The following is a 65,024-nucleotide window of genomic DNA, read 5'->3' on the forward strand; positions in this document are numbered from 1 at the left end:
TTAAAAAATAAGATAGATTATGTTGAAACAAAAGGTTTGTTCTCGACCCTCTCTTTATATAAGGCAAATTTCACACACTCACAAGTGTGTGTGTGTGTGTGTGAAATATTATAACCTATCTTGTCCATCCATCCATCCATGAACCAAACCACTTATCCTGCTCTCAGGGTCGCGGGGATGCTAGAGCCTATCCCAGCAGTCATTGGGTGGCAGGCGGGGAGACGCCCTGAACAGGCCGCCAGACCATCACAGGGCCGACACACACACGCACACACACACACACACACACACACACACACACATTCACACCTAGGTACAATTTAGTACGGCTGATTCACCTGACCTACATGTCAAACAAGCATCTTACAAGTGTCTTGTACATTTTTTTATTTGCTGTTGTTCTTATTTATAAGTTTGGTAAACACATTTCCTGCAATGAAAAACATATACTAATTTCTTTGAAACTTAATATACCTCCAAAAGTATTTGCATTCTCTGCCATTATCATATGAGGCAAAAGGTTAAAGGAAACTTCTCAAAGTTTACATCAAATGACTTAATACTAAGGATGGCACTGCCAATAACGACTCTGAGTTCAAAACAGTAAAGGATCAACAGCAAAACAACTGAGAAGGAATACGTTTTTCCCCACCATCATTTTAATACAGATTTCTATGTGCCAAAAGTGCAATAAATCGTACCATTTTGCTTTTGTTTATGACATGTTACTCATGGCTTTTGGTATTGGATTTTAGTCTTGGGTAAAATCTCTGATACCAAAACTCCATTTTATCTTAGTATTGGCCCAATATCCAAAGCCATGTCCACATCGGTGCATCCCTACTTGATACAGTAAATGAAAAATACCACGAGTATTCACTCCAATGGAGTGGTTTGTGTACATAAAGTACAATCACATTTTAAAAAGAGAGTTCCATTGCAGTAACCTTCATTTAGAAGAGATAGATTCCCAACTCTCAAACAAAACTCATTACTCTGGTTGAGTTGATAAAACACCAACAGTTCTCTTACTAATAATTTCAGATTGTAAGTTTTCACAGATAACTTTTTAAAATGTTCTCCACTCAAAGAAAAAAAAAAGCCATTGCTAGGAAAAATCTCCAGAATATTATATATATATCAAACATGCATGTTTACATAGAGGAATCTTGATTCGGTCAATATGTAGTATAATTTGAAAGGGAAAAATGCTCCAATTATTCAGTCTAGTTATCAGAGATGACTGAAAACATCCTATCTCATGATACACCACACTGAGCATCCTTGAATCTAAATATAAAACAGAAAAACACCAGCACATATTGTGTGTCTCAAAATCACATCCCGTCACAACATATGTGATGGGTTACACACGTTCAAGTCATTTACTGGAGCGATACAAGACACATAGAGCAGAGCAGAAGGAGGGAGGAGAAGGCAGAGTGAGTGGCGGAGGTGGTGGTGGTGGTCTTTTTGGAGGGGGAGATGGAGGGACCTGTGGTGGCTGTAACTGCAGCGGATAAGAAGTCTCCCACTGTCTGACGAAGGAAGGACTCAAAGCGGGCTGTTCTGGAGAAGACCATTGGTGAGGTGCTTGTCTGTGATTGCGTTCGGTTGCTGCCACCGCTGGCTGTGGTCAACACCGCCGCCTGGATCCAAGAGCCGCCCCGCTTGCACATCAGCGGACCTCCAGCATCCCCCTGAGCGAAACAGAGATTTTTTTTTTTTAGCACTGTGTCTCAGTGTGTACGAAGGACAAACATCAACAGCTGGTGTCCAATAAGCTGTAGCCTACCTGCTGCAGCATCACAGTGCCCGTACAAATACTCTCATCTGACGACACGGTTGCGCAGTTCACCACGGACGTCTGGATCTCCTGCAGAACCTGTTCTTCTGAAGCCAGGAAAAGAAAAGCCAAAAAAAAAAAAGGAATGGAGGGAAATGACCAGAGGTTAGACTCGTGAACCAGAGCCAGACTACATTTAATCAAATTAATCGCCAGGAACTTTTACTATTTTCTACTCCAGCACAAATCAAACGAGGTATACGTTAAAAACACAATACTGTTATAAGATTTTTTTTACTCAGTCTTTTTATTGACTGCTGGAAATGGGCTCCAGCATCCCCGCAACCCTGAGAGCAGGATTAACGGTTCAGGTAATGGATGGATGGATGGATGGATGGATGGATCTTTTTATTGTTTTTTTTAGTCATTCAACAGTCAGTACTGTACAAGTAGTACAAAACAAAACAGAACATTACCAAACCTTCATCCCCTCACCCCCCACCCTAACCCAACCTAACTCAGGTCATGAAACACATAGGGATAGAAAGAAAGAAAAAAAATAAAATAAAAAATAAAAAACTGCCAACAACAAAGGGAGGTGGTAAGAAAAATGATTCAAGAGGCGTTAGGAAAGGAACAACTGGGGAGGGGGGGCAGGGTTCAGTTCTCTTCAGTGTCTGCTGAAATGTTGAGCAGGTCAATATATTCCCAAAAAAATGTTCCACATTTCTTGGAGTGTTTTTATTGAGCCCATGAGAGAGAATCTAAGTTTCTCAAGTTTAATATTATATAGAACTTCCTTAATCCATTGATTGTGTGCAAGGGGAGAGGTTTGCTTCCATTTCAGTAGAAACAAACGTCTGGCCAGTAAAGTCATGAAGGCCAGGACTCGCCATGTAGCAACAGAAAGGCCAGTATCAGGTGAAGTGCTAAAGACGAGATAAAGAATTGGGGGCAATGACCACATCATAAGTCCATCTTCAGTTTCAGATATGTTTGACCAGGAATTTATTAACTTGGGACAAGACCAGAAGGGGGTGGCACGGTGGCCCAGTGGTTAGCACTGTTGCCTCACAGCAAAAAGGTCCTCGGTTCAAACCCCAGGCTGTCTCAGGTCCTTTCTGTGTGGCATTTTAATGTTCTCTACGTGTCTGCGTGGGTTTCCTCCGGGTGCTCCGGTTTCCTCCCACCACCAAAAACATGTCTGTTAGGGTTAATACTCCTGTCTGTGCCCCTGACCTAGGCAATAGGAAGAAATAACTGGAGTTGGTCCCCGGGCACTGCACGGCAGCTGCCCACTGCTACCAGCTACGCAGCTAGGATGGGTTAAATGCAGAGAAGGAATTTCGTTGTGTGTATGTAGAGTGACAAATAAAGTATATTCTATTCTATTTTATTCTATTCTAACATATGGATATGATTAGCAGGGAATTGTTTGCACCAATTGTCAGCATCATTGACATTAGGATATATTTTGGCCAGTCTGGAATTAGTATAGTGGATTCTGTGTGAATTTTGCATTGAATTATCCCCTGATGGGCACATATGGAGGAGGGATGGACCGGGTCCAGAATGTGGTCCCATTGTACATTAGATAGGTCTATTCCCAGATCCTATTCGCAGGCAGTTTTGGTAGGGAGGCTTGGATTGGCCGAGTCCATGGACCTGCAAATAACTGAGATGCCCCTACTTTGGTTAGGATCCATAGACAGGAGGATGTCAATCAAGGTTTCGGGGCAGGGGGCAAGGGTGGTTGGGAGATTGTTCCCAGGGCCTGCATTCTCTGGCTGGTCGTGTCAGCGTGCAATTCCAGAGACGAGATTTGTTGTTGATGATCCGTTATGGTCGTCTGAATGTTGTTCAACTTTGGTTCAAGCTTTGCGAATGCTAAATTGAACTCTACCGACAGCAAGGCCTTATGTTCTATTAGCATTGTTGCTGGCACCGCCATATACGTGTTGCCAGTCGTATCGTCCTTCTTTTGCTCACCTTTCTTTGACTTGGAAGTCATTTTTCTTTATGCCAGATAGTTATATTAACTGTTTGTGCAGTTATATGAAATTGCACCGTCAGAGTGGAACTAGGTAAAGTAGCAATGCTTAAGATCGTGGGAGTGCAGAAATATATGACTACTCCATGCTGGCATTGACCAGAAGTCTTGCTGTAAGATTTTACACTCAGGCCTTGCTGATTTCAAGATTTAGTATTGTTTTGTATTTTTTTAAAAGTACTAATCTTGTCTGAGGATGACACCAGTATTTTACAAATTATGTCTTATTTTCATAGTTTTTGCTATCGTGCATATCAACTGTGATATCATCTTACTCACCAGATTCATTTTGGAGATCTTGGGTCACCCCTGACCACAGCTTTACAACAGTGCCTTATGGGGCAACTGAGCAAGAGCTTCAAACCTCTACTTTCAACAACCAAAAAAATCCCCCTATAATGCCTTGGTTAAACTATTTACTTGATTCTTCATCATCCAGTTGGGATGACCGAGTAGTTAATGTATTGTCACTACTACCATTTGTAAGTATTGGCTGCTCATTCCTGCAAGTTGAACCAAGGAGTAGCCATTTGTAAGTATTGGCTGCTCATTCCTGCAAGTTGAACCAAGGAGTAGCTCAGCAGTGTGATCAACCATTGATAATACTGGACGTTTCCAGTAATGATTTTTAACGTTGACTTTTGTTTTCACTTCTAAATACGTGTTGCAGTTACCTGGGTTAAATTGGACATGATTGAAACATCTCTGACTCTCATCATAAGAGGTTGTTGTAAAGCTGAGTCCAGTGGTGGTCCCGTATCCAAGATCTCCAAAATGAGGCTTATGAGTAAAATGATATCAAAGCTGATATGCACAGTAGCAAAAACTACAAAAATAAGACCCAGGTTATAAAAAAAAAAGAAAAAAGAAAAGCAGAATCATCCTTCAATGGACTTACCTCCCCCTCCACCAGCGCCCCAGCCAGCTGCCCAGCATGTAGAGCCGACGGGGAAAACTGTTTGACCGTCATCCAGGCAAATAGGCTGGATGTATTCAGTGAGCACAGGCCGACTGCGCAGGTGCAGCACTGCTATGTTGTCGCTGGTCAAGTTGCTGAACGTGATGTTTGTTACCGCCCGTGTCACCTCAAAGGGATTAGATCCATTTTGCTTCAAACGACCCAGGATCACAGTCCATTCAGAGACATCGGGTTCGCTGGGAGAGATAGAATAAGCTAAGTGAAGCACACTCAGTCTAAAGAAAAACAAGTTAAAAAAAACCACAAACAGAAGTGAGGAGATCTCACCACACAGCCTCTGTGTCTGTATGAAAGTATGCGTGTTCTGTACATTCTCTACACCGGATTTACATGATATGAAGGAGACAGGCGCATGAGATGCCGTAACACAATTGATTGAAAGTATAGTATGCCTTTACAATGTGCATAGCTCATGATACTATTCACTATTTTATGTTTCATATTTTATTTTGTATGTACATGTCTTGTTACATAGAAATGAAATCACAAAATAATAATCATGCATGCATTTGTATATTCTGTAAGTTTTAAAAAGTAAGGATGAGAAGAGTGAGCACAACAGTTCTCCTCTTCATGTTGCATATTGTGAACTTACTGTTTCATGATCTAGTGTGTGGGAATTACTTTTACATGCACAATATTGAGAAATCCGCTGGAGTTGTTGCACTTAACATGCGCTGTGTCCTTTTGACGTGTTACCTAGAGAAGCAGCTAGCATCACTCATTACAAACTCCTCCGCCACCAGTGTCCCACCACAGACATGCACTCCTTTCTTCTGTAAACTGGCCATCCACGGCCACAAACCCACTCCCGCCAATGTGCGTCCTCCAATACGTGAGTTTAAAGGAGCACTGCCGCACACCACAGCTAAACGGCAAGCAAAACAGTAACCGATTACCGAAATTTGAACAGTCCCAGGCTTTCCTTTCACAATTTCATTTTTAACATGTGCCTGTACATTGTTTTTAATGACAATAAACTGAATTGAATTGAATTATGAGGGCCAAGCTTATGTTAACAAATTTAACACCATGGTATTTTTTTTTTAATCTACAAATAATTTTATTGAGAAAAGGTAGTAATGTAAGTCAGTCACATCAAGTCAAGGTGGCTCTTGAATCAGAGGCTTATCTCCGGTGATTGTGGTGGGAAACAGGTTAGAAATACCAGTTTAATCCCGGCCAAAAACCTTAATAATCATAGGAACACACCCCGAGTCAATCTAAAAAGGATCCTTTGTCTTTTAATCTCCATTTGAGTCATTAATATGGCTCAGCCATGATTAAAAGCCCAAACCTCCTAGTGTTGGCCAAGCAATCTCACCACATGAACTGTAATTTAGTCAAATTCTTTATCAGTATGGAATGATGAAAGAGAATGAGCAAACACTACATTACGTCACAAATTTCACAGGGTGACAACTTTAACAATCTAATATTTCAGATAACATGATAGTCACTCACGTTTGGGTGTGGTTGTCGTAGGAATGGTGGTTGGAGGTGGTGGCAGGCCGTCACATGACACACTGAGATCTCCATCAATTCCAGTGGAGGTGAAGGTAACAAAGCCAGGCTGGTTGCTGCTAATGTGGCTGTTGATCCATGACTGATACTGGGACACTCTGGCATAGACCCCTGGGGAATCAGGCTCAGCACAACCATTACCAAAACTCACAATGCCAGACTGGATCCAACGACCATCTTTTTTGCTTACCATTGGGCCACCTGAATCTCCCTAAAGGGAAGGTTAGAAAGCATCAGTAAGCCTAATGATCAACTAATTCATTCTCATTGAATAATCTGGCTGTGATATGATGATGAGTCACCTGACAGGAGTCCTTTCCTCCAGCAGCCAACCCAGCACAGATCATGTTGTCTGTGATGGATCCCATTCCATAGTTGCAGTTACACTGCCTGTTCCCCACAACAGGGACCTCCACCTCCTGGAGCGTCATGGGTGGTGGGAGCGATACTAATGGGAGACATCCAGTCCATTAAACAATAAGCTGTTAGAAACTGCACATAATTTCCATGGTACTATTTAAGATATTCAGGGGCAGCATGACTCAGGAGTTAGAGCGGGTTGTATGGTAATCGGAAGGTTGCTGGTTCAATCCCCGGCTACTGCAGAGAGTGTGTCAAAGTGTCCATTAGCAAGACACTGAACCTCTAACTGTGCCTGATGAGCAGGTTGGCGCCTTGCATGGCAGCTTCCGCCATCAGTGTATGAATGTGTGTGTGAATGTGAGGCATACACTGTAAAACGCTTTGAATGGTTGGTAGACTAGAAAAGTGCTATATAAAAATGCAGCCCATTTACCATATTTAAGGTACTATTTAAGTTCCCCACAACTGGGACTTCCACTTGTGAAGGTTTTGTGGAAAAGTGAGAGATACTAGAGAAATACAAATTCAATTTAAATGATAAGCTTGTTTTGAGACAGTTAGTTACAGATAATGGACCATCTTCTTCTTTTTTTTTTTTGGATTTTCCCCCCTTTTTCCCCCCAATTGTATCCAGCCAATTACCCCACTCATCTGAGCAATCCCGGTCACTGCTCCACCCCCTCTGCCAATCCGGGGAGGGCTGCAGACAACCACATGCCTCCTCTGATACATGTGGATTCGCCAGCCGCTTCTTTTCACCTGACAGTGAGGAGTTTCGCCAAGAGGACGTAGCACGTGGGAGGATCACGCTATTCCCCCCAGTTCTGCCTGCCCCCGAACAGGCGCCCCGACCGACCAGAGGAGACACTAGTGCAGCGACCAGGACACATACTCACATCCGGCTTCCCACCCGCAGACACGGCCAATTGTGTCTGTAGGGATGACTGACCAAGCCGGAGGTAACACGGGGATTTGAGCCGCCGATCCCCGTGTTGGTAGGCAAGAGAATAGACTGCTACGCTAACCGGATGCCCCTTCTTAAAGGGGAAAGCCACCTGATTGTAGAACATGACTGATTTCATGATACAAAGCATCCAAGTGTCAGCATTTGTTCAGAGTTTTAACATGTGGTTTGGAAACTACATGTGTATGCGACATGGTGGGGCAGGCCAGAAAGACAATGTTGTCACATTGTGATGGTGAGAGGCAGGTAAACAAGCTTTCAAGCTGACATGTCTGCTGAATTTAGTGGCTGATTGGTCCTTTGGGACCACATGAAATTTCTTGCCCCAATTCATGTCCGCATTCATTCCCCAAAACAAAAAAAAAATCATCTTTTTCGTTACCTAGAAACGTATAAAGCTCAAAACGGATGAGACGTAAGGGAACAGACTTCAGCTGACAGTAAATTGACTGTAGCTTCTACCAACCATTGATGATTGCCTGGCCTCACATTAGCTGCCATGTTTTCTAATACTATATTGCTTTACCTCAGTCATTTGTTTCCAAGATTCACCAATGCTTCCGTTAACATAAAATCTAACATATAATCAAAATAGAATCTACTACTGCTACTATTACTTTCGGCTGCTCCTGTTAGGGGTCACCACAGCAGATCATCCATTTCCATCGCTTCCTGTCCTCTGCATCTTCCTGTGTCACACCAACCACCTGCATGTCCTCCCTCACCACATCCATAAACCTCCTCCTTGGCCTTCCTCTTTTTCTCTTCCCTGGCAGCTCTATCTTTGCTATCCTTCTCCCAATATACCCAGCATCCCCCCCGCCGCACATGTTCAAACCATCTCATTCTTGCCTGTCTTGCTTTGTCTCCAAACCGTCCAACCTGAGCTGTCCCTCTAATATACTCATTCCTAATCCTGTCCTTCTTTGTCACTCCCAATGAAAATCTTAGCATCTTCAACTCTGCCACCTCCACCTCCTGTCTTTTCATCAGTGCCACCGCCTCCAAGCCATACAACATAGCTGGTCTCGCAACCATCTTGTAAACCTTCCCTTTAACTCTTGCTGGTACCCTTCTGTCGCAAATCACTCCGGATACTCTTCTCCACCCACTCCACCCTGCCTGCACTCACTTCTTCACCTCTCTTCTGCACTTCCCATTCTTTGAACAGTTGACCCCAAGTATTTAAACTCATCCACCTTCATCACCTCTACTCCTTGCATCCTCGCCATTCCCCTGTCCTCCCTCTCATTCATGCATAGGTATTCTGTCTTGTTCCTACTGACTTTCATTCCTCTTCTCTCCAGTGCATACCTCCACCTCTCCTGGCTCTCCTCAACCTGCTCCCTACTCTCACTACAGATCACAATGTCATCCGCAAACATCATAGTCCACAGAGACTCCTGCCTGATCTCATCTGTCAACCTGTCCATCACCATTGCAAACAAGAAAGGGCTCATAGTCGATCCTTGATGTAATCCCACCTCCACCTTGAACCCATCTGTCATTCCAACCGCACATCTCACCACTGTCACAATGCCCTCATACATATCCTGCACCACTCCTACATGCTTCTCTGGAACTCCCGACTTCCTCATACAATGCCACACCTCCTCTCTTGGCACCCTGTCATATGCTTTCTCTAAATCCACAAAGACACAATGTAACTCCTTCTGGCCTTCTCTATACTTCTCCAACATTCTCAAAGCAAACATCGCATCTGTAGTGCTCTTTCGTGGCATGAAACCATACTGCTGCTTGCTAATCATCGCCTCTCCTCTTAACCTAGCTTAACCTAGTTTATATATATATATATATATATATATATATATATATATATATATATGTGTGTGTGTGTGTGTGTGTGTGTATACATACATATATACACACACACACATATATACATATATACATATATATACACATATATACATATATATACACTACCAGACGGCATATCGGGTCGGGTCCTCCGGGAATATGCCGACCAGCTGGCTGAGGTCTTCACAGCTATAGTTAACCTCTCACTATCCCAATCCATAGTCCCGGCATGCTTTAAGACCACCTCTATCATTCCTGTCTCCAAGAAACCAACATCCACATGTCTGAATGACTACCGACCCATAGCACTCACCCCCCATTGCCATGAAGTGCTTTGAGAGACTGGTTCTGGATCACATCAAAAACATTATCCCCCCCACATTTAACCCACATCAGTTCGCCTACCGAGCTGATGCTCCTCCCGGGGAAAGGTTGCCCGCACCGAGACCTGGCCGTCACCATTGACAACACCGTGGTGACGCCAACTCGGACTGCGAGGAATCTGGGTGTGATCCTGGACGACCAACTGTCGTTTGCTGCAAACGCTTTATCGGTTGCTCGCTCCTGCAGATTTCTCCTCTATAACATCAGGAGGATTCGCCCATTCCTCACCAATGAGACGGCACAGGTGCTCATCCAGACTCTGGTCATCTCCAAGCTGGACTACGGCAACTCCCTCCTTGCTGGCGCCCTGGCGTCGGCCATCAGACCTCTGGAGCTTGTTCAGAAAGCTGCAGCTCCTCTGGTGTTCAACCGCCCTAAGTTCTCCCACACAATTCCCCTTCTCATGTCCCTACACTAGCTCCCAGTAGCTGCTTGCATTCAGTTTAAGACTCTGGTGCTAGCCTACAGGGCAGTGAAAGGAACAGCTCCTTCCTAACTCCAGGCCATGGTCAAATCCTACACCCCCGCCCGACCACTTCGCTCTGCTGCGTCGGGACGCCTGGTTGCCCCGTCGCTCAGAGGCCCCTGCTGCCGATCGACCTGATCACGGCTCTTTTCTGTCCTGGCCCCACAGTGGTGAAATGAACTCCCCACTGATGTCAGGACAGCAGAGTCACTGCCCATCTTTCGGCGCAGGTTGAAAACTCACCTCTTCAAGAACTACTACCCTGTTACTTGTTCTTAGCACTTATTGTATTCACTCATTTAAAAAAACAAAAAAAAATCTCTTTCTTGCGCTTTTACTTTAACACTGGTTTTGCTCTTAGATGCTTGTTTAGATGCACTTATGACCTCTGATGACTAGTAGTTCTCCTGATTTCCTACGTTAAATGCACTTATTGTAAGTCGCTTTGGATAAAAGCGTTGGCTAAATGACTGTAATGTAATGTAATGCCCCAAAAGGTCTACTGAGGATGCCATTGCCACTGCCCTGCACTTTGCTCTGACCCACCTTGAACTTAACAACACATACATCCGGATGCTGTTTATAGATTATAGCTCTGCCTTCAACACTACCATCCCCACCAAACTAACCACCAAATCTTCTCTCTTGGCCTCAACCCCTCCCTCTGTAACTGGACCCTGGACTTCCTGACCAACAGACCTCAGTCTGTTAGGTTAGGTGACCACAACTCCTCTATAGATATTTTTAAATGTCTATAGATATTTTTAAATATTTTGTACTCTTGTTTTTTTTAACTTATTTTTAGCTTTTGAACTTCATGTGTATATATCTTATACTGTGTTTGTCTGTGTCTGTCTCGCACTGTTTGGTGAAGCCACAGCCCTCATTTCATTCTTAACATGTGCCTGCACATTGTTTTTAATGACAATAAATGAAATTGAATTGAGTTAAATTGAATTATTTTCAGGATTTATTTATTTGCAAGGCCATCCTAAAACCTTTATATTTTGTTGCTGCAAGTTCTTTATGGTTGATTTTTAGGTATTTTTTGGGTTCATTGTCTTGCTGAAATAGCCAAACTCTTTTTAGCTTGAATGTCATCACTGACTTGGGGATACTGATTTCTGATTGAATACTTTGTTTCTTCCACCCAAATAATGCTTCCTGTGCCTAACTGATAGCAGTAGTAATACAATGTCTCTGGTTTATCTCAGTGTTATTTTGAGTATTTCATGTAGTAAGTTTTCAGATGAATTTATAGAAAAAAATGCCCTTTCCGTCAGACAGCCCTCTATGCGTAAACGGCACTGAATGGTGGACTTGTGTACCACTACTGGGTGTGTTAACGCTTTGCGCAGGCCCTCTCTTGATAAGCATGTTCTGCTTTGCATATCTTAACTATCTGTGAGTACTTCTATCAGAGATACCATCTGGGTGTTTAGGATCTGGCTTTAACTTAATACAGTTCTTCTTAAGTTTCACATCTCTGGCTTTAACTTAAAACAGTTCTTCTTAAGTTTCACATCTCAATAGCATGTCTGACAGTGGAAGTTCAAACCTGGAAGCATTTAGATATCTTTTTTATAGCCTTTCCATACCTTTCAACCAAACTGTGGTGTTACTACCAAGTGACAGTGTGCTCAAACCTTTGCACATGCCACATTTACCACTCTAGTCTGTTAAGCCAACAAAAACAATACATAGCAATTGTACATTTAAATTTGCAGAAAGGGGCCCTGTTTAAGTTTGTGCTCTTAAGAGGTTGTGTTCATTTCTTTCACCAAACTGCAGCAAAAATGCAATTTTATTTTCAGGTTTTACATTCAAGTTTGGATCAATAATCTCTCCTGAACAGAGAAGGTCAAGCATAAAGTCCAACATCAAAACACTACACTGATCAGCCAAAACATTAAAACCAACTGCCTAATATTGTGTAGGTCCTCTGCGGCCAAAACAGCTCTGACCCATTGAAGCATGGACTCCACAAGACCTCTGAAGTTGTCCTCTGGTATCTGGTACCAAGACGTCAGCAGCAGATCCTTTAAGACCAGTAAGTTGTGAGGCGGGGCCTCCATTGATCGGAATTGTTTTTTTCCAGCACGTCCCACAGATGCTCGATTGGATTGAGATCTGAGGAATTTCGAGGCCAAGGAAACACCTTGAACTCTTTGGCATGTTCCTCAAACCATTTCTAAATAATTTTCGTAGTGTGGCAGGGCACATTATCCTGCTGAAAGAGGCCACTGCTATCAGGGGATACCGTTAGCATGAAGGGGTGAACCTGGTCTGCAACAATGTTTAGGTAGGTGGTACATGTCAAAGTAACATCCACATGAATGCCAGGACCCAAGGTTTCCCAGCAGAACATTGCCCAGAGCATCATGCTGCCTCCGTGGGCTTGCCTTCTTACCATAGTGCATCCTGGTGCCAACACCTCCCCAGGTAAATGATGCAAATGCATCTGGCCGTCCACATGATGTAAAAGAAAATGTGACTCATCAGACCAAGCCACCTTTGTCCTGTTCTGACGCTCACATGTCCATTGTAGGAGCTTTCAGTGGCGGACAGAGGTCGTCATGGGCACTCTGACAGGTCTGTGGCTATGCAGCCCCATACGCAGCAAGCTGCGATGCACTGTGTTCTGACACCTGTCTATCGTAGCTAGCATGACCTTTTCAGTAATTGGAGCTATGCTAGCTCTTCTGTGGGATCGGATAAGATGAGCTAGCCTTCACTCCCCACACAATGAGCATTGCGTGCCCATGACCCTGTCGTAGATTCACCGGTTGTCCTAAATTGGACCATTTTTGGTAGGTACTGACCACTGCATACTGGGGATACCCCACAAAACCTGTTGTTTTGGAGATGCTCTGACCCAGTCGTCTAGCCATCACAATTTGGCCCTTGTCAAAGTCACTCAAATCCTTATGCTTGCCCATTTGTTCTGCTTCCAACACATCAACTTCAAGAACTGACTTTTCACTTTCTGCCTCATATATCCCACCCATTCACAGGTGCAATTGTAATGCGACAATCAATGTTATTCACTTACCTGTCAGTGATTTTAATGTTATGGCTGATCGGTGTATACTCATACTTTAATCGTTTGGTGCCCCTTGCTGGTCATACAGTTATAGATTGTACCGTACTTCTGCTGTCCTTTAAGATCAGTTTGGGATTTTCATTTGAAAAACACTCAATGTTACAATAAAAACTGATTGCACACCCATCAAATCATAGTTCCATCAGATGGGAGGAATACCAATTCGGCAGATTCCTCGGCATTCATTTGATATGCTGAAATAGGAAAACCTGGAAATGTAGAATACTTCTCTCTCTCCAGTCAGAGCTTAACAGAGAGAAGAATAAAAATGATAAAGCAATACTTTGACTTACCATCTAGTTGTGAGTGAGACTCTGAAAAACAAGACAATAAAAAACGTTTCATTACAATCAAGAATAATATTTGTGAAGCCTTCTCAAAGCAAAGTGCCATATTCACGTCCATGTTTTGTTGGTGTTACGTTGCTTTAAACACAGTAACCGGCACCATGTTGTGTTGAAAAGGAACATGAAATATCGAAAAATGAAAATGTTACCTATGCTTAGTTAAACGTGTTACATACGTCGTTGTAGTGATTGGGTCCTTTCAGGACATCAGGATTTACAAGGACCCCTTCTGCAGTCTACACAGTCTCATCTAACCACCTAGAAACTAGATGGAGTTGAACCATGATGGGTGGTAGTTATTGACTAATATATGAGTAAAATAGTTTTTTTTCTCCCTGTATCTCTAGCTTGCGTCCTTGTGATCACAATGTGATGTTAAATGTAATCTACATCGGGGGCATCCGGGTAGCGTGACGGTCTATTGCATTGCCTACCAACACGGAGATTGCCGGTTCGAATCCCCGTGTTACCTCTGGCTTGGTCGGGCGTCCCTACAAACACAATTGGCCGTATCTGCGGGTGGGAAGCCGGATGTGGGTATGTGTCCTGGTCGCTGCACTAGCACTTCCTCTAGTCGGTCGGGGCGCCTGTTCGGGGGGCAGGGGGGACTGACGGTAATAGCGTGATCCCCCCACGCACTACGTCCCCTGGCGAAACTCCTCACTATCAGGTGAAAAGAAGTGGCTGGTGACTCCACATGCATCAGAGGAAGCATGTGGTTGTCTGCAGCCCTCCCCAGATCGGCAGAGGGGGTGGGGCAGCGACCGGGACAGCTCAGATGAGTGGGGTAATTGGCCAAGTACAACTGGGGAGAAAAATGGGGGGGGGGCTCTACTTCAAGCTCCCTCCCGATGTCCGAGCTCCTCACCCTATCTCTTAGGCTGAGCTCAGAACCCCTACGGAGGAAACTTATTTCAGCCGCTTGTATCCGCGATCTCACCCTTTCGGTCACTACCCCAAAGCTCATGACCATAGGTGAGGGTTGGAACGCAGATTGACTGGTAAGTTGAGAGCTTTGCCTTCTGGCTCAGCTCCCTCTTCACCACAACAGTCCGGTACAACGTCCGCATTACTGCTGATGCTGTGTAAATGACCCATATAATTTTGTCATAATATTTTTTATTATTATTGATTTGTATGGTGCTCATTATTGATTTGTATTTGGTGCCTAAAGTACAGTCCTGATTGATATTAACAGCGAATTACACTTCCTTTTGTTATGTGACCTTTATTTGGAAAAACTCTGGTCTCCCATGATGCTGTGCGCTGCTGCGAGAAAACGGCACGACACGAGACGGAACGTCTTTTACCCGACTGCAAGAAAACGCGACTGACGAACTTGTGTGAAACGAGATGGGTCGAACGCCACGACGCAATATTTACATTCAACGAGCTTTTAGACCCTGTGCGATCCAGCCTGCAGAAAATCAGTGAAACCTTCACAGGAGACACATCTGTCAAAGCCACTCAGCTCCTTAATTCAATTGACAATGCAGAAATCATGCTGTCCATGAATGTGAGTGAGAAGATGCTTGCAAAAACCTACCACCTGTCCACCTTCCTTCAGAAGGAAAATTGTGACTTGGTGAGTTGCGTTTCAGCTGCTGATGCTGTTATTAAGCAGCATGAGATGAGGGCTAACTCTGAGATGGAGTTCAGGCAGATTTTCCAAAAGACCTCTTCCCAAGCAGCCAAGTATGGGGTTGAATTTCGACCACGAAGAGGCATGGACTGCAATGAGGATCCATTGAAGGCCTGTGAAAATCACTACCGGCAAAAGCTTTTCATAGTCATGCTTGACTTTTATTCATCACAGATGAAGGAACTGTTATGTCTGCACACATCGACAGTGCTGCATTTGATTTGGTGCTGTTCTATTGTGCTGGGATCGATTGGTGATGCCTGCGGGCTCTGGGTTGTTTGATCGGGTCTGCCTTTGATGCTGTGTCAGTCTAAATAAAGAATGCCACGGAGAGGTTGTGTCGAGCGACAGCGCTGTGTCCTGACGTGATTTAAAAATACAATATTGGCGACGAGGATGGCTGATATCTCTCGCCCACCACCTGCCCCCTTCCTGGCATTACCTGGCGAGCCTCCGGTACCATGGACTCGCTGGCTACATAGTTTTGAAAATTACATCATCGCCTCAGGGCTCGACGACGTGAGCCATGCTAGGAAGACGGCTCTGTTGCTACACTGCTTGGGAGCAGAGGGTCATCGTGTGCTCGGGACTCTGGGGAACGTCACAAGCTTTGCCGAAGCTGTGGGACTTATGAGCACCCATTTCGCTGCTCCACAGAGTGCCCTCCTTCGGCGATTTATATTCCGTCAGCGACACCAACTGCCTGGTGAGTCTGCGGCAGTACGTAGCTAATTTGCGAGGGCTAGCTAGCTCATGCAAGTTTGGCGCGCTTCAGGACGAGATGGTTCGCGACCAGCTAATCGAACACACCAACAACGCAAAGGTGCGTGAGACTCTCCTGCTGGAAAAAGACGATCTGCTGCTGTCCAGAACAATTACCATCGCACTACAGGTTGAGGGAGCAGCTGAGTGTGCTGCTATGCTAAATACACAGCAAGTGGCCACCTCCAGTCAAGCTGCCAACGACTCCTCCCTCTACTCACGGCTGCCCCTCGGGACGCAACCCAACCAGAGCGAGGCGGGCGCCGACTCCACTGGGGACGTCTTCCAACTGCAACGACGGCGTTCTCGGCCCCGCCTCAACAGTCCTGTGGTAACTGTGGGTCTCGGTCTCATGTTTCAAGGGCTCAGAACTGCCCTGCCCGTGGCCAGACATGCCGTAGCTGCGGTAAGCACAATCACTTTGCCAACGTCTGTCGATCTTCCCCGGCTGGGTCAGAGGGCCACACCCCCCAGTCTTCAACCGCCGTCATTCACAAGGTGAGCTCTGGGCCAGTGTCATTCAAATCATGCACAGTCGACATTAATGATGTGTGCATCCCCCTGCTGTTGGACACCGGTGCAAGTGTGTCTCTCCTGAATGTTGATACCTACAGTCAATTTTTCGGTTCACTGCCACTGTCCGCACCCTCAGCTGTCCTCTGTGGGTATGGTGACTCCAAAATCGATCTGGTTGGCTCTCTCCAAGTGACTGTCCGCTATGGAACCAAGCTGGTGCCCAATGCAGTTTTTCATGTGGCACGCCGTGGGGCCAACCTGATGGGCCTGGACCTGTTCTCCGCTCTGGGGTTCTCCCTCTTAGACACAAGGGGGGCAGCAATCCTGACTGTCGCCACACCTTGGCAGCAGAAGTGGCCATCGCTGTTTATGGGGCTGGGCTGCCTCTCCGCCTTCACCCATCAACCTCTCCTCAACCCTGCTGTGAAATCTGTCATCCAACCACTGCGCCGCATCCCGTTGGCTCTCCGTGATGGGGTCTCCGCTGAGCTGCAACAACTGCTGGAAGCTGGCATCATTGAACCGGTGGACGCGTCACCTTGGGTCTCAAACCTCGTGGTGGCTAAGAAGAAGTCGGGGGGCCTGCGTGTCTGCGTCGATCTACGTGCAGTAAATAAGGCAGTGGTCCCTGATAAGTATCCACTGCCCACCTCAGAAGAACTCACTGCTCAGTTCTATGGCTCTGAGGTGTTCTCCAAGCTCGACCTCAGACAGGGGTACTTACAGGTGCCCCTCCACCCCAGCAGCCGAAACCTCACAGCCTTTGTGACACATGCAGGAGTGTTTCGCTACACCAGGATGCCTTTCGGTCTCAGCTCTGCCCCTAGCTGCTTCCAGAAAATCATGGTCTCCATGCTGGCTGGCATACTGGGCGTGGCCATTTATCTGGACGATATAGTGGTACACGGGCCCACCAGTGAAATCCACGACAAGCGCCTTAACATGGTCTTCGCAGCCCTGTCCAAGTACAAGCTAACTCTCAATGCTGAGAAATGTGTCCTCTCTGTGCCAGCCATCGACTTCGTGGGGTTCCGACTGTCAGCGAGCGGTGTAACTCCACTACAATCCAACGTGGACGCCATTCAGGCCATCCCTGAGCCCAGCTCGGCCGCCCAGGTCGCCTCCTTCCTGGGTATGACAAGTTACTACCTGAGGTTTCTTCCCCAGTACTCTGCGACCACAGCCCCCCTGCGCCAGCTGCTGCGTAAGGATGAGCCATGGGTGTGGTCAAAGGCATGCAGTGACGCTGTGCGTGATCTCAAGACTCAACTGACTTCACCACCAGTGTTGGCTCACTTCGACATCTCCAGCTCCACCTTTGTGACCTGTGACGCATCAGCCACAGCGATAGGGGCTGTGCTGTCTCAAACCCAGAACGGTGTGGAGAAGCCCATTGCCTTCGCCTCCCGTGCCCTCAACCTGACCGAGCAGCGGTACTCCGTGGGTGAGCGTGAGGCGTTAGCCTGTATCTGGGCTTGTGAAAGGTGGCACCTCTACCTCTATGGCCGCTCCTTCACCCTCAGGACAGATCACCAGGCCCTGACAGCGCTGCTGTCCACATCTGGGACAGGCCACAAACCCCTGAGGCTGCACCGCTGGTCTGACCGCCTCCGCCAGTACAACTTCAGCCTGCAGTTCACCCCAGGCAGAGACAATGTTGTCGCCAACCTGCTCTCTCGCTCTGTCTCCACCCCAGCTCCACAGACGGACACTGACTGTGTGGAAAAGGACATTGTCCAAATGCTACACACACCCCTCCAGGCCACTGTCTCTCTGCAGGAGCTGAGGGCAGCCTCCGAACAGGACCCTGTCCTCTCCCAGCTCCGCACCTACATCCAGAACGGCTGGCCTCACAAGGTCCCAGAGGAGCTGGCTGCGTTCGCCCGAGTCAGACAGGAGCTCTCCTGCTGGAACGACACCTGCGTGGCACGTGGGTTTTGCACAGTGGTCCCAGCTGCTCTCCGTGCACGTGTTTTGAATACGGCGCATGAAGGCCACCTGGGCATTGTGAAACTGAAACAGCGCTGCCGAGACCTGGTGTGGTGGCCGGGGATAGACAGAGATATTGAGGCTCTGGTGAAGGACTGTTCTGCCTGCCTTGTGAGTGGCAAGACTGGCCACCAGGCTCCCCCACCCCTGCAACCTCTCGCCTTGCCCTCTCAGCCCTGGGAACACCTGCAGTTGGACATTTGTGGTGAGATCCATGGAGTTCCCCACCACCAACGCTTCATGGTGGTCGCCTACGATCTACACTCAAAATGGCCTGAACTCACCACTTCCGGCACTGTGACCTCACAGATCATCATCGACTTCCTGGACTCTCTTTTCTCTCGCTGGGGCCTCCCAAAGACCAATACCACTGACAACGGCCCTCAGCTGGTCTCTGCTGAGTTCACTGCTTATCTCGAAAGCAAGGGCATCCGTCATATACGCACTGCGTACTACCACCCCCAGGCCAATGGCGGCGTTGAACGTTTTCACCAGTCACTGAAGAACGGCCTCAGAGCACACATGGCCCAAGGGTGCTCTTTCACGCAGGCCATCCGTCACACTCTGCTGCACTATCGGGCCACACAGCACTCGACCACAGGCGTCTCCCCAGCCTCTCTCATGCTAGGCCGGGAACTGTGCATGCCCCTTGACAGGCTCCGCCCCTCCACACCTCAGGCACCTCACTCTGGGGTCAGAGCCTCAGTCACTCATCAGCAGACGCGGATGAAGCAACGGTTTGACCAGTCAAAACGAACCAGGGTGCCAGACATCAATGTGTCAGACTGGGTCAGGGTCCGCAGGCCCCACAGGGACAATAAAATGGCTTCATACTGGTCCTCTCCTCTCAAAGTCACCCGTCAGCTGGGCCCAGCCACTTACCTCCTCAGCGATGGCACTTGGTGGCACTCCAGTCGTCTACGGAAGGTGTCAGCTCCGCCACATACAGCTGGTGACACAACCATAGCCATTCCCTCAGCATGGCGAGACGCCCCGGGGCTTCATGCAGCTCCTACAGGGGCCCCAGACATTTCTGGGCCTCAGCTTCCCCTGCCATCTCCCTCCCCACCTCGGCCTGCCCAGCCTCAGGCCGCCCCGCGACCTGTTCGCACACGTTTACGCCCTGGCCACCTAGAGGACTTTGTGTCAACCTTTCATGTTTGAAATCCTGCCGGGGGGGGGGGGGGAATGTTATGTCTGCACACATCGACAGTGCTGCATTTGATTTGGTGCTGTTCTATTGTGCTGGGATCGATTGGTGATGCCTGCGGGCTCTGGGTTGTTTGATCGGGTCTGCCTTTGATGCTGTGTCAGTCTAAATAAAGAATGCCACGGAGAGGTTGTGTCGAGCGACAGCGCTGTGTCCTGACGTGATTTAAAAATACAATAGGAACGCTTCAGCAAACACAGAAATGTGATCTCCAACCTCTGCTCCTTACTGCCATCTAAGGTCAGCATGCTGAACGACAGCTCAGCTCAAGCGCTCTCCAACCTGTATCCTGATGAAGTGTCACCGCATCTGGAAGTTGTAAAGTCAGAAATTGACACCTGGCGGGATAAATGGAAAGATGCAACTTATGTTCCACAAAATGCCATTGAGGCATTAAATGCCTGTAACAGTGAGTTGTTTCCAAGCATCTTCAAGCTTTGCCACGTTTTGACCACGCTTCCTGTCACCAGTGCCCATGTCGAGAGAAGTTTTTCCCGTCTGGGAAGGCTCAAGGACAAAATGCGCAGTACAATGACGGAAAGACGGTTTAATGAACTGACATTGCTCTCGGAGCACAGAGACATTGTGGTGACGCCGGAAGAGGTACTGGACATCTTTTGCAGACAAAAAAGACGATTGGACCTGCTTTTATAAGGTAAGGCCCACTTTTATTTACTAATGCATTGGTGATTATCTATGGGCCATTAATACATTGACATTTATCGTACGGTTGGGTATTAGGCTATAGTCTACAGTGTGGGAATTTTATTTACCGGTAGCTTTCGGCAGTGTTGCCCGACCCCCCCCCCCCCAAAAAAAACATGTTTCTGGCTACGGGCCTGCACACGGGCAATATAGTATGGCCAATTCACCTGACCTACATGTCTTTGGACTGTGGGAGGAAACCGGAGCACCCGGAGGAAGCCCGCACAGACACGTGGAGAACATACAAACTCCACACAGAGGACAACCCCGGACGACCCCCAAGGTTGGACTACCCTGGGGGCTCAAACCCAGAACCTTCTTGCTGTGAGGCGACCACACGAACTACTGAGCCGCCAGGCTGCCTAATGAGAATGAGATTAAGATGATTAAATCTAGCGTGTATGCCTACTGCAGTCAGATGATTGACAGGTGGAATGACAACACGTTTTCTCAGTACCTGCATGTGACCTTGAGGAATAACATCGTCACAAGCACATTGCTATTAAATTCCCCTTAGGATATGAGCTGTCATGTATTCATACTTGCATATTTTAGCATTATTCACATCCAGTCACTCATTCAACCTGCCAAGCCAACTCTGATCATATGAACATTTCACGTTTTAACCTCCCTGATAAAGCTCGGCTCTGCTCGGTCTCGCATGCAAAGCCTGACCCCGACATAAAAGACACGTTGTGAAAACAACCCACACTTGACAGACCTGGTTAACAACAAACACACCCAGACATGTAATCTGTATGAAGTGACAGTATGCTGCACGCTCTTATTGTCTATGCTAGTAGGATTTCTTTAAACTTTTATCATTATTAATTTTATATTATTCTGTATAATTACCATTATTAGGCTCCAGCATCCCGCGACCCTGAGTAGGATAAGCAGCTTGGATAATGGATGGATGGATTATTATTATATCCTTCTGCGGCATGGTGGCGCAGTGGTTAGCACGGTCACCTCACAGCAAGAAGGTCCTGGGTTCGAACCCCGCGCTAGACCAACCTTGGGGGTCTTCCCAGGTCATCCTCTGTGTGGAGTGTGCATGTTCTCCCCGTGTCTGCGTGGGTTTCCTCCGGGTACTCCGGTTTCCTCCCACAGTCCAAAGACATGTAGGTCAGGTAAATCGACCATACTAAATTGTCCCTAGGTGTGAATGTGTTGGCCCTGTATTGGACTGGCGGCCTGTCCAGGGTGTCTCCCCGCCTTCCATCCAATGACTGCTGGGATAGTCTCCAGCATCCCGCGACCCGCATTCGGATAAGCGGCTTGGATAATGGATGGATGGATATCCTTCTGTAACATCATTTCTGTTATGCTCGCGCACCAGAACCCGACCCGTGTGGCGAAACCCAAGGCAGACAGACACAGGATGACTTCAAAATCCAAAAGGTGGTTTTATTGTGGGAGGGGAATGTATGGTGCGAAAAGCGTTCTGTTAGTGGGATGTGTGAATAAACTATGTGTGGTGTCCCGTGGTTTGCGTGTATAACTATGTGTGAGTGTTTTTAGCCTGTGTGGTGCGGTATGTAAATGACCAGGAGGTGTTGAAATAATGTGCGTGCACCTGGCAAGAAAGTCCAGTCCGTGATCCAAGAGGGGTTGTCCGAGGAAGTCCGGGTCCGAGATCCGGGAAGTCGAGTCCGAAAGGAGGGGTCCAGGTAGAGGGACAAGGGGGGAGATAGCAGAAGAGGCCCGGGGAAAAACGTGAAGGTCGCTGGGGACGAGGGAGACGCGGAAGGAGAGTCTTGGGAGGAAACAGAGACACGAAGATAAGACACTGGGGGAATAAACAGAATACAAGCAACGCTGGAGGGCTTGTCAGAACTTTACCGCAGGGTTCAGTACGTCGAAGCACGGAGTGGTGTTCTGGGAGACTTCTTGTAGAGGGCTGCCTGATTGCCGCAGGTGTGCCTGATGGATGATGGCAAACACCTGGTGCAGTGCAGCGCTCGTCTCCTCAGAGCGCGAGCCGAGCGCTCGGATGTTTCCGGCACGTCCGAGCTGGGGGAGTGGCTTGAACGTGCCGGGGAGGCAGCTCGGGGCGGTGTAACCACAACAGGACCCCCCCCTCCTACGGGAGACACCGGACGACCGTCCGATGGCATTGGCCCGATAGAACTCCTCCAGGAGTGCGGGGTCGGCCAGGTAGGACCGGGGAACCCAGCTGCGGTCCTCGGGCTCATAGCCAACCCAGTCCACCAGTTATTGGTACCCACGCCCCCGGCGGCGTACGGCGAGCAGCCGGTCGACATCCCAGACCATGTCACCACCGTCGAGGACCCTGGGGGGTGGAGGAGCTTGGAGAGGGGGAGACAGGGGGCTGGAGGCTACCGGTTTGAGGCGCGAGACATGGAAGACGGGATGGATCTTGAGTGAGGTGGGGAGATGGAGATGCACTGCCGATGGGTTGACGATGCAGTCGATGGTGTAGGGACCAACGTAGCGGGGAGCCAGCTTCCGGTTGAGGGTAGGGAGGGGCAGGTCCCGGGCCAGGAGCCATACCCTCTGGCCAGGTCGATAAGCTGGGGCCGGCACTCTCCGCCGGTTGGCACTGCGCCGGGCCCGCTCTGTAGCTCGCAACATAGCGGCCCGGGCGGTCTTCCAAACGTGCCGACATCGGCGGAGATGGGCCCTCGTGGACGGGACCGCCACCTCCAACTCCTGATGGGGGAACAGAGGGGGTTGAAAGCCAAGGGAACACTCGAAGGGGGACAAACCGGTAGCCGAACTCTCCATGGAGTTGAGCGAGTACTCCACCCAGGGCAGGTACTTGCTCCAGGAGGCGGGGTTGCTGGTGGTAACGCAACGCAAAGCCGCCTCCAGGGCTTGATTGGCCCGCTCTGCCTGCCCATTGGTCTGGGGGTGATACCCGGAGGAGAGGCTGACCGTGGCCTCAATCCCCTTACAGAAGGCCTGCCACACCTTAGAAGTGAACTGGGGACCACGGTCAGAGACAATGTCCAGGAGAATCCCATGGGGTCGGACGACGTGGGAGATGAGAAGGTCCGCCGTCTCAGCTGCAGAGGGGAGTTTGGTGAGGGCAACAAAGTGGACGGCCTTGGAAAACCGGTCGACAATGGTGTCATTGCCTTTGGACATGGGGAGGCCAGTTACAAAGTCCAAGGCAATGTGGGACCAAGGTCGGCCGGGGACAGGAAGGGGGTACAGGAGACCTGCTGGAGGGCGATGGAGAGCCTTGCTGCGGGCGCAGGTGGTGCAGGCAGCCACGAACTCTCTGGTGTCTGCCTCCATGGTGGGCCACCAGAAACCCCTGCGGATGAAGGCCGCCGTTCGGTGGACACCGGGGTGGCAGGCAAAACGGCTGGAGTGGCCCCACTCCAGCACCTGGGGCCGGACAAAGGGAGGCACAAATAGCCGGTTCCGGGGTCCATTGCCTGGGTCGGGCTGGGCGCGCTGGGCCCTTCTCACCACCGATTCGATGGCCCAGGTGACGACACCCACCACCCGGGCCGGGGGAAGGAGGGTGTCTGGGGCGTCAGGGGACTCCTCGGGAAACAGACGGGAGAGGGCGTCTGCCCTGACTTTCTTGGTGCCCGGGCCGTAGGTGAGGGTGAAGTCGAACCGGCTGAAGAAGAGAGCCCAGCGCGCCTGCCTGGGGTTGAGCCTCTTAGCCGTCCGCACGTAGGTCAGGTTCTTGTGATCGGACCATACGATGAACGGCTGCCCTGCTCCCTCCAGCCAGTGTCTCCACTCCTCTAGGGCGGCGTGGACAGCCAGCAACTCCCTGTTGCCGATGTCGTAGTTCTTCTCCACAGGACTGAAACGCCGGGAGAAGAAGGCGCACGGGTGGATCTTCTGGTCCTCCTCCGACCGCTGAGAGAGGACGGCTCCGATGCATCCACCTCCACGATGAACTGCCTGGACGGGTCCGGGTGGGCGAGCACCAGAGCCGTTGTGAACAGCCTCTTCAGGGCCGAGAAGGCGGCCTCTGCCTCCGAGGTCCAGGAGAAGGGGCGGAGGGTGGAGGTGAGTGCAGTGAGGGGGGCGGCCACACGGCTGAACCCCCTGATGAAGCGCCAGTAGAAGTTTGCAAACCTCAGGAAGTGCTGGAGTTGCGTCCTGTTAGTGGGCCGTGCCCACTCCTGCACCGCTCGGGTCTTCCTGGGGTCGGTGCGGACGAGCCCCTTCTCCACGATGTGGCCAAGGAACTCCACGGAGGCGGAGTGGAACACGCACTTCTCGGCTTTCACGAAGAGCCTGTTCTCCAGCAGCCGTTGGAGGACCAGGCGGACACGCTGGTGGTGTTCCTCCTCAGTCCTGGAGAACACGAGGATGTCATCCAGGTACACCACCGCGAACGTGTTCAGCATGTCCCGGAGCACGTCGTTGACCAACGCCAGGAAGACGGCCGGGGCGTTGGTGAGGCCGAAGGGCATAACGAGGTACTCGAAATGCCCTAGGTGGGTGTTGAAGGCCGTCTTCCATTCATCCCCTTCCCGGATGCGCACCAGGTGGTACGCGCTGCGCAGGTGTAGCTTGGTGAACACCATGGCATGAGTGAGTGGCTCGAACGTGAAACTCATAAGGGGGAGTGGATATTTATTTTTCACCGTGATGTCATTTAACATTCGATAATCTATGCAAGGCCTCAGGCTGCCCTCCTTCTTTGCCACAAAAAAGAAGCCCGCTGCCACCGGGGAAGACGAGGGCCTTATGATTCCTGAGGCCAGGGACTCTGATATAATTGTGCATAGCCTCCTTCTCCGGGACGGAGAGGTTATACAACCGACCGGTGGGAAGGGCGGCCCCGGGAAAGAGATCTATGGCACAATCATAGGGACGGTGAGGGGGGAGGGAAAGTGCACTGTCCTTACTAAATACAGGGGCTAAATCGTGATAAATGGGAGGAACACCAGTGAGATCCGTGGGAGGAGGCACAGGTCTGAGGCCGCTGGATGGGGAGTGGGCGGAGCGAAGGCAGTTGGCATGACACGCAACGCTCCAACCCAAAATCCGCCCAGTAGACCAAGAGATGTAGGGATGTGCCGTTCCAACCACGGTCTTCCTAACACCAGGGACGCTGTGGGGGCGTGCAAAACCAAAAAAAGTCTAGCTTCCACGTGATTACCCAAAAGAGTGAGGGTGAGGGAAGCAGTGCTGTGTGTGATTTTACCAAGTGAACGACCATCTAGGGCTTGGGCTGTGAGGGGTGTGTCTAGGGGGACGAGTGGAATGCCGGCCTGCCGGGCCAGCGAGATGTCCATCAAACACTCGTCCGCCCCCGAATCCAGGAGTGCACCAATAGACAGTGAGTCGTTACCCCAGGTGAGAGTGACCGAGAAAAGCTGGTTGTGCTCCTTCTTGGGCTGGGGCTGAGGAAGGGTCGTCAGGCTCACTAGGACACCCCTCGCTAGTGAGCCGGGTCTTTTTGGGCGAGTCGGGCAGGCCTTGATGTAGTGGCCCGACCTCCCGCAGTAGAGGCAGAGGTGGTCACGCATCCTCTGCTCCCTAACCTCCAGCGGGAGCCGTGACCGACCGAACTGCATGGGCTCCTCCTCCGGCCTGGATCCAGAAGCCACCCAGGGTTGCGAGGGGGAGTGTGAGGGTGGAGAGAGCCCACGGGACGCTGACCCAGGGAAGTGGGTTGTGTAACCAGTAATGACCAAGTAAGAGATGTTGAAAGTAATTTGCCATATCAGCATGTTTTAGAGTGATAATATTTTATTAGGCCACTGAATTTCTTTGTGGTCACATTCCAACTTGGAACATAGCCTATCAAATAGCAATTTTCAGATTTTGATGTCAGTATCACTTTAAATCAGCTCAATAGGGATGCAGTGAACTCTGATTTCATTGAAAGAAACCTCGAGCACTTAAAGGTTGTAATTGACAGTGCTTTTTGTGCAAAACAGGACATATCCCTGCATGCGCATCGCGTGGATCAAGAGGCTTTAAACCAAGGAAACTTTCTCGAAATATTCAAATTAATCTGTCATTATGATAGCGAGGTAAAAACGCATCTGGAACAGTTGCCCAAGAATGGAACATTGATGAGCCCCGAAATACAGAACGAGCTCCTTAAGGCTGCAGGGATTCTTTACAAGCAAAGCTTGACTGTTTTCTCTTTAGCCTTTAACGTTAGGCATATTTATTCAGGCACATACAGCAGGTCTTAGCTCTCTACTACCGACTCTTACAACACACACTGTCGCACACAGAGAACGTGGCGACGTCATATCCGAATGTACTGTAATACAATGAGTAAGAGCGCCATCTAACAACGATACTTAACACCCCCACTCGCTCTTAGCTCATTGGATTACCTGGAAAACAAAACAACGACAAAAAATAAGGCTTCTTCTTTACCTTGACAATGAGAACACACTCTTTGCACTTCTAAGTGCCAAACATGTCTTGAGCAAACCTCTTTAGCTTTAGCTTGGTGGCTGGCTTTGTCATTACATCAGCGATCATTTGCTCAGTAGGACAGTATTCCAAGATTACCTTTCCATTATGTTTTTCTATTGTATACACACAGTGATCAGCGGGATTCTTTACAAAACCATTTTCACTCAAACATGTATGTAACATAGCATTCCAGTTTCTGCCTGATTGCTTTAGACCATAGAGAGACTTCTGCAACTTGCATACTGGCTTATCACACGTTTCTGACTTTTTCTCATAACCTTCTGGTTGCTCTATATAGATTTCACAGTCAATTGGTGCATGCAAATAGGCTGTCTTAACGTCCATCTGGTGTAAGACTAGGTTCTCCTGCGCTGCCTTCTGCATGATCACTCTTACACTTCTCATATCAGCTGTGGGTGAGAATGTCTCCTCGTAGTCAGTTCCTGGTTTCTGACTGTAGCCTTTTGCTACAAATCTCGCCTTGTACTGATCAGATCCATCAATGTCACACTTGAGTGCGTAGACCCATCTACCCCCCACTGCCTGTTTACCTGGTGGCAACTGGGTGAGGCTGAAGGCCTCGTTCTCCTCCTGTTCTTGGCATTTTTCCACTGCCTTGATTTGGTTGACGCTATGGCATCCTAGTAGGTTTGAGGAATGTTGCATACTGCGCTATAACAAGAGTCCACACATGTTTGCAGTTTTTCCTCTGTATCCTCAGTCTCGAATTCCTGTAGTTATGCTGGTCTCCTCTTGGTTCGCGGTGGGTTCCTTCTGATTACAGTCTCGGTGACTTTGCCTGGCTGTGTGCATTCAGTCTGTTCAGGTAAAGTCCCAGAAACTCCACTCTGAACACCCTGACCTAGTACATTTTCCACATTTTCATCAACAACATTTTCTTCACTGTCATTGACCCTGGGATGTACATTCCTATCACCATATTCTATATATGACTCAGGTGTTTGTGTTTCCATTTCTTTGGCTGTCTTGGTTGTGAACTTCACCAACCTGTGCTTTTGAACCCTCTCTGTGTCTGGACAGTACACTAGATAAGCTGGGCTGTTTTTATCTTAGCCAATGAAAACACATTGCTCACACCTAGAGACTAGCTTCCCTTTCTCTTGCTTGAAAGCAAAACACATTGATCCAAATTTCTGCAGTTTGGCTATGTTTGGTTTCTTGCCAGTGAACAGCTCGTATGGCGTTTTCTTTGTGCGCCTGCTGTAGCACCTACTCCTCACATAAGCTGCTGTCTGCATAGCGTAGTTCCATAGCTTATCTGGTAACTCGCTTTCTATCAGTAAGCATCTGCTCATATCATAGAGAGTTCGCCGACCTCTCTCTGCTGTGCCATTTTGGTGGGGTGAATAGGGTGCAGATGTCTCGTGTCTAATCCTATTCTTGGTTAACAGTGCCTGGAAGTCTCGGCTTGTAAACTCAGTGTCATTATCTGAACAGATACATTTGACTTCTCCGTAAGGTGCTATGTCTGCTAAGAACCTTTCTGTGGCTTGCACTGTAGCATTCTTGGACCTTAGAAAATAGACCAACACGGTATCCGAGTAGTCATCTATAAAAGACTGTGCATAGCTGTACCCTTCTATGCTCGGTGTTGGCATGGGACCGGCTAAGTCAGTCCGGACTAGTTCTAAGGGTTTTTTAGCCTTTCTGTCTGGCTCCCTATTTCTCGTCTGGGTGAATTTGCCCCGTGTACACACTTCACATAACTGATCTGGTCTGACTTCACTTCCTTTTATCTCCATGCCTTTCACTACACCTTGTAACTTTTGTACATCTTTGTAGTTACAATGACCCAAAATTTAATGCAGAATTTGCATGTCGTGACACCCTTTACATTGGTCAACACTCTCCCCAACAGTTGGCAAGTAATACAAATTTCCACTCTCGTAGATGTCAAACCTGCTACCGTCCTTGGTAACCATGTGACTGTCCCCTTTCTTGAAAGTGATTATTGCCCCTCCGTTTGTTGCTCTTGCCACCAAAAAGATGTCATGTGGGTATGAAGGCATGTACAGTGTATCTCATTGCTGCACTATGTGCTGTCGTCCGGTGCGTCTAGTAGACATATCATCACCGTTCCTCTTCGTTGTGCTATTCCACTGCACTTGGTGCCATCGGCTAATTCCACTGAATGGGTGTCAGGCTGGAATGAGTTGTCGAAGCTTTTAAACTTTCTGATGTCGTTCACAATGTGGGATGTTGCTCCTGCATCCACCATGATGCGTTTCATCTTCACATTGTCTGGTGGTCTCTCGTTCTTTGTGTGCTTGATCTTGAAGAGATGGTCTTGGTCGCTATTTTGTTCCTCCGTGACTTTTCTGACACCCTCGTGTTCCCCCTTTTTCTTGCACAGGGATTCTTGGTGTGTATTATTTATGCAGTAACTGCACCACGCTTTTCGAACACATTTCCTTGCCTTGTGCCCTTTTATTCCACACTTGTAACACGTCACGTTGGCATCTTCATCTTTTCTGTTGTTAGCGTGCGTCTTGGTGGGGCCTTGGCCTTGCCTTGCACATGTCTTCATCACATTATCTGTAGATACTGCCGTGTTCATTTTCTCCACCTCTTCATAGACCCGTAGTCTTCTTTTAAAGTCTGCGAACGTAATGTTATCTTCGTTTTGTATTATGTGGACGGCTAGCGGCTTAAAAGAGTCTGGTAGCCCACCTAGTATCATGGCTACGATCAGTCCATCACTCATGGTCTCGCCTGCATCTCTCAGAGCCGTAATAAGGTTCTCCGCCCTTATTATGTAGTCAGTAACACTCGTCCGCCATGCGTAGCTTGGTCAATGACGTGTATACATTTATTATCCGCGGCTTGCTTTTCCCGGAATAATGTTCTTTCAGTATTCTCAGAGCCTTCCTGACATCATCAGCGGCTTCACGCTTTATCAGCGATAGGCTTTTATCATCTATCAGTCTTATTAGCTCAGCATAACAATCAGCATTCTTCCTCCTATCTTCAGCTAACTGTTCTTCGCTAGCGCCGGCGGGCTCACGTAAAATAGTCTCTTTTAGCTTCAGAGTATGTAAGCAGCCTAGGAATCTTGTTTCCCAAAGGTCATACTTATCTTCGGATCCGTCGAACAAACGCTGCCAGGACTCCTGTTGCTCTGCTTGCCATTTTGCTAACGTGCTAATTTTACCGTAGCTTACTATCTTGCTATACTTTTTCTTTGCTAAGCTAGCTTGTGTAAACCACTAATAAGACACGTTAGTCCCTAGCTAACGGGTCTGACCCTTTAGCCGAGCGGTTAGTGATGTCGCCTTGTGGTGCAGTACACCCCGTATCGAATCCCGCACCGGGCAAGAAAATAACCGGTTACACTTGTTAGCTTCATTGGCTAACGCATAATACGTCTCGTAAAGCTTCTTCCGAGAATATAAACACATATTAAGAAACTCTGTGATATAAATGCTCACTTATCTCCAAGCTGGTCCACATAGCCTGTAGAAGTTCCGTGTAATACTTCGCGTTAAACTTCTTCCGAAATGCTAGCTTGTGTCCAACTCTGCCTGGGCCCATAACCTGTTGAGCTGGGGTGCGCAATCTTCTCCTTGCGTATGGAGGATAAGCAAAGCTTGACTGTTTTCTCTTTAGCCTTTAACGTTAGGCATATTTATTCAGGCAAATACAGCAGGTCTTAGCTCTCTACTACCGACTCTTACAACACACACTGTCGCACACTTAGAACGCGGCGACGTCACATCCGAATGTACCGTAATATAATGAGTAAGAGCGCCATCAAACAACAACACTTAATCTCCTAGTCCGGACTCAGTCAATGGTCCTATCTAACGTTAGCGACATCAAAGATACGTACTACTTTTTTTTTGAGGTGATGACGCTGGCAACGTTGGTAACTTGGGGAACAGGCTACGTGCGTAACCCACCCAGGTATTTTTTTACAGACAGTACTGTACAGTGTACAGTGAACAATTTCTGGTTATAGGCCTATTTGTTTTTTAAAAGTTTAATATTTATAAATATTATTACTTAGATGAGAATTTTGGATTAGAATATATAGGTACACTAGAAGAACCCCGCTACAATGTAGCGGTTTGGTTATCCACCCGTCTAAATCTCCTCCTCTTCATCCTGCCAGCTAACCGCCTTCCCCCTGCCCCTAAACCCCCCCCCACTCCAACTCCCTCCCCCCAAATGCTCAGATTCATCTGAAATGCCGAGAAAAGTGGTTTACCCCCCCGACTCCAACTCCCTCCCACTAAATGCTCAGAATCATCTGAAATGCTGAGAAAAGTGGTTTTTAGCCATTTTTAGAAAATGCTTATTTTGCATAATTATGCATAATGATTATAATTATTTTAATTTTCTGCTAGTTTTCTGGTCCTCTCTGGAACAATACCTACCACCTCCAAAAAAAAATTAGGATCATAAGTGCATTTTTGTCACAGCCTCTCGCCCTTGACATCAAAGCGATCGCCCAGCTGACACCTGCTACGCCAGCTGACACCTGCTGACCCCCCTTTCACCCCGGCAATCGCCCTCACCCTTAAAAGGCCTCCACTATGGACCAGTCTTCGCTGGAACGTCGCCATTCATGGACTTCTGCCTGCCTGCCTACCTGCCACAGAGCCACCTCCTGCTCTACCCCCGAGATCGGTCACTTCAATAAAGACTGGATTCTTCCCTTACCTGGTTGTCCCGTCTGCTTTTGGGTTCTTTCCCGATACGTGACAGTACGTTCCAGCCACTATGGACCCAGCAGACCATTCCACCACAGACCTGGCCACGGTCTGCCAGGCTGTAGCCAACTAGGAATCGGTCCTCTGCCAGCACAGCCAGGTGCTACAGGGGATGGCTGACGCCCTCCGTGGGCTCAGCTCAAAGATCTCCGGAATCCAGACCCAACTTAGTGCCTCCGCTAGCCCGGGATCCGCCCCTCCAGCTCTGCCACCCCCAGCGCCATCAACTTCGGCTAAGGAACCATGGGTTGCCCCGCCCGATAAGTATGATGGAGATTTTGGACTTTGTCGCCCCTTTTTGATGCAGTGTGAGATTGTGTTTAACCAGCAGCCCCAGTCATATGCCACGGATGGAGCCAAAGTCGCTTACATCATGGGTCTTCTCCGGGGAAGCGCCCTGGATTGGGCTACAGCGGTGTGGGAGATGCGGGCCTCCACTTCCTCATCCTATGCTGAGTTCACCACTGCTTTTCGCTAGGTTTTTGCGGGGAAAGGATGCGTCAAAAAGACTGATCTCCGCAGCGTCGCTGACTACTCAGTTGAGTTCCGTACGCTATCAGCGGAGAGTGGATGGAACAACTAGTCCCTCCAGGCCGGTTTTTCCAATGGGCTAAGCGAATCCATAAAGGACGAATTGGTTTCCTACCCCGAGCCTGGAGGGTTGGAGGAATTGGTTACCCTGGCCATTCGTGTGGACAACCGTCTCCGGGAGCGGAGGCGAGAGAGGACGCGCCGCTTTTCTGGTCACAACAACTTACCACGGGCCACACCTCCAAACTCTGGGCGCCGAGCTCGCTCGACTGAGGTTGCCGTCCTCCGAGAAAGCCCGAGGCGTGACTCTTCCCCAGCTTCGGAGCCGATGCAACTCGGCCGCTTCCGGCTCAACCCAGAGGAGCGTCAACGCCGCATCACCGAGAACAGCTGCTTGTATTGTGGTCAGCCTGGTCACTTTCTCGCCTCCTGCCCTCACCGTTCCGTCAAACTAGCAGGCTCACGAGGGAGGGGGAGGATCCTCGTGAGCCCAACTGTCTGCCCTCTGTCTCCTCGTCCACGTACCCAGTTGCAAGCTACCATCAGTTTTAAAGGTCAGTCCACTAAACTTTTGGCTTTAATTGACTGTGGAGCTGATGAAAGCTTTTTGGATGCAAGTGTTGTGAAGCAGCTAGGTCTTGCCACTGTGAGTCTGGACCAGCCTCTTGAAGCTAATGCCCTGGATGGACGTCTCCTGGCCCGGATAACCTCTAAGACCGAGCCTGTGCACCTCCTGTTGTCGGGAAACCATCAAGAGGAGTTACGTTTTTTCGTTATCAATTCTCCCTTTGTTCCCATTATACTTGGTCATCCCTGGCTGGTTAAGCATAGTCCCCATATTGATTGGTCATCGGCCAGAATTTCAAGTTGGAGTCCCGTCTGTCATGCCATATGCCTCCAGTCTGCTCTGCCTCAGTCTGTCCCCTGTCAGGTGTCAAGCTCTGAGACCTCTGACGTGTCACTGGTGCCTCCAGAGTACCATGACCTCCAAGCCGTGTTCAACAAGCAGCAAGCTCTCTCCCTGCCTCCTCATCGCCCCTATGATTGCGCTATTGACCTGCTGCCGGGCGCTCCCCTCCCCAGCAGCCGCCTATATAGCCTCTCCAAGCCTGAGCGGGAGTCCATGGAGAGGTACATCAAGGACTCCTTGGCTGCTGGTCTTATTCGCCCGTCATCATCACCCCTTGGTGCGGGGTTCTTTTTTGTGGCCAAGAAGGACAAGACCCTTCGGCCGTGTATTGACTATAGAGGCCTCAATAACATCACAGTCAAGAATAAGTACCCTCTGCCCCTCATGACTTCCGCTTTTGATTCTCTCCAGGGAGCCACAGTGTTCACTAAACTAGACCTCCGCAATGCTTACCACCTGGTCCGGGTTCGAGACGGAGATGAATGGAAGACTGCCTTCAACACCCCCCTGGGGCATTTTGAATATCTGGTGATGCCGTTTGGCCTCACTAATGCCCCAGCTGTCTTCCAGACTCTGGTCAATGACGTCCTACGTGACATGTTGGATCGTTTCGTTTTTGTTTACCTGGATGATATCCTGATTTTTTCCAGAGACCTGTCAGAGCATGTCATGCACGTCCGCCAAGTCCTTCAACGGCTTCTGGAGAACCGCCTTTTCGTAAAAGTAGAGAAGTGCGAATTCCATGCCCCTTCAGTCACCTTCCTGGGCTACATCGTGGCCGATGGGCAGGTGAGAATGGACCCCGCCAAGGTCAGAGCGGTTCTTGAGTGGCCAAGCCCGACCAGCCGTACGCAGCTTCAGAGGTTCCTCGGGTTTGCCAACTTCTACAGACGGTTCATCCGCAACTACAGCCGCGTTGCGGCCCCACTAACCGCTCTTACCTCCACCTCCAGACTGTTCCTGTGGACCCCCGTAGCAGAGGCAGCTTTCCAAGCCCTCAAGCACCACTTCACCACAGCTCCTATCCTCATCCAGCCAGACCCAACCAAGTAGTTCGTTGTAGAAGTGGACGCCTCTGAGATTGGGGTGGGGGCGGTCCTTTCTCAGCGCTCCAGTGAGGATGGCAAGACACACCCCTGTGCCTTCCTGTCTCGCCGTCTCTCCCCAGCTGAAAGGAACTATGATGTGAGGAATCGTGAGCTCCTGGCGGTGAAATTGGCACTGGAGGAATGGCGACATTTTCTGGAGGGGTCTGAGCTTCCTTTTATAGTGTGGACTGACCATAAGAACCTGGAATACATCCAGTCAGCAAAGCGACTCACCGCGTGCCAAGTCAGGTGGGCGCTCTTTTTTGGTCGTTTTAATTTTTCTTTGACGGACAGACCTGGCTCCAGGAATGCCAAGCCCGATGCTCTGTCACGTGTGCATGGGGAGGAGTCTGAGCCCAAGCTCCAACCTGACACCATCGTTCCCTCTACCTGTGTGGTTGCGGCTGCGGCTGTCACCTGGAACATTGAAAGGGAGGTCATGGCAGCACAACAGACTCAGCCTGACCCAGGTAACGGTCCCCCCGGGCGCTTGTTTGTTCCAGACGCTGTTAGATCTAGCATGTTGCAGTGGGCTCACTCTTCCAAACTTACCTGCCATCCTGGAGTAACCCGTACCCTAGCCTTCCTCCGTATGCGGTTCTGGTGGCCTTCCATGACGGAGGATACTGGGTCTTTTGTTTCTGCCTGTCCTGTTTTTGCCCAGAATAAGCCCTCCACTCGGGCCAGTGCCGGTCTGCTGCGCCCCCTGCCTGTTCCACACCGTCCCTGGTCGCATCTGTCCTTGGATTTCGTCTCTGGTCTGCCCGCCTCCGACGGTAACACCGTTGTACTGACTGTTGTTGATCGCTTCAGTAAATTTGCTCACTTTTTCCCTTGTCTAAACTGCCTTCGGCCCGAGAGACTACGGATCTGCTGGTCAGGGAGGTTTTCCGGGTCCACGGTCTTCCCCGTGATATAGTGTCTGACCGTGGCCCCCAGTTCACTTCTGCTGTCTGGAAGGCTTTCTGCTCTGCCATCGGTGCCACCGTCAGCCTGTCATCGGGGTTCCATCCTCAGACCAACGGCCAGGCCGACAGGGCCAACCAGGCATTGGAGACTGTCCTCCGCTGTCTGGTGTCTGCCAACCCATCCTCTTGGTCCTCACAACTTCCCTGGGTAGAATATGCCCATAACACCTTGCCATCGTCTGCTACTGGGTTGTCCCCTTTTCCATGCCTTTACGGCTATCAGCCCCCCCCTTTTTCCTTCTCAAGAGGTAGACATTCTGGTTCCGTCTGTCCAGGCCCATGTCCGTCGGACCTGGCGGCGAGCCCGTGCTGCACTGCTCAGGGCCTCCGGCCGTTACCAGCGCTTGGCGGATCGTCATCGCACCCCTGCTCCGGACTACTCCCCCGGTGACCAGGTATGGCTCTCTACCAAGGATCTACCCTTGAGATCGGACGCTAAAAAACTGTCCCCCAGGTATATTGGTCCCTTTCCCATTGTCAAAGTCAATAACCCCTCTGTGGTCCGTCTGAAGCTGCCCCGCACTCTCCAGGTTCACCCTTCCTTCCATGTGTCCTGCCTCAAACCTGTCTCTACCAGCCCTCTAGTTCCTCCGGCCCCCCGCCCCCACCTCCTTGTATGATCCACGATCATCCGGCTTACACCGTTTGTCATCTCCTGGACTCTCGTCGCCACAGTCGCGGCCTGCAGTATCTCGTGGACTGGGAAGGATATGGCCCGGAGGAGAGGTGTTGGGTCCCTCGTCGCCTTGTCCTGGACGCGAACCTCATCCGGGACTTCCACAGGACGCACCCTGACGGGCCTAGTAGGTCGCCCGGTGGCGCTCCTTGGAGGGGGGGTACTGTTACAGCCTCTCGCCCTTGACATCAAAGCGATCGCCCTTGACACCTGCTACACCAGCTGACACCTGCTACACCAGCTGACACCTGCTACGCCAGCTGACACCTGCTGACCCCCCCTTCACCCCGGCAATCGCCCACACCCTTAAAAGGCCTCCACTATGGACCAGTCTTCGCTGGAACGTCGCCATTCATGAACTTCTGCCTGCCTGCCTACCTGCCACAGAGCCACCTCCTGCTCTACCCCCGAGATTGGTCACTTCAATAAAGACTGGATTCTTCCCTTACCTGGTTGTCCCGTCTGCTTTTGGGTTCTTTCCCAATACGTGACAATTTTTGCAAAAATACATTTATTTTGCATAATGCCAAAACATTTCTGAGTCCCAGAAAAAAAAATTTTATAGGTGAAAAAATCAAAGATGCTCAGAATCATCTGAAATGCCGAGAAAAATTGGTTTTTAGCCATTTTTAGAAAAATGCATATTTTGCATATTTATTTATGCATAATTTTAATGTTCTGCTATTTTTTATAGGTGCCCCCGATCATCCCCAATAACCTCCAAAATGAATCGAGGCCCCAAGTGCTTTAGTTTGGCCGTTTATAGACTCTCACACAGACACACACCACACACCAGACACACATTGCGAAAATACAGGAGTAGATGTTATATTAAAAAAATAAAATAAAATTCCGTACGGTCTTTTGACGCCCCCGCTGATGCGGCGCCTGTGTGCATTGCACCCTCTGCGCCCCACCCTCCCACCCCTGTTGCGCCCCACCCTCCCACCCCTGTTGCGCCCCTGATGGTGGACAAGTGTAAACAGTCAGGTAACTCAGCCGCTAATCAGCAGTGTTGTGTACAGGCAGTAAAGCGAGGGAGAAGCTACTTACCCTGTGTCAGTAAAATCAGCAGCTTTGCTACACAAAGTAGTTTGTAGATGGCCATCATCACAGGTGACACCATTCAAGCCAGACAAGTTTAAATAACCTTCTATTCTCCTCCCACAACTAAACACACCCTGACACAAATGTAACCCCCCCCCCCACACACACACACACAGAAACCGTCAGAGACACATTCACCTGTCTGGCACACCATTTTCCTATTCCACCGACCAAAACAAACTCTCTAAAACCTTTTGGCGCGGCAAAACAAATCGTCTGCCTTCTCTTTTTGTGCACACTGTGCTCCCATTTTCCATCATTTTGCTGAGTTACTTCACAAAACAGATGAAGTCAGTCTATGGCATTATCTCACCACAGTCATCTTAAGTCTGTTTTTTTTTCAGACATAGGAAATAAATCAAATTTCCATGTAAGCCACAAGTTGGTGTTGTGAACAATGCAGCTTACCTCTGGCATGTTTGAATGCCAGTTATCGAAGGCATCTCCCTGCACTCCGGTGGCGCAAAAGGTGTCAAAATACAGTCATGCTTTGTGACAAAAAAAAAACAAACAAAAAAAACAAAAAAACACCTAATTTTTCCGGATACCCGTATGAATTGCACAGGAGGCTACTGTGTTTTAACACTCATCATTTCTTGCCATAGTCATTCTCTTCCTGCTGGGTTATCTTTGGTAGTGGCTTTGTTTATGATGGCCTTATTAAGTTTACAATCTATTCAGTACAATGTCCACAAACAGGCTTTGATCCTCCATTTAAATAGGGTTTTGAAATGATGAATTCGAGTCCAGTGAAATTTCTCAAGTCCAGCAATGATTGTCAACAAGCTACATATCATCTGTAAGAGATGGGTTTTCTTTGTCACTGAAACATTTCATGGGAAAAAGGAAAGTGTGAAGGACCACTGTCAGCTGTTAGTGAATTACGCAGGATGGGGAAATTTCCAGTTTTCTTTCTTTGAACCTGTCTGTTATCTGACCTTAATAATGATGAATGAAAGAATGAAAGCCGCTTTATTTGACATTGTATTCTTACAATGAATTTGTTCTCTTTAACCCAACCTATTGTATAGGAGCAGTGGGCAGCTGCAGCGCCCAGGGACAAACTCCAGTTCTTCTTTCCATTGCCTTGCTCAGGGTCACAGGCAGGAGTATTAACCCTAACATGCATGTCTTTTTGATGGTGTGAGGAAACGGAAGCACCCAGAGGTAACCCACACAGACACTGGGAGAACATGCAAGCTCCACACAGACAGGACCTGGGACGGCCTGAGGTTCAAACCCAGGACCTTCTTGCTGTGAGGCAACAGTGCTAACCACTGGGCCACCGTGCCACCCTCAGGATAGACCTGTTAAGTCTTGGGTAATAATATTTGTCAAATCACTCAGCTCATCGAGGTTCAAGTGTATGGCTCGTCGAATGAATATGAACCTTATGAGCCCATTTCATTAGTCTCATATGGTGGTAAAGTATAAAAAGCAGCTAGTAGAAGGTGAGAAATTGAGCCCTGGTGAAAGAGGAAACAAAAAAAAAGGAACAAAACGAGGAAACAAAACCCCATGATCAATGTCAAAAGTGTCTTGGTTCACTTCACTGTGTCTTAGAACAATGCATTCCTTCCACAAATTTAAGAAGAAAAAAAGAGACATGGGCTTGGAAAGAATGTACTGTTGGGTTAGGGTATCTGGGTAGCGTGGTGATCTATTCCGTTGCCTACCAACACGGGGATCACTGGTGCGAATCCCCATGTTGCCTCCGGCTTGGTTGGGCGTCCCTACAGACACAATTTTGCCATGTCTGCGGGTGGGAAGCCGGGTGTGGGTGTGTGTCCTGGTCAGTCGGGGCACCTGTTCAGGGGGGAGGGGGAACTGGGGGGAATAGCGTGATCCTCATCCTCCCACGTGCTACGTCCTCCTGGCGAAACTCGTCGCTGTCAGGTGAAAAGAAGCAGCTGACGACTCCACATGTATCGGAGGAGACATGTGGTAGTCTGCAGCCCTCCCAGGATCAGCAGAGGGGGTGGAGCAGCGACTGGAACGGCTAGGAAGAGTGGGGTAATGGGCCGGGTGCAATTGGGGACGAAAGGGGGGACATTTAAAAAAAAAAGAATGTACTGTTGGGTTCTTTCTCTGGTTGTATACGAGATATAGCAGTCGTTGTAACCACTGGCATTGTGGAAATCAGACCAAACCAACCGACAAGGAAGTTTTCTTTTACAAGTAGGATAAGATAAGAGAGACAATTTACGGGCACTCAAAAGTGTTGTATCAATCTCAGCACTGCAAAAATAGCTGAAAACTTGTTTATTGAAATCAGATTCTCATGATATGGTAAAAGGTAGACTCAGCAACAGACAGAGGTCTGAGAAGGTTTATAACTGCTCACTAATTTCTATATTGGCTCACATGAGACTTTATGTGACACGCAAAGTGTTGGGATTTCTGTTGGATATTCACAAATCCACTATCCGAGAGTAGCCACCTGAGGACAACGAGCCTGTTGTAGTCAATAGTTTCTGGAGCTCCTCTATTGAAAATAAATGACTGAATCCCTTTTTTAAATTAATTTATTTATTTCTGATTTTTCCCTTTTTCTCCCAATTTAGTGGCCAGTCGATCCCTATTTTAGCTCAAACACCCACCCTCATACTGCATGCGTTCACCAACTGCATCTCTCCGGCCGGCAGTCTCGAAGGAGACGCCTCGCCACTTCCGTGACAAGGTTTGCACATATATGGAGTTTGACTCCGGTTTCGTGGCTCTCTTGTGTACTTAACATAGAATAACAACACAACACAACAATCTTCAGATATATACACGATGACTGACTTATACAGGCGAAATAAGTGCAGTGGTGCAGAGAATATATCAGAGATGCTGAAATGATGTTAGCAGGTTACTTACGTACAGTGCCTTGCAAAAGTATTCAACCCCCTTGACATTAATCACGAATTTCTGGATTATAAAAGGTACTTATGAGGCGTCCGGGTAGCGTAGCGGTCTATTCCGTTGCCTACCAACACGGGGATCTCTGGTTCGAATTCCCATGTTGCCTCCGGCTCGGTTGGGCGTCCCTACAGACACAATTTTGCCATGTCTGCGGGTGGGAAGCCGGGTGTGGCTGTGTGTCTTGGTCAGTCAGGGCACCTGTTCAGGGGGGAGGGGGAACTGGGGGGAATAGCGTGATCCTCCCACGTGCTACGTCCTCCTGGTGAAACTCCTCACTGTCAGGTGAAAAGAAGGGGCTGGCAATTCCACATGTATCGGAGGAGGCATGTGGAATTGTCTGCAGCCCTCCCTTGATCAGCAAAGGAGCTGGAGCAGCGACCGGGACGCCTCGGAGGAGTGGGGTAATTGGCTGGGTACAATCGGGGAGGAAAAGGAGGGGGAATAAAAGATACCCACACATCTGTTCCTGAAACAATATCATTTTTGTGAACCCGTAAGCTCTAACAGTATCTTCCCAAAGCCAAAATAATTTGTTTCACTGACTTTTTATTAATACATTAAAAACCAAAATATAGAGCTTGCATACGTATTCAACCCCTTGTGCTCTGAAAGCTCCAAGTTTACACAAATGACAAATTAATCCTTAAATAAATTCAGGTTAACACAACTGGACATAATTAGTGTGCACCTGTAAGATATTGTAGCGTTGCGGGCCGGCGACAAACGGAGACGGAGACGAGGATTTCAGTTCGTCAGCAAAACAACCGCACAACTTTATTTCTAAACAGAATTCTACTAAACCTCCCGGGGTTGAGAGAAGCTCCCAAAATGATAAAACAGCACCGGGTGGCGGTTCCCGTTCTAACCTAACGAAAACGCTCTCGAACCTGAGGCTAACTAACCTGCTAGCTCCCCTGGGACTCGGACGTTGAGCCAAGTAACAGTCCAAGCGGCGGTCTGGAGCGTGACCAAAACGATTTCCCTGTTAAATATTCCCCTATAAGCCCACCCACGCTAAACAGCCAATTACCCCTAAAGAAACGTTTCTCCCCCAATCAGAACCCCAGAACAAATAGACTGGCATTTCCCTCACCCACTGAACAACCCGCCCTTGGAAACCCCGTAGTGGTGCCCGTGTGTGTGTGTTTATGTGTGTGTGTGTGTGTGTGTGTGTGTGTGTGTGTGTGTGTGTGTGTGTGTGTGTGTGTGTGTGTGTGTGTGTGTGTGTGCGTGTGTGTGTGTGCGTGTGTGTGGGCCCTGTGATGGCCTGGCGGCCTGTCCAGGGTGTCTCCTCGCCTGCCGCCCAATGACTGCTGGGATAGGCTCCAGCATCCCTGCGACCCTTAGAGCAGGATAAGCGGTTTGGATAATGGATGGATGGATATTTAGCCTGAGTAAAACCCTCAGGATATCAGGGCTGTGTAACTGATCATATCATTAGTTTCTGAATCAGGGGAGTCAAAGCAGAATTATGAGTTGACTTTTATAAATGCATTTCTGATTTTTTTTTAAATAAATTTATTTCTGATTTTTCCCTTTTTCTCCCAATTTAGTGGCCAATCGCTCCCCATTCTAGTTCAAACACCCACCCTCGTGCTGCATGCGTTCGCCAACTGCATCTCTCCAGCCAGCAGTCTAGAAGAGACGCCTCGCCACTTCCGTGACAAGGTGAATCCAGGCCGAACCACTGCTTTTTCCGACACACCCAGAGACGCATTCATGTGACGAACACAAGCCGACTCCACCCCCCTCCCGAAGACAGCGTTGCCAATTATTGCTGCGTCATCGAGTCCGGCCACAGTCGGATCTGACCCGGTCCCCAGTGTGCAACTGCATTGACACAAAGCCGATGCTTAGACCGCTACACCACTGAGGACCGACTTTTTTATTTTCGTTTGGGTTTTTGTTTTCCATGTGCAATCCTCTTTGCCTTTAATGTTTTGATCCTGGACGATTTGGAGAACATCTTCTCCAAAATAACATTAAGATAATTAAACGTGGCATGTAGTCCTACTGCAGTCAGATGATTGACAGGTGGAATGATAACACGTTTTCTCAGCAACTGCATGTGACTTTGAGCAATTACATCCTCACAGGCACATTGCTTTTAAATTCCCCTTAGGATATGAGCTGTCGTTTGTTCATGCTGGTATATTTTAGCATTATTCACGTCCAGTCACTAACTCAACCTGCCAAGCCAACTCTGAGTATATGAACATTTCACGTTTTAACCTCCCTGATAAAGCTCGGCTCTGCTCGGTCTCGCATGCAAAGTCTGACCCCGACATAAAACACACACATTGTGAAAACAACCCACACTTTGCAGACCTGGTTAACAACAAACACACCCAGACATGTAATCTGTATGAAGTGACAGTATGCTGCACGCTGCCATTGTTGTGTAAGCTAGTAGAATTTCTTTGAACTTCATCATTGTTAATTTCATATTATTCTATATAATTAATATTAATTCTATCATTATTATTATTACTACTACTATATCCTTCTGTAACATCGTTTCCGACTGATGCTTGTCATTCAGATTGTTTTCCTTATAAGTTTTATCTGGGCGACAACACATTTCAATGCTATTTTATTAGGTGTATTTTTATCATATCTTTCAGGGGTAGAAATCATCAATGATATGCATTTGCTGCGGAAAAAAGTGAAACTCACCTCCCTATTTATCACTTAAAAAAAGGTATTTGCTACATTGGAGCAAATTTTTTTAATCATAAGTTAGATGACAAGTGTCACCTTTTGTATTGTATTTTGCTATTGTCATGGTTTTGAGTTTCTGTCTGCTCATTCATTTCGATCCAGTTGGTGGCGCACACCTATTGTCATCCTGCCGGCATTTCAGACCTTGCCATTTCTCCACCTGTCCACCAGAGGCCCCTGGACTTTCCTTCCTGTTTTCCCCACTCACCTGTTCTCCATTCCCTCATTAGCCCCCTGGCATACTAGCCCGTTTCCACGCGCTCTCTGCCATGCGCCTTGGCTTTCCAGCGCTCTGTTCTTTGCCGGCCAGCTTTGATCCTGATTGTGTTTTGACCTTGCTTTTGTTTTTTGATTTTGCCTCAGCCTGCCCCCTTGCACTGTTTGCCTGCTTGGATTTTTGTATCCTTTTTTGCCAAGTCTTTACTTGGAAAACAAGGATACAAAAATCCAAAGCAAGGATACAAAAATCCGAAGAAAAAAAATCCAGATGTAACCGCCATAATTTTAGCTGGCCTAGAAAGGATTAATGTCTAGTTTAACATGTTCCACAGTCCCCAGTAGAGGGCGCTAGTAGGTTTTTTTTAAAGGAAAAAAACTATGCCACGTCCACCAGATGATATAACGACGGCAACTGTAGAACCTGCAGACGAAATAACGAGGACGACATAGCAACTCACAGAAGTCGGAAAAATTAAATACATTAGCTGACACTTTATGGTGAAAACCTACACATTCCCAATTGAAGTTCATTACCACCGTTTTCGAATATTGAAGATTGCTTGAAGATTACTTGTTCTTTTACCCAGATTATCCGGTTGTTGTTTTTCGTGTACGATTCCTTTCTAACTGCGAGGGGGAGCGGCAGGCTGGGTGAGCTGAGTCGCAACGAGCCAGCGGACAGTACGTGGAGGACGTGATCGGCTGTTCGAGCTGCCAATCAACTTCTGCTTCTTCACTTGAGGAGGGACAATAGACAGAGAAGGACAGATACGTTTTTTTAGAGATGTCCACATTCATTTTCAGAAATACACTACCCGAGTAGACTTTTGTTTGAACTTTTCCTACTTTTCTTTTAACGGAGCTCTAATTTCAATTTATTCAAAGAGACATTTACAGACAGGTTTTGAGAAAATGGTGTATGCGTTGTTTCCAAAAAGGTGATACCTTTTACGTTAATGTAAATAAATGCCGGCTATCTATGTTCATTTTGTTAATCCGTTGATATTTTTTCCTCTTAATTCCTCCTTAGTCGAACCAGATTAGATCAGTGAGTCACTATTGCTAGACTAGAGCGTTTCATAAGTGGCGAGCCAGCCAGGAGGATTTATGGGGAAAAATATTATATTTTGCCGGCCTAATTGGATATTTTTTTTTTCTACATGAAACCAGTGAAGCAATATTGTCATGAATATTGAACAACAGTACGGAGTAAATGCAAAGAAATCTGTGTTTGTACTGGGTATAAAAAACGCAGACACGAATGAACAAATAATTCAGTTTGGTAACCTAATTGGAGCTGTAGCTAAAGTAGTAAGAGTGAGGGAAATAGATCAAGAGAGTGGTGTTAAAAGTTATTCTCGAGTTTCACTCTGAAGACACTGTCACAGACCTAGGCCCTAATTTCCCAAGAGACTTCCCCAGTGTAGTAGACCCAAATGTTATGTGGCGCATAGATAGCATTCACAAAATGGCTAAGGCCACTAGCAGAACTCCTGTTACAGTCAGGATGAGCCCCATTGATCTTAGTGACAGTTCTGACTCCGGAGATGACACAGACTCTGATGATAGCAGAACCCCTCTAATCTACAAACCACACAGAGGACTAGTTCATGCTGAAGTTCATGCTGAGCCTACCTCACCCCCCATTCCCCCAAAAATCCAGAGAGCAACAAAACCAAAGAAGCCAGCTCCAACATATGCTCTCAGAGCCTTGAGTGATGACACACTAAACTCACCTGTAATTCAACGCGTCGTTCAGCATGTAATAAAGAATGATGGGTCTTCTGTACCAAGCTACGGATCCAAATGGTTACGGTCCTTCTCAGGAGGGGTGCCTAAACCTCCTGGTGAAGCAGACTACGAGACATGGTGTCTTCATGTTGAGCTCATGTTCCAAGACGATCCACCGCTTAACATACAGTGATGGAAGATATTGGAAAGTCTGCTGCCACCTGCCTCAGAGATTGTGAAACAGCTTGGCTCATATAGTCCATGGGCCAGACGATATTTCGGTACACTCAAGGTGGCAAAACTTACTTGTAATTTTTGAAAGGATCCATGTCTGTAGATGATATTTTGGTATGATAACCCTTCCTGAGTGGCAGCTGTATCACAGTTATCAGCTCATGAAGTTAACCACCCGCTAAACTAAATTGCATTTTAGACGCTGGTGCATATCCTGGTTTAGCCTCATGGTCAGGACATTTTTCAATGTTCTATAATATTGTCTTTGGTATCATTTTAAAGGGGACCTTCTTAGCTTTCATTCAAGCCCTGTTGTGGATATTTCTCACAAATATAGAGGTCACTTAGGCTCTTCAACCCGTCAATAACACACATCTTTCTGCAATTTTCGCCTAAACTATATACTTTCTTTTAGCCCTGTGGCATCTAGGAATATCAGGGACACAAAACACAAAAACTGGAATACTCACAGTGTAGCACACTTGATAAGAATGACACTTACAAGGGCTGGTGTTTTTGTTGTTTTACTCCATCTGTCAAATAGACATTACAGAGGACACGTTTTCAGAGCATGGCTCACTATACGAACGGCAACACTCATCTGACGACTCTATGTCCCAGAGTGCACGGCGAGAGCCAGCACTACGTCACACAGGCTAGAAGCAATTAACCTGCAGTGCCCTCCTGTGGCGAGAACCGGCTATCACAACAACACAGCAGACAATTCTCCTCTTTACTATTAGTGAGTGGTCAATGAAGGTAAGTATATAAAATAAAAAATAGATGGGGGGCTACTAAATCCCAAGTACCCCACACTCTCCCCTCAAAAAGATAATGGCGTCCCGACATAACAAATCTACCAGTCCACATTGCATAACTTTTCATTGAAAAGATAGGTTATTACTAAGCAGGAGTCAATCTGGATACTGTACTGTAATCAGTCATAACATATAACACACATCTCCTATTAATGGTATATGTTTGCAGTAAATAATGTGCACTTGAATCCACTGCTTCGTCCGTCTTGAGGCCGGGGAGCTATAGTATCTGACTAAAAGCAAATAACTTTGTAATAGTAATATCCCTGGTGGTAACAGGTGTGTTCTAAAACCCCAATGCTACAGTAACTCTGTGTCTGGTGATCACAGGACAACTAAAATCACATAGCTATAACAATTGTAACATGTCAAAAGTTTTTTTTTTTTTTTTTTTTTTTTGTTTTTTTTTCATTTATTTATTTATACTGAGTTGTCTGATTTGCTTATCTACCAGACACACTAGGCTGCCCTAGTCTGTGATAAGTAAACACTGGTGTAGGTTTTCTATTTCTCAAAGGATATGCTTTTTCTCTGGCAGGCTGCACAGCTTCCCCTGGAGGAGGCTGCAAGGCATCTTCTGGTGGAGGCTGCAAGGCATCTTCCAGGCTCTTGTCGTCATCGGGCTCATCCTCTTCTTCAGCTCCAGATGTCTCGCCATTCTCTGACACTGTCCCATTGTCCTCTATTGTTGCAGGCTGCTCCGCAAAATCCTCTTCATCTTGACCGTCTCTTTCCTCCGGATAGAACTCCAAGGCATCTGGGCTCAGCTGACTCTGGATCCGCTCACTGGCTCTGACTGTTGGTCGTCCCACGATGCATCTCCAGTTATCCTCATCATCTGAGTCACTGTCCTGTTCCTGGTTCCACTGCATTTGTCTGTCTGTCTTCTTTCTCTCCCGTCTAGGTTTCACAGGTAAGTCCTCTTCTCTTGGTTCCACCGGCAGGAAGTCGCATGGCAGAAGAAGGTTCCTATGCATGATTCTGGTTCGTCCTTTTCCATTCTCCGGCTTCAGCTCATACACAGGGCTGTCGGCGTGCTTCCTCTGTGTTACTACATGCACCTGGTCCTCCCAGAATGGTCTTAATTTCCCCGGTCCTCCTTTCTCGTTCAGGTTGCGGATGAGAACCCTGCATCCGGGATACAGCTCTGTCCCGTGGGCCTTTTTGTCGTATAGTGTTTTGTTTCTGGCCCCCTCCTTCCGTGCTGTCTCTGATGCTAGGCGATAGGCGTCATTCATGCGGGCCTTCCACTTCTCTGCATATTCTTGAGGGGATAGTGCCTGGTCCTTTGCTCTAAGGCCAAACATCAGGTCAATGGGAAGTCTTGGATTTCTGCCGAACAACAGATAGTAAGGTGCAAATCCGGTCGCTTCATTTCGGGTGCAGTTGTATGCATGTATCACCTTTGGGAGTGACGCTTTCCAATCCGTTTTCGCAACCGCTGGCAGGTTTCTCAGCATCGCCAGAACCGTTCTGTTGAAACGCTCGACCTGACCATTTCCTTGCGGGTGATACGGTGTTGTGTGAGAACCCCTGACTCCACTGTACTCCTGCAGCTTGGCGAAGAGCTTATTGTCAAACTCCTTCCCTTGGTCATGGTGCAGCGTCGCCGGGAAACCAAATCTCAGCACAAAGTCCCCGAATACCTTCTCTGCGGCGGTCTTGGCAGCTTTGTTTCTGCATGCATAGGCTTGAACAAAACGGGTAAAGTGGTCCATAACCACCAGTATATACTCGTACCCTCCCTTACACTTCTCTAAGTGTAAGAAGTCAATGGAGACCATCTCAAATGGGTGTGTGGTCACGATGTTGGTGAGAGGGGCTCTGGTTGGTTTGTTGGGGCGCTTGGTCTTCAGGCAGCTACACACCTGTGTGATGTAATGTTCCACATCTTTCTGCATGTGAGGCCAATAGAAACGGTCCCTCAACAGGTGCAACACCCTCTCCACGCCTAGATGGCCCAGGTCTCTGTGCAGTTCTTTATATACCAGCTCATGGAACTTTTTCGGCAGGACTAGCTGAGTTCGGGTAGCTGTTTTCCGGCGCAGGATGCCATCATCATCAAGGCACAGCCGATGCTTCTCTCTCATGAGTGTCGCAACACCCCTGCTCGCACACTGTGTTTTTCCCCGAGGCCACTGATTGGAGGTTATGTACTTCAGCACCTCTCCAATGACAGCATCCTCCCTCTGGGCGTCTCTCACCGTCTGACTGGGTATCTCTGCCACAGGTGATGTATGTTCCTTCTCAAACTCGGCTAGTGCTGTGGCTATGGTTACCGGACACATCCAAGGCTCAGCTCTCTCCAGCTGTACTGACAGCGCCTGGGTCACACTGTTCATGACCTCGGGGTGTACTTCTTGTGAACAGGTCTGCATGTACTGCTCCATCGGCATGCGTGAGAGGCCATCTGCGTCCCCATTGGCTCGTCCAGGCCGGTACTTGATAGAGAACTGGAAATCGGCTAACTCTGCTACCCACCTGTGGGTGGTCGCATTCAGTTTGGCCGTCGTGAGCACATAGGTGAGGGGATTATTGTCTGTGTAGACAGTGAATGATGGAGCGTGGTAGAGGTAATCTCTAAATCTCTCACATATGGCCCATTTCATCGCGAGGAACTCCAACTTCCCTGAGTGGAGATGGTAGTTCTTCTCAGGAGTTGTCAGTGTCCTAGACCCATACGCGATGACTGCCAGCCCACCCTGTGACTGTCTTTGATACAATACTGCCCCGAGGCCCTCTCGTGACGCGTCGCAGTGAAGGATAAAGGGCTGTTCAAAGTCTGGGTAGCCCAACACTGGTGGCTGGATGAGGAATTCAATCAACTGACAGAGGACCTGTTGGTGTTCAGCTGTCCACTTAACTGGGTGAGAGGAGGGCAGATGGTCTCGGGAGCCCTTCCTCCCCTTGTCCTTTCTCTTTTGTTTGAGCTTCCCCGCTGCTGTCTTCTCTGGGGTGAGGAGGTCATAGAGAGGCCTTGCGATTCGGGAGAAGTTAGGTATGTAGGGCCGGTAATACGAGATGAATCCCAGCATCTTCCTGAGCTCTCCGATGGTCGTAGGTTCTCTCTCCTTCAGTGCCTGGACCGGGGCCACATCAGCGGGGTCCATTGTGTATCCATCCTTGGTCACAAGCCTTCCCAGGAACCTTACTTGGTTTTTGAAGAGTTCACATTTTCTTGCCGTCAGCTTGATTCCATGGCTTCTGTAGCGGTGCAGTACTCTTCTCAGGTGCTGGAGGTGTTCGTCGAATGTGGTTGAGTGGACCAGGTTGTCATCTAAATACGGCTGACAAATGTTGTCCCTCAGCCCAATCAAACATTCCTCCATGGACCTCTGGAACTCTGCTGGTGCTGAGGACAGTCCGAAGGGAATTCTCACCCATTCATATAATCCCCACGGGGTGATGAATGCAGTCAGTGGACGGCTGGACTCCTCAAGAAACCCCTGGTGATATGCCTTCCCCTGATCCAAGACAGAAAACCAGGCACTCCCCTTCAGGCTGTCGAGCATATCCTGGATGCGTGGTATTGGATGGCGGTCTGGGATGGACCTCTTGTTCAACTCACGGTAGTCACAGCAGAGGCGGAGGCTCCCATCCTTTTTCCGCACACACACGATTGGGCTTGAGTAGGGTGATTTTGACTTAGTTATCCAGCCTCTGTTCAGTAAATCCTCGAGGTATTCCTTCACTTCTTTATGAAGAGGCTTTGGGACTGATGTGTATGTCCGCTTCACCGGTGTGGTGTCACTCAGGCGGATCTTGAGCTGGAGTGATGGAATAGTCCCCACATCATGGTCATCGCGTGCGAACACACTACTCTCCTCCCGCAGTAGCTCTCTCACCTGCAGTTGTTGTTCAGGTGTCAGGTGGTTCAGAGGGACAGGCGGGTCCCATAGATCTTCCTCCTGGTGTTCCGTCTTGACATCACCTGGCCCTTTCAGCTTTGTTGTGTCTCTAATCACAGGTCTTCGTTCTGTACCTGTTGTGGAGGTCCCTGGGATGACTGGGTTCACTGTACTAGTCCCATCCACATCCAACGGCTTCACGGCGGCAGGGTAGATGGCTCTAGTTCTTTGGGTCTGCCCCAGGGGAGTCCGTGGCGGCAGTGTGATGTCATGAGCTGTGACGTTAGTCACTGGGACAGCGATGCGTGACCAGGTTCCCTTCTGTAAACATACAATGTTTTCATCCACCTTCAGGCCCTCTGGCCACTTTGGGTTCACATTAGGCTCAAAGAGGACGTTCTGGTCTGCTTGGAGGGGCCCTGCTCTAACACCACACTTAACAATCTTTGTCTGGCCCGCCGGAATAGTCATGCTTTCTCGGCCCACTTTAACCATCCCCTCACCTTCCATATCATCTTGGCTGTTTATCAGCTTCACGAGGACTTCAGCCTTCTTGTAGTCAACCGCGAACGCAATGCTTAGTGCCTTTGTGATTACACTTGATGGCTGTCCAGCTCCAGACTCTAACAGGTGTTCAATTACATTGTAACCGATGATCGGTTCTTCTGCGGTGCCCTGGTGTGTGGTTACTAGTATTGGCACAGTGAGTTCCATTGGTGGAGTCTGAGTGGTGCTATTCGGTGCTAACTGGACAGTCACTTCCACCCATCCAGAGAAAGGAATGGTTGTCTGGTTTGCTGCTTTACCAGTCAGGGTGCCAGGGCCAAGGATCTCTTCTGTGCTTCTCACCTTGGTGTGTGGGAGATGTTTTCTCCTCCATTCTTCACTGATTAGGCAGACCTGCGACCCGGTATCCCACAATGCCTGTGTGGCTACACCATCAATGTAACAGTTTATCATGTATTTCTTTCCAATTAGGTTCAGCAGCTGTGACTGGCGTTTTGAGGAGATATGACTCACTGTGGGTGCTTGCTGTTCCCGCCCTGCCTCGTCTCGCTGTCGGGCAGACACTCTGGCTTCTAGTAGCTGAATACTGTCGTCGATGAGCTTGCTGGTGACAGTACAGCTAGACGTGTCTACCTGCTCCGCTTTTTCAGGCCTCTGAGCTCTACACCCTCTTGAAAGATGGCCACTCTGTCCGCATTTGAAACAGTGGTTGCACTGGTCGCCCCTTTCACTGTCTTGACAGGCTTTGCATCCGCGCTTCCTCACAGGCTGCTGCTGACGAGAAGGTCTTTGGCCAGAGGAGTGGTTCATGGCTTTTCTCATCTGTTCCATTTCTCCTTTCAGCTGTTGGATTATCTCGTAGAACGCAGACTCCTTTTGGTTCCCTGCCTGTGTCTTAAGGGCATTCACACTCGCGGATGTTGATGGCGACGACTCCTGACCCCCGACCACTGCAGCTTCCGCTCCTCGATACTGATGTGCCTCAGCTCGCACTTCCCGCACTCTGGTTTCCTTACTGTGGGAGCTCTTCTTGAATTTCCGCTGTCTCTCTGACTCGAAACTTGCGGCCTCTATCATCTTAACAATGAGAACATCATCAGTAGTTGCTTGATCATCGAGATAGCTCTTGAGCTGATATTTTACCTGGTCACTCACTAGCCCAGTTCCCACAGCTCTTAGGAACTTCTTCTGTATCAGTTCAGGGCTGTATTGTTCATCAGAGCCAGGCTCTCTCGCTGCTGCTAAGAGTCTCTCTTTACATGCTATGGCTCGGAACAGGAAGTTCTGTGGTGACTCCTGACTGTCCTGTGTGATGTTGATTAGTCGGTGATATAGGTCCACAGAGCTATCCTCTTTGAAATGGCCGTTCAGAATGGTCCTCAGCTGAGGGAGGGTGAGTTCGGTTTTGATCTCTAACAAGTCACGGAGAGTCAGCCCAGGGCTGATGGCTCGGATTACAGCCTCTATTATCTCCAACTCGCTGTGGCCTTTTCTCACCCCCATATCAATCTGATGCGTAAGATTTATATAAGACAACTTGTCTATCTGCCCCCGTTCTCCTATTTGGCCATTTATCTTAAAGTCTCTGCGTATGGTCACTTCAGGGGGTTGGATTACTGACGGGATTGGGTTTGAAGGTTGACTAGGTCTACTGGGTTCTTTAAGACTTAGTTTCTCACTGAGGCGTGATATCTCTTCCTCAAGCGCTTTTGTGGATGCAGTAAAGCTGGACTGTAAGGCCTGATATTGTTCATGTAAGCTTGCCAATTCAGCAGCATCCTTGTTAGTACTGTCTGCACCTGCACCAGTATGTGACTCCGCCCCTCTCTGCTTCATTTCACTAGAGAGGTCCACTAGTCTGGACAGAAACTGACGTGCTACCTCTTCATCCTCCTTCTCAATTGCTTCATCCACAGTTTCACTAATAAGTCTGATCAGCGCATGCCTCTTTGTCTGGTTTTCAGTGGGGACTTTAGCAATAACACACACCTCTTTTAACTGGTCCAGCCCTAACTGCAGGAGGGTCTCACTCAGCCTGTCTTGCAGTTGCTCAAGCTCCAGTTCCATTGTTGGTCACGTGTTCTCACTCCGCTCCCCACTTCTTCTCCTGACAATGGTGGCAATGGCGCTGATCCCGGGTTTCGGCACCAATATTTGTAGCACACTTGATAAGAATGACACTTACAAGGGCTGGTGTTTTTGTTGTTTTACTCCATCTGTCAAATAGACATTACAGAGGACACGTTTTCAGAGCATGGCTCACTATACGAACGGCAACACTCATCTGACGACTCTATGTCCCAGAGTGCACGGCGAGAGCCAGCACTACGTCACACAGGCTAGAAGCAATTAACCTGCAGTGCCCTCCTGTGGCGAGAACCGGCTATCACAACAACACAGCAGACAATTCTCCTCTTTACTATTAGTGAGTGGTCAATGAAGGTAAGTATATAAAATAAAAAATAGATGGGGGGCTACTAAATCCCAAGTACCCCACAACAGGACTGTAAAGATTCAGAAAATGTACAATATACCCATACTATTTCATTGTGTGAGGTGATTGTGAGCCTTAAATGAGAACTAGACCAAAGCCAGTTAGGTCACAAAATGGTCTCTATACATTTGTTTAAATACACAATCAAAATACATGATAAAAAGGAATACCATAGTGAGGTAATGAACTATTTTAATATTTTAAACAACATTGACATTTATATATACTTAGTCAATGATACATGTAATCCCATATAATTAGTGGGTATATGTAATGGTAATGGGTAGGGTAATGGGTATATGTGAATATGGTTACATTATTGTTATCAAGCTCTGGGTAACCAAGTCCAGAATCAACATCCTGTGCATCAATAGACTACTACCACAGTAATACCATCAGAATCATCACACTGTCATTCATCAAACTGCTCGTTTCTCTCATCATCTGACTCCCCAAGTTCAAAGTCCAGTTCTGGACCATCCTGCTGTTTTTGGTTACTGCAGGTCTGTAACCTGCACATGTCTGTGCATGGAAGTCCATTTGACAGGCACATGCAGCTTGGCATTTTGCATGAATGCACACACTTGCATGTTAGCATTTCCAAGACCACATCTGGTGCAGGTGGGGAGCGCATCCAGTAAATGGCCAGCTTGCCTTCATCGTCTGTCCATCCATACTCAGTAGGGCTTGGCACCACAGGGTTAGCCTGCAGACAGCACTTCCATATTGCTGCCTGATAGTTGGCTCGTTGAACATGCATAAAGAGACAGTCTCTACATGGTGGCAGCTGGCTGGACTCAACCTCTCCCCTTTTGGTGCAGAAGAGCTGGTAACGCAGTTTGTTCACCTCAGCAGTGCTGCTATTAGCAACATACATCCGACAGGTGAACTGCTCAATTTTCTGGAACAGCTCATCACTCACATTCCATGTCTGTCCCAGTTGACTAAAAGTCTCTTGGCAGGAAGTGTGCTTTCTCACTATCTTCAGGGCATTCAGCTTCCCTCGACCAGCGAATGCACTGACAGTGTCGCAGCCTGTGAAGGCATGTAAGCCAATTAGGCTGTCACAGATGCTGTCTCCAAGTGAACTTGCCAGTTTGGTGATGTCGACAAACCGTGTGCGGTTCTGAGTCCCACACTTCTGGTAGATGGGACAGGTGATGTCCTTCTGGAAGCCAAGACAAAGCACCATGACATCAGTGTCCTCAGCTGTGATGATAACTGACTTTGAGCCCGCATTTGCTGCATGCAATGCATGCAGGAGCAGACGGGTGTCAGCTTCTTCATGTGTGGAGTGCAGTTCTGCTGCTTCCTCACACCCATCTTCTGTCAACTTGTAACAGGTTTCCTCACAGGTCATGTACAACACCTTGCCATGCAGCATAGCTCTGTATCGTGGGAGTTTCCACTCTTCCACCAGAAACTTGATGAGACTGGTCTTGTTGGAGGAGCTGCACAGAAGTTTTCTCCACTGCTGGACGTGGTGTCCCCCTGCAAGATTCTTGTACTGGAGAGTGATGTCTCCACCCCGGTTCAGTCGTTCAGCATCTTTTATCGAAGTCTGGTGATAGACATCAAAAACAACATCAATCCTCCCACTCTGTGCTCCCTCATGGAGGACCTGGGTCAAGGCTGACTCTGCCACCTGTGCAAAGGTTTTGTTGTTGCCATTCATTTTTTGGACCAGGCTCATCCCATCAATGATGGAAGTAGATGGGATTGGGATGTCTTCTGCAGGAGATACATTCTTTTCAAGCTCTCTGGCAAGTGCAGCCTTGTTTGTTTTTCGTAAGGACCCATCAGCATTTGCCAGTGCCCATGGTAGTGGGCCCAATGGGTAGGCAAGGACATCCTTCAGATTCACCTTCCTGCTTTCAGCCACCAGGACCATGTGACTGAAAAGGTTTCTATCTGCCTTCAGAACCACATCCTGTGCTTTCTTTCCATGAGCTTGTTTTGTGCTGACATTGGAGAATGTTTTCAGACTTTGCTTGGTCATCTTGTCGTGGAATTTCACAGGTGGTGGGTCTGCATCTAACCTTGTTTGCTGGAATGCTTGGTAGGCCTCTTCTCCTTTCTCAAGAGCTCTCAAGAGATCTATGGTCACATCAGGTGGAGCCATGTTGCCAGTGGAGAGGCTAATCAAATCAATCTCATCAGGGGACATAGGATTGAGCCAGTTATTCTCCATAAGGTCCATGAGAGACTGGACATCTGCTTCATCTCTCTTGATCCTTGGACACTGTAGATCTGGATGAGACCATTTGCACCTGCCTTGACCTGTCAGGTCTCTCAGCTGTCTGAGGTACATGCTTCTATACTCAGCTGTGAGATAATATTTGGTCACAGCTCCTGGCTTCAAGCTGAATCCCTTTGTCCCTCCAGCTGTTTGGGTGTCTTTGTTCACCGTTTCTTCTATAGCTTGGTCAACAGGGATTCGGCCAAAGGGATTGGTGGAGCCCAGTTGGACTGAGAAGCCTCCTTCCATGGATTCTGTGTACACATCTGGGTGTGTGATGGGCAGCTCAGACATCTGGGCGTAGTAGTAGGGGAGGTAGCATGCATAATTCATCCTGTCATAAGCAAAGCACCATGGGATCATTGCTCGAATGCTAGCCAAGTGTAGCATCCAATCTCCCTCTCTGGATGCTCGGATGAGCCCCAACAAGATTTCAACCATGTCCAAATAGGACATCCAGAAGTTCGAGAGGCTGCCGTTTCCACCTCTAAGGAACTCACGGTAGACTTCAAATAGATCCATGATGCGTGTACAAGAGCTGTTCTCGAGGACCTCCTTCAAAGCATGCTGTGAGACTTCTTTCCCAAGGCTGTCAATGGTCTTCAGTGTCTCATTCAGGTGAACCATGTCATTCCTGTGAGTTTCTTCCAACCAGGACAGGAAACCATTCAAGGTCAGTCGCATGAGAGCCTCATACAGGAGCTTGTGTAGTCGCACTGCCCTGTTGTACTTGCGGCCATCCATAACACCAGCAATTGAGCCTTCTGCAATCATGCCAGACTCAATGCAGAGGTCTTTGAGTCCAGCATCTTAGAAACGCTTTCCTATTATTGCCAGCAGTGTGCAGATGGTGTGGAATACCCCAAGCCTAACAATGATATCATGGAACTTGTCATGGTGTTTCCATGTGATCTCGACAGCCTTCGCATACAGGGCTTGGTCAAAGACACAGACAATCTTCCTCAGGCCTAAGCACTGCATGATGCTCAGTGACTGGTTAAGCACCTCGTTGACAGTAGACATTTGTGTCGCTGGAGCATTGATGGTAGGCAGATAGCCTATATTGTCGGGGATGACCGTCATCTCTCCTCGAGTCAGGATGTTGAAGCCTGTCCAGCTGCTGACTGACTGTTCTTCTTGTTGTGACATGCGTGCTAGGACCCAAAGAAGGTTTTTCTCTCTGGCAAGCTTAGTATTGGCTGCAGTATCGGCATCTGACTTTTTGCTTTGTGGTGGCCCTACCCGTTGTCCAGCATTGTAAGTTGGTAACATTGGTGGGGGTCCATCAATGCTTCTCTTCTTTGTTTTGGGAACAGTGGGCATGGGTTGGACAGGAAGTGGGTTGACTGGCTTTGCTTGCACAGCAATCCCATTGACTCTGTGAGATGTTCCCTCACCACTGACAGTTTCTTCAAGACGGTCGATATTGTCCCAGGCTAAAGTTGTGAATATGCCAGGATGGATGTTAGCTGGAAGGGCAATGCCACTCCCTGATGATGAGAGTTTCTGGAGACACAGGGCAGTGTTGATCTCTTCCATCTGTGAATAGGACACACTGTGACCAAGTCGGTTGAGGATGTTTATCAACTCTACATTTCCTGTCAACGATTTGACACTGAATGGCAGAACAATGTGCTTGGAAGGCTTGGTATTTCCACATGTCACTGCATATACTATGTCATGGCCAAATGACTGCAGAAGGCACTGCACTCTCTGGGATGCATGATCAGGATCATTTGAGCCTGTGAGTAGAGAGTACAGGAAGATAATGAGCGACTCTGGAATGGTAGGACATTCTGCTTCTGGTTTGACTTCAGGCGGCCAGGTTTGAGGAACATCTTGACTTTTAATGTCTGCTCTCAATTTGATGGCTGCTTTGGCTATAACATCTTGTGCACTGACACTTTTCAGGGTCTGCAGCTCCCTTTTGAGAGACTGATTTTCTTTGGCAAGTTCCCTCATGGACAAGTTATCGGGATAGAGGAGGAATTTTCCTTTCTCATCAGGGAATATCTGCAAGGCTCCAGCAAACTCACTCTCCAGGTTTCGCCTTATGTGCTTCTTGGTTGATTCCTTGACTTGGGCAATGCCTTGGGAGTTCATTGAAGCTACCAGTCTAGAAGAGAGATCAGTCATTGTCATCACTTGAGGATTGCCAAAAAGCTCCATCCTGATGAAGAGGAACAGCTCATTGTATGCCTTATTCACAGCAGCTTCATACTGGGCTGCAGCATCATCATCTTCATTGCTGGCAACCTCTCCTTTGGAAACCTCTTCTTTGGTGTAAAGTCTATAGCATGACCTGTGGTAGTGCCCTTCAGCTGCTCCAAGGTCTCTACTCACAATGGCAAGGATTCTGCTGTCCCTTTTCTTTGTGGCTGCACTCCTGATCTTTGCATCAGCTCGCAGTTCTTGACACTGCACCAGTACTTCTCTCGTATTCTGTCTCTTGGAATATTTGCTGTTTTTCTGACAAAATATGCACTCTGCATCATAAGTCCTAGATGTACTCGGAGCATGTCGAGCTACTCTCTTAGATTGTTTCTCTTCAGCAGAAACACAACTTCTCTTTTCTTTTGCAAGGAGACCATCAAGAATTTGCTTCATAGTGAAGATACTGCGACACTTTCTGTGGTACTAGATTGCTGGAATCTGTCCCTCAGGAATGTCTTTTGCCAGTTTCAAAACTGGTGCATGATTTCGTATCTGAGCTGCCCTGAGCAGAGTTCTCCATGAGTCGACACTTTGTAGTGAAACCAGCTTATCTGTATCATCAGAACAGTGGATAATGCACTCCACCCGTGGGCGCTTTGGTATTGGGTAAAAACTTGCTTGTTCACCAGTGGCCATATTCAGTCAGTTTTCACCTGCCACATACTAACAAATACATGTAACTTAGGTGTATGAACACTACTAAAACAAAGTTTACTTTGCTTCACCAGCGTCATATTACCATTATTTATCTTACATAGCCACAAATAGATACATTACCTAGTTGCTATGCAACAGCTGTATTTTGTCCACATGAGGCCGCTAAAATCAACACAAGATGAAAGTTCCTCGTAGCCACTTTAACTAATCATATTAACGTATACATTAAAAGAACATGCTAACATTATGGGAAATTAGCTTACAATCTTCTCCAGAGTGAGACAAGAAGATAGATACCAGTTTCCTCTGTATGTGTTTAGTAGAAAGCTATCTGGCTGCACGTTAGCCTAGCTTAGCACAATGAATGGAAGTACACAGTACTGGTTATCCTTGGTTGTTGGCCAACTAAGAACTGTCCCAGAGTTTAAGCTAGGCTAATCAGTACCAGGGGTGTTGAAATGCTATATTTGTAAAAATCTGGGCAAATACACAATCGTGAGAGGCACAGAAACAGGTTTCCTGAAAGAAAAATGAAATGCTCATTTGGAAAGGTTATCATGTATTATTTTACTTCTGTTAGTGTACCAAATAAAATGGCACCAGTGAAGTTGTGTCACCTTGGGTGATATCGATATCTGGTCTGACCCATGGACTAACTGGTTTTGGTCTAGTTAGTTTCTTAGTAATAATGCCCTTCTAATTTAAGGTTCACAATCACCTCACACAATGAAATAGTATGGGTATATTATACATTTCCTGAATCTTTACAGTCCTGTGAGTATTCCAGTTTTTGTGTTTTGTGTCCCTGATATTCCTAGATGCCACAGGGCTAAAAGAAAGTATATAATTTAGGCGAACATTGCAGAAAGATGTGTGTTATTGACGGGTTGAAGAGCTCAAGTGACCTCTATATTTGTGAGAAATATCCACAACAGGGCTTGAATGAAAGCTAAGAAGGTCCCCTTTAAAATGATACCAAAGACAATATTATAGAACATTGAAAAATGTCCTGACCATGAGGCTAAACCAGGATATGCACCAGCGTCTAAAATGCAATTTACTTTAGGGGGTGGTTAACTTCATGAGCTGATAACTGTGATACAGCTGCCACTCAGGAATGGTTATCATACCAAAATATCATCTACAGACATGGATCCTTTCAAAAATTATAAGTAAGTTTTGCCACCTTGAGTGTACCGAAATAGGAAATTTTGGGCTCTGGCCCATGGACTAATACTCCTCCCCACGTGAATATGTCAAAGTACTGGACTCTGCCTACGGACTTGTTGAAGCTGGTGAGGAAATCTTTGCAAGGTTCCTGAGTACCTATCAGGACTCGGGTGAGAAAGCCTCAGAGTTTCTACAAAGACTACAAGTACTCCTCAGCATAGCTATTCAGCAAAATGGAATAAAGAAAGTTGAGGATGACAAACAGCTGCTGAAGCAGTTCCGGCATGGATGTTGGGACCATTCTTTCATCCTAACCGTACAGCTGGAGCTCAAAGCTGATACCCCCATGGTCCCACCCCCCACCCCCGACTTCTCTGAACTATTACTGCTTCTGAGAACAGAGGAAGATAGGAGAGCCGTCAAGATGGAACGCATGCAGCGTCATTTTGGGAGCTCTAAAGTGAAACCTACTCTACACATGCAGTCAGTATCAGATGTGTCTCCCTACTGTGATCAAAATGCAGGTGTGCTCCAAACTTACATTGCAGAGACAGAGAATCGAAGTAAGCAAGATGCTGATGACAGATGCAACTCAGCAAAAAGAAAACACAGAGGAAAAAGAGAAATGGGTGCAAAGGGGATGAAAATCAAGAGAGGCCTGAAGCCAGGGCCCAGGCTGAACTCCAAGTTCACCACCAGACCACTTCAAAGCCTGAGCCAAAGGCTTGGTTCTGTTTTAAATGTGGTGACAATGGCCACATAACCAGACAATGTGAGAATCCCCCAAACAAACTGCTTGTGGACCAAAAAAATACAAAGAGTTGAAAGTGAAACAAGATGAATGGAAGGCAAAGTACGGTCATCCGTTAAACAGGGCTGAGTTCCAGTAGAGGGACGAACTGGAGCCCATGATACTGAACTGAGTCCGACACCAAACCGAAGGCAGAAAGCCACCTTTGACAGCCATATGCAAGTCCAGTTACCTGAAGATGTCTTTGGTGGCTTAATAGGTCCCAGCTGCACTGCAACAGTAAGCATTGAAGGAGCTCTGTGTACTTGTCTCCTCGATTCAGGTTCACAAGTCACCACATTCTCAAAGTCCTTCCATGACAGTTACCTTTCCTCACAACCAATTCTGCCTCTCAATAACATACTTGAAGTAGAGGGAGCTGGTGGTCAAGTCGTACCTTACCTTGGCTACATTGAGGTCAGCATCCTTTCCCTGAAGATGTTGCAGGGAAGTCTGAGGAAATCAACACTCTAGCACTCATTGTGCCTGACTGTAGAACCAAAGGAGAGGTCCCAGTGCTGATAGGCACCAACGCATTGGACATTCTGTACAGGAAATGTGCTGTTCTCAAAGAAAATGACCCTCACTTCAAGACAGAAGGAGCTTACTCTCCTCTTGTGAAAAATCTGTATAGCAGATACAAGATCCATCAACAGAACGGTAGAGTTGGAAAAGTGGAGCTACAGAGCAACAAGTGTGTCATTGTCCCAGCAGAGGCGAAAGTGGTTCTAACAGGATACACAAGAAATATCACCACAGCTTCAGGTGAACCCCTGCTGGTTGAACCATCCCTTCAATCTAGTCTCCCAGGTGGCATGTTGTTCTGCAGCTACATCCTGACCACCCCAGCACACACATCTTTCAAGGTGCCTCTCCTTCTGAAAATGAAAGTGACCATGATATCACTGTGCCTGCCAGCCGGAACACTGCTGAGCTCTCCATTCCTATGTCTCTGCACACCCTACCAGCAAATACTAGCAAAACTGAGACATGTGATGCACCCCAAACTGCTCCAACATATGCAGCATATGAAACTATGTGCTCACCAGACTCCAAAATCCCACTCACCCTTGACTTCACAGATTCCCCTCTTCCAGAGGAGTGGAAAGAGAGGATTACCAAGAAGTTGAGCTCAATGTCTGAAGTCTTTGCCCTCAGTGACCTTGACTATGGTCACACCACATCAGTCAAGCATCGCATCCGTCTGTCAGACCCTATCCCATTCAAACAGAGGCCAAGGCCTATCCACCCGTCTGACTATGAGGCTGTGAGGCTTCATCTCAAAGAGCTTCAGGATGCAAATATCATCCACGAATCTGAAAGTCCCTTTGCATCTCCCATTGTAGTAGTAAAGAAGAAGAGTGGAGCAATCAGGCTATGTATAGACTATCGAAAGTTAAACAATCAGACAATCAAAGATGTATACGCCTTGCCAAATATTGAGGAAACCTTTGCCACATTGACAGGCTCCAAATGGTTCTCTGTTATGGATCAGAAGACCGGGTAGAGATGGAAGAAGAGGATACCCATAAAACTGCTTTTGTGACACCAATGGGATTCTGGGAATTCAACCGGATGCCCCAGGGAGTAACAAATGCACCCAGCACATTCCAAAGAATGATGGAGAAATGTGTTGGCAGCATGAACCTCAAGGAGGTTTTGGTCTTCCTCGATGACCTCATAGTTTTCTCCAGTACTTTGGAGGAACATGAAGATTGCCTGATACGAGTACTCAACAAGCTGAAGGAGTTTGGGTTTAAACTGTCTCCTGAGAAATGTCAGTTCTTCAGAACCTCTGTTAAATACTTAGGTCATGTAGTATCAGAAAATGGAGTTGAAACAGACCCTGCAAAGATTGCTGCTCTGACTACCTGGCCACATCCTACGAACATCAAGGAGCTCAAATATTTCCTTGGGTTTGCAGGCTATTACAGAAGATTCATAAAGGACTACTCCAAAATAGCACGACCCCTCGATGACTGGCTACCTTCCACCTAAGAGAAGGTCAAGCTCTCAGCGTGGCAAACCTTTAAGTGGCCCAAGCGTAGATCCGAGGAAGCCATTCAATGACAAGTGGACCACAATATGTGAGGAAGCATTTCAATTGCTCATTCACAAGTTCACTACTGCCCCAGCCTTGGATTTGCAAACCCAACACTGATGCAAGCCTGCATGGACTAGGGGCAGCCCTGTACCAGGAACAGGAAGGTAAACTGCGAATCATCGCATACACCAGGAGAGGACGCTCATGTTGTGAGCGACGATATCCGACACACAAACTTGAGTTCCTAGCTCTTAAGTGGGCTGTCAAGGACAAGTTCTTTGACTACCTATACGGAGCAAAATTCACTATAGTAACAGACAATAATCCACTAACGTATATGTGCTGACGTCTGCTAAACTAGATGCAGTGGGACAGGAAATTTTCAGCACTTAAAAGAATAAAAAGTATTCCAGGAATACAACGGGACAGATACGACTCACAGCATTGGCCTCCGTTGCCACTGAAAAGGACATTCTGGTGGATTTAAAAGCCAAAGGATTGCCCTATGACCGTGTGATCGACCGTTTCATCCAGAAAGAAAGGAGAATGGATTTTGTCTTCAAATAGACGACCCTGGTGAGTCAAATGGGGTTTTTTTTGTACAGTTGGCTGATTTGCTTAATGTTTGATTGTTTTTATGCCCAGCGGCCAGGCTGGGGTGTGTTTGTTTAGTTTCTTTATACCATATTTATATGTCCAGCGGGATTACTTCCAGTAAGGCTGTATGTTACACCATGTCGCCACACGATGTCGCCGTTGTGTCAAATAACTTGATGATGGTGATGATTGTGATGATAACCACTTTTGCGACTTAAACATTGTAGCATGGCGATATGACGGCTGTCTTCGGGTAATTATGAGGTGACGTCTCACCGAAGGCCTAGGTCTGAAATGCACGGTCCGCTACTGCGTCTGTCTACATCTGTCGTGTGAAGGTGCCGCTGCAGCATATGGCATTCCTTACCCATCACGGTTAGCAGAGTAGCCACGCGGATTTTGTCATCCTTTTCATTCAGTCCAGTTGCAATCTCGTAGTTTTCCCATTGTGCTCTAAAAGAATGCCCGGTTGTTGAATACGTCTCCTTTCATGTCCATCCGTTCCGGCACGGGAATCGCCGGGAAATTAGCTTTTGCGTCTGCCATTGTAGCTAGCGTGGTCCTTCTCAGCAGCAACGTTAGCCAGCCAGCTGTCTCAATGTGGAAGTTTTCTGTCCTCAAATTTATTATTTTTTTCTTGTGTTGGTTGCCGCTGAGTCCAGTTCTGACACCATGTTGAAATTATCATGCAGAAACGTGGGTTTATGAAGCTTTACTTATAACTCTGGGAAATAGTTCAGAACATGCCTTGTACGTTGGCGCAATCACTCTACTTCTCTTGTCTAGTAGATTACAGATACGTAAGATTAACACAGTGTTGCCACCTACAGGCCAACTCTCGTAACAGATGGGACAGCAGCTGAGTAGATAACATCATTCTCCTTGGACACTGAAGACGAGTTGGCCACCATTACCTACTTCTGTTCTCGGGTCACTTGAGTATCAGCGAACATATTTCTTTGATATCGAGCGCTATAAATTTTTTTTTTTGGGTACCCAATTTTTTGTTTTGTTACAACTGTTTGTTGGGAATGTTTTCGTATGGATCGATGAGTATCAAATCAAGGATAAAGACATTCTTTTCTAGGAGTTTAACTGTTCATTGGTTCACAACAGTAAAAATTTCACTTTTGATTAAGACTGAAAGAAACAAAATATTGAATAAGAATTTGATTTTTTTATTTTCTTAATAAACTATCTCTTTAATGTCATTCATTTATGCTTGTTATGTTGTCATTCATTCATGTCATTCATTCTCATTCATTTATAAGTCATAACTTACAAATTACAGCAGAAGATAATTTATTTTATTTTATTTTTGTGCATTTACTTAAACAAAAGGTTGACATTTATTTGAGAGAGGATACGTTCCAGTCCATTAGTTGATTGTTTGGACTTTGGTAGCATACTACTACCAGACCTTGGAATAAATTTGTAGATGTCCATCATCACAGGTGACATCAGTCAAGCCAGACAAGTTTAAATAACCTTCTATTTTCGTCCCACAGCTAAACACACCTTAACTCAGACAAGTTTAAATAACCTTCTATTGTCGTCCCACAACTAAACACACCTTAACTCTGACACAAACGTGCCCCCACCCACCCACACGTGCGCACACACGTGCACGCACACACACACACCCCGGTGGAGCACAAAGTTTCCGATACAGTCATGCTTTGAGACAAAAAAACAAAACCCACCTCACTTTTCCACATACCCGTATGAATTGCACAGGAGGCTACTGTGTTTTAACACTCATCATTTCTTGACACAGTCATTCACCTCCTGTTGGGTTATCTTTGGTAGTGGCTTTGTTTATGATGGCCTTAAGTGTACAATCTATTCAGTACAATGTCCACAAACAGGCTTTGATCCTCCATTTAAATAAGGTTTTGAAAGGATGAATTTTAGTCCAGTGAAATTTCTCAAGTCCAGCAGGGGTTGTCAACAAGCTACATATCATCTGTAAGAGATGGGGGGGGGGGGGGGTTGTCCCTGACATATTTCATGGGAAAAATAAAAGTGTGAAGGACTGTTGTCAGCTGTTAGTGAATTACACAGGATGGGGAAATGGCCAGTTTTCTTTCTTTGAACCTGTCTGCTGTCTGACCTTAATAATGATGAATGAAAGAATGAAAGCCACTTTATTTGACATTGTATTCTTACAATGAATTTGCTCTCTGCATTTAACCCATCCTATTGTATAGGAGCAGTGCGCAGCTGCAGCACCCGGGGACCAACTCTAGTTCTTTCCATTGCCTTGCTCGGGGGCACAGACAGGAGTATTAACCCTAACATGCATGTCTTTTTGATGGTGGGAAGAAACCGGAGCACCCAGAGGAAACCCACGCAGACACGGGGAGAACATGCAAACTCCACACAGAAAGGACCTGGGACGGCCTGGGGTTCGAACCCAGGACCTTTTTGCAGTGAGGCAACAGTGCTACCCACTGGGCCACCGTGCCGCCCTCAGGATAGACCTGTTCAGTCTTGGTCAATATTTGTCAAATACTCAGCTCATCCATTTCATCCCATCGAGGTTCAAGTGTATGGCTCATCAAATTTATTAAGAACTTCATGGACCCATTTCCTTAGTCTCATATGGTGGTACAGTATAAAGAGCAGCTAGTAGAAGGTGAGAAATGGAGCCCTGGTGAAAAAGCAGTGATCCTGAAACAACCTTTAACTTGGTTACATCACTTTAACCCCAACATTCCTGAGACTTGTATTAAATGTAATCACCAGAAAGGATATTTGTTCCATTGCATGTGGGAATGCCCTCAGATAATCTTAACTTATTTTTAGCTTTTGGTCTTCATGTGT

At 47.7% G+C, this 65,024-nt stretch overlaps 1 protein-coding gene across 1 annotated transcript; it reads right to left on the reverse strand.

Annotated features, from left to right (window-relative positions):
* Positions 1–378: 378 nt before the first annotated feature.
* On the reverse strand, positions 379–37,002 carry LOC130120157 (transmembrane protease serine 9-like). The gene is made up of 8 exons (XM_056288824.1): positions 36,955–37,002; positions 13,734–13,754; positions 6,642–6,787; positions 6,280–6,550; positions 5,515–5,683; positions 4,735–4,991; positions 1,796–1,893; positions 379–1,700 (listed from the first exon to the last, which is right to left on the reverse strand). Exons 3-8 carry the CDS (start codon positions 6,768–6,770, stop codon positions 1,386–1,388), a joined length of 1,239 nt encoding a protein of 412 aa, XP_056144799.1. The 5' UTR covers positions 6,771–6,787; positions 13,734–13,754; positions 36,955–37,002; the 3' UTR covers positions 379–1,385.
* Positions 37,003–65,024: the final 28,022 nt, after the last annotated feature.

Source organism: Lampris incognitus, chromosome 10 (assembly GCF_029633865.1).
Source record: "Lampris incognitus isolate fLamInc1 chromosome 10, fLamInc1.hap2, whole genome shotgun sequence".
Taxonomy (NCBI): domain Eukaryota; kingdom Metazoa; phylum Chordata; class Actinopteri; order Lampriformes; family Lampridae; genus Lampris; species Lampris incognitus.

What these genes read in the sequence shown, in the direction of transcription:
- LOC130120157 (XM_056288824.1), bottom strand. Translation starts at nt 6,770, where the DNA reads ATGACGCTCCAGGAGGTGGAGGTCCCTGTTGTGGGGAACAGGCAGTGT. An exon ending in TACGACAACCACACCCAAAC is followed by an intron (nt 5,684 to 6,279) that starts GTGAGTGACTAT and finishes CTTGCCGTTTAG; the next exon opens with CTGTGGTGTGCGGCAGTGCT. An exon ending in GATGCTAGCTGCTTCTCTAG is followed by an intron (nt 4,992 to 5,514) that starts GTAACACGTCAA and finishes TATCTCTCCCAG; the next exon opens with CGAACCCGATGTCTCTGAAT.